At 37.0% G+C, this 61,478-nt stretch overlaps 3 protein-coding genes and 1 long non-coding RNA gene across 7 annotated transcripts; 1 reads left to right on the top strand and 3 right to left on the bottom strand.

The window, feature by feature from the left end:
* Positions 1–3,845: 3,845 nt before the first annotated feature.
* Positions 3,846–5,571, bottom strand: BEX3 (brain expressed X-linked 3). Of its 2 annotated transcripts, none has more exons than XM_017518089.2 (3): positions 5,297–5,571; positions 4,816–4,894; positions 3,846–4,415 (listed from the first exon to the last, which is right to left on the bottom strand). In XM_017518089.2, exon 3 carries the CDS (start codon positions 4,401–4,403, stop codon positions 4,098–4,100), a length of 306 nt encoding a protein of 101 aa, XP_017373578.1. In that variant the 5' UTR covers positions 4,404–4,415; positions 4,816–4,894; positions 5,297–5,571; the 3' UTR covers positions 3,846–4,097. The 2 variants fall into 2 exon arrangements, with proteins under 2 accessions (XP_017373578.1, XP_017373577.1); XM_017518088.2 differs by having other exon boundaries at positions 3,846–4,462; positions 5,297–5,510.
* Positions 5,572–6,060: 489 nt separating this feature from the next.
* LOC108295780 lies at positions 6,061–10,375 on the top strand. Its single transcript, XR_001821584.2, has 3 exons — positions 6,061–6,101; positions 9,156–9,266; positions 10,103–10,375. It is a non-coding gene; the product is annotated as an uncharacterized LOC108295780 (long non-coding RNA).
* Positions 10,376–21,911: 11,536 nt separating this feature from the next.
* TCEAL9 (transcription elongation factor A like 9) lies at positions 21,912–23,950 on the bottom strand. 2 transcript variants are annotated; one of them, XM_017518087.2, is made up of 3 exons: positions 23,793–23,950; positions 23,243–23,309; positions 21,912–22,792 (listed from the first exon to the last, which is right to left on the bottom strand). In XM_017518087.2, exon 3 carries the CDS (start codon positions 22,707–22,709, stop codon positions 22,395–22,397), a length of 315 nt encoding a protein of 104 aa, XP_017373576.1. In that variant the 5' UTR covers positions 22,710–22,792; positions 23,243–23,309; positions 23,793–23,950; the 3' UTR covers positions 21,912–22,394. The 2 variants fall into 2 exon arrangements, with proteins under 2 accessions (XP_017373576.1, XP_037590661.1); XM_037734733.1 differs by lacking the exon at positions 23,243–23,309.
* A 16,524-nt stretch (positions 23,951–40,474) lies between these two features.
* On the bottom strand, positions 40,475–42,631 carry TCEAL7 (transcription elongation factor A like 7). 2 transcript variants are annotated; one of them, XM_017518129.2, is made up of 3 exons: positions 42,495–42,631; positions 41,771–41,874; positions 40,475–41,418 (listed from the first exon to the last, which is right to left on the bottom strand). In XM_017518129.2, the coding sequence occupies exon 3, from the start codon at positions 41,399–41,401 to the stop codon at positions 41,099–41,101; it is 303 nt and encodes a 100-aa protein (XP_017373618.1). In that variant the 5' UTR covers positions 41,402–41,418; positions 41,771–41,874; positions 42,495–42,631; the 3' UTR covers positions 40,475–41,098. The 2 variants fall into 2 exon arrangements, with proteins under 2 accessions (XP_017373618.1, XP_017373619.1); XM_017518130.2 differs by having other exon boundaries at positions 41,771–41,835; positions 42,495–42,609.
* Between the last annotated feature and the right edge of the window lie 18,847 nt (positions 42,632–61,478).

Here is a 61,478-nt window from a genome sequence, read left to right as displayed (position 1 = left end):
TTTTGACTCGGAGTTTTGCTCTTGTTACCCAGGCTGGAGCGCAATGGCACGATCTCAGCTCACCGCAACCCTCCACCTCCTGGGTTCAGATAATTCTCCTGCCTCAGCCTCCTGAGTAGCTGGGATTACAGGCACGTGCCACCATGCCCAGCTAATTTTTTGTATTTTTTTAGAGATGGGGTTTCACCATGTTGACCAAGATGGTCTCGATCTCTTGACCTCATGATCCACCCGCCTCGGCCTCCCAAAGTGGTGGGATTATAGGCGTGAGCCACCGTGACGGGCCCCAGAGTAAATTTCTAAAGATGCTAATTATGACTTTTCAAATGTTTGGCAAAAATATTTTAAAAACTTGATTTTCATGTTTATAGGGATGACTTCTTTATTGGGTTATGTATAGTTATATCACTTAAAAATCATTCCAACTGGTTACAAATGAAATATTGACTAAATAACATGCTGTCTTTTTTAAAATTTAAAAACTGAAACTTTCTAAGCAAAATCAGTATATTTACTGCATAATACATGTCATATCAAGAAAGGAGACAGAGTAGAGGTGGAATTTTGCCCATTTCATTTATGAAATTCAAAACTTTTTCTACTTCTAAAACAATTTTTAGGTTTTATAAATAAATAGTTCTGCCCTATTCTATTAAATAAATGTGTTTACTTTATATTTCTAAATTTGCCAAAATGCATTTCAAAATTAGACTACATTAGACCACTGAGAATGGACTTCTGAAAGGTGATGGCTTGAGTTTTGAAAATCAGGAGCTAACTGAAATCTGATCAAATGTGAGTCAATCAGCTTTGATGAGTGGAGAGGAGAGATTCGAAAAATGGTAACAAACATGGCAAGCTAAACATATTTATTTGGCAGGGGCTTTGAAAGAGGGAGCATTTCTCATAAGAGGCTCTAAGCCTGGCTTCATGATAAAATATAAGATGAAGATAAAAAAACTCACAAGTGGTATCTTTGGATGACTAGATTATGGTTTTGTTTATATTCTCCCTATATTCATGATCCAAATATGCATGATGACATTATATAAATAATTATAAAAAGTATTATATTTAGGCTGGGCATGGTGTCTCACGCTTGTAATCCCAAGACTTTTGGAGGCCGAGGTAGGAGGATCGGGAGGTCAAGATATCGAGACCATCCTGGCCAACATGGTGAAACCCTGTCTCTAGTAAAGATACAAAAGTTAGCTGGATGTGCTGGCGTGCTGAGATCATACCACTGCACTCCAGCCTGGTGACAGCAAGATTCTATCTCAAAAAAAAAGAAGTATTGCTGAGATCATACCACTACACTCCAGCCTGGTGACAGCAAGATTCTATCTCAAAAAAAAAGAAGTATTACATTTAAAAATGTTCTTTATAGAAACATAAAATATGAAAGTATTAAAGAAACTCCACAGACTCAAAAATGTTGTTATATATTGGTTTAAACTACAATTCTGAAATAATTTAATAATTAATTAGTAAATGAAGTAATTAAATGATTATGTTATGAAACATCTACTATATTAGGCACTATGCTAGAAACTTAGCTCCAGGGAGATTAAGACAAAATCACTGTTGTGAAAGGGCACAGGTTGGCATAGAAATGACAATGCATAATTTATTTAGTAATTTCATAATTATTATACATTTATTATTAATAATAAATTCATGATAAGGCATTAGTTTAATAGAATATTTGAAAAGAAGATAAAACAGTGCTGGTTTAAATATAAACATACATTAATGGTCTAATGTAGTCTAATTTTGGAATGCTGTATTTTGGAAACATATATTCATTGTTGAATCAAGTAAGTAAGGTAATTTGGATCATGATATTTGTAAAATGGTGTAATTACTGTCAGTGTTTCTCTATGCCTATGTTGTCAAAACTCAGATGTGTGAGAATCACTTGGGAAACTGTCAAAACAGTAATTCCTGTTTCTGGTGATTCAGGTGGTGACAGTGAATGGTTGGGGGTGGGAAGAGCAGCCAACTTTCAGCATTTTTAACTCTTTCCCTAAGTGATGTTGATGCAAGTAAGGGGTCTATGTTTCCCTAAACACTAACATATACAAGGTTAAAAAAAAAGTTTACAGAATTTGAGTTAGAAACTTTCCTTGCTATGTTCCTTTGGAAGCAATGTAATACTTTCCACATAACTAGTTACTTGCCTTTGGACAATTAGTTAAGGACAGTGAGTCAGGGACAGTTTTGAGCTGGATTTCTAACGCTATCATAGTTAATTAATCAATCAAAATAATTAATAATTTAAAATCTACTATGTCACAGACTATACCAGAAACTGAGTTCCAGGATGATTAAGACAAAATGATTGTCTGGAGAAAAGGGCACACACACTCACAAAGCAATAACAATGCCAAATACCTCATATAGTTTTTAAGAATTTATAAAGTCGTTTCATGTTTCAGGTATGGACAAGAAGGGAGTGTGTTTCCGCTTTAAAGAAAATGTGTTCCCCCAATGTAATTTACATGTCTGGGTAAGTCTGTTAAACTGGGTGGGTAGGCCTGCCAAGAGTCTCCTTTAAGAAAATCCATATCAAGCATAGAAACACAGGCACAATAAAGCCTTCAGTCTGTTTGTATTGTGGAGGTTTGCAGTAACACAAATCTGGGCACACTTAGATATATTTCCTGAGCTAGGCCCCAGTGTGCACTCGTGTCTGAGTTATTTGAAGGGGTCATGAAAGAAAACCAGAAAGGATTATTTTGCTAACAACAAATGTGATCCCAAGAACCATAAGATTTATCTTGGTTATACTCACCGAGATAAATATAACTCTCAAGTTATAAAGACATTCTCCACAATTCTATAGAGGTCAAAGGGGGGATGTGGCTCACCAGGGACTCCAGATAAATCAGTGGGGTTTTGTTACCTTGAAGACCCTAGCACCTCATCAACAAGAACAGAAACAGGATCCAGCAGAAGGGAAAGTGTGGCTAACTAAGAAGACAGTAATCAGGGGAGCAGGAGGATTGCAAATAACAAGAGTGACTTGGGGAATCCCACATATTTTCACTGTCTGGACTTGTAAGCACGAGTGATAATTCCTCCAGTCCTCCCTAAGTACCTGGTGGGGGTCCTGGTCATATTAAATGTTGGGGAGTTGGGGACAGAAGCCAGCCCAACACAGTTCCACATTTCATCAGTTCCCCTCAGCAGCCCTGTAAGACAAGCGTTGTTCCCCACTTCACAAAGCAAGAAACAGGCTCTTTAAAGGAATGTATCTGTAATAAAGGGAAGGTTTATTATTCCAGTTAAGACTGGAGGATAATTAAAGTTTATTATTCAGATTTGTTGAGGCAGTATTGTTATGTATCTGGACTACATTCATAATCCATTCATAATCTCATTTAAAAATGATTTTCATTGCTTCTCAAACTCCAGGTAATAAAAGAAAAAAACGGTCACATCTTTTTTTTTTTTTGAGACAAAGTCTTGCTCTGTCGCCCAGGCTGGGGTGCAGTGGCACAGTCTCAGCTCCGGCTCACTGCAACCTCCACCTCCTGAGTTCAAGCATTTCTCCTGCCTCAGACTCTGAAGTAGCTGCGACTAAAAGTGTGTGCCACCAGGCCCAACTAATTTTTTGTATTTTTTTTTTTTAGTAGACATGGGGTTTCACTGTGTTAACCAGGATTGTCTTGATCTGCTGACCCAGTGATCCGCCCGCCTTGACCTCCCAAATTGCTGGGATTACAGTTACCATAGAGAAATGTGCCCCAATTAACACTCTGGTGTATTTAATCTCAGATTTTTTTTTTTAGTTCATCTGTTACATACAAGGATACATTTTTAATGAGACAATACTAAATGTATAGATTGCTTTTTAAATTGCTTTATTAACTTTAAATTTTTCCATGCACATGGGTGAAACTTTACTGCTGACAGAAACTTAGACTGAGTGCAAAGGCAATCTCCAATTAGAAACTGGCAACACAAGACCCACTTGACACATGGAAATAACATAGGGTTCACAGCAAACGGATCAGTAAAGGCATATTAGGAAAATGCAAGGAAAAGGAAAACAGCGAGAATCACAGTATTAATCTCATGATAAATGGCAGGAATCAAGGCATAAGGCAAAATTCATCATGATGGTCATGGTGATTAGAGAGCTCCCCCATAAGGATACGCAGACAATTCCTCAGCTGCAGCTCCCTAAGTTTTCTCCTGATTTCTCTCATCTCCTCCATGAATATTTCCATATCATCTCCATCTCCACCCATCCCATCATTGACCTGCCTATTGGGTATGGCCCATCGAAAATTAGGGGCAAGTCGGCGAGCCTGTGCCCGTCGATTTCCTGCAGGCTGGTGGCCTTCACCTCCTCCCAAAGGGCGGTCTTCCTCTCCATTCTGCATGGGCTGCTCCATCTCTTCGTTTTCCTGGTGAATATTTGCCATGATGAGATTTTTTTTTTCTGGTTGTTTTTCTTTGAACACAAGTAAGACAAAGGCAAGGAGAGAGACTGAATGCTTGGTGCACTGACCAGCAGGATTCAGAGCCCTGATATCAAAGGATTTAATTTCATTTTCTCCCACCTTAGAAGTTCCGTGCGTCCTCTAGGGGGCCTCCAATTAGAGCCCCTCCCTCCAGCTTTCTCCCCTTACCTCCCTTCCCCCAAACCCACCATTTTTCCTTTCCCAAGATTCTTTCTCAGAGCTTCGCAGGCAGCAAAATGGAGGACGGGTGTAAGAGTGGGGGATGGGGTGGAGAGGGTTGGGGTCTCAGACTAGGCTTTCCTCACGTTCGGATCCCCGCACCACCACCGTCCCTCGCACCGACCTGGGCCTATCCTTGCGGTCTCCTCCTCCTCCGGATTCTCGCCTCTAGGTGCGCCGCCCGGACACTTAGCCTCGCAGACCTGCAGATGGGCAGGGGTTGGGGGAGTGGGGGCTCCTGCAGCGGAACGCTAGCGAGGATCATCCACCACCCAGCTCCTTCCCGCCCCCCGGGCCCAGGCTCTCCTCGCTGCCAGCGCCCCCCGTCTCGCACTCCTCGCCCCCACCCTCAGCCGCCCCCCCGCCGCGGTGTTCAATGTTTTCCTGCAGGGACTCGGGGGTGGTTTTCCATCGCTCTTGGTTGCTCTGCTGCCCCTGGCACCCAGGCCGCCCCTGCTTGTCCACCCCAGGGGGCCTCTATGTTCCCAAGAATGTTGGGGTGTGGAGAAAACTGGCGGGGACCCTCTGCGCTGTTCTGCGCCCGTCGCTGGGGTCCGTGAGCCGCTGCCGGCCAGGCCAGGGCGCACGGGCCCCGGGGATCTTACCTGCTCCGCTTTTCCCCGGGCCGGATGCCAGCCCGCCGAGCGCAGGGCAGCGGGGAGCTGGTAGCCAGACGCGAGTGACTACTGCACCGAAGGCTGCGTAGCTTTGCAGCTCCCGGTCACGTGAGGGCCGCGCGTCACCGCTGAGCTCGCCCCTCAACTTGGGCGGCCAGTGCAGCAGGATCTCCCCCCTTACCCCCACCCCCACCGCCACATGCACGCGCAAAAAGCAGCCTCCCTGCTCCCGTCTGTGTGAGGTGCCCCAGAGCGCACGGCCCTGTCACTCTTCTCGGTCCTCTCCAATCTGAGGGCCCACAAGTGGCATCACTGCTCTGCGGTTGGAGTTTGCTCTCCTCTCGTTACCAGTGAGGGTCTGCATTATCCTCCACCACCGCCTCCTCTCACTCCAGGCCTTGGCTTTGGCTTTTTCTGCTTTCTCTTCTCTTCTACTTGGCAATATGCTTTGCGCTGCATTCCCACCCCTACCCCTTGCATGTGCAGTCACCAATGCCCATGTAGCCCCTGAAATCCTACCCTTCTAGAAAATTTAGAGTGAGGGCTAAGGTGGGGAGGCAGGAGGGCACTTGTCAGAAAGAGGGGCAAGGAAGTGGAGTGGACTGTGCCTATTTCTTTATATTTCCTTTTCTTTAAAAATCTGCATGCTTCAGAAAATTATAAATTCTAACTTTTCAATTTTGAAAGAAATGCTGGCTGGTCGCCATGGCGCACCTGCAATCCCAGCACTTTGGGAAGCCGAGGCAGGCGGATCAGTTGAGGCCAGGAGTTCGAGACCAGCCTGGCCAACATGGTGAGACCCCCGTCTCTACTAAAAATACAAAAATTAGCCGGGTGTGGTGGCGCGCGCCTGTAATCCCAGCTGCTCAGGAGGCTGAGGCAGGAGAATCACTTGAACCCTGGAGGCAGAGGTTGCAGTGAGCTGGGATTGCACCACTGCACTCCAGCTTGGGTGACAGAGTGAGACCCTGTAAAAAAAAAGAAAAGAAAAAAAAGGAAATGCTTTATCCTACAGAATGAAATCTTTCACTGTTTATGTTGACCTGTACCACACAAAATATTTTCTCTGAGCTCCACACACATCAAACCATTACTTTTGATACATACTAGCTCATTTAAAATTTTATCTTCATAAAAAGTAGGCACTCTTTCTGAACACAGTTGGTGTTTTCAAAATGATCTGTAAAGTAAATTTTCAGGGAGATGTCCAGTCCTCAGATCTTCACCATTTTATGTAACTTTGATGTTTTTGATACCACAGTCATCAGAGAAAGGGAGTCTTTTATTCCCTGGTTTCCTTTCTAAACCTTTCAAACTATCCCTACAAAAATCTCCTTAGAATGAAATCAGAAGTTAAGTACATATTATTCAGAAATTAGTTTCAAAGCCATCTACCCTTTTCTGCAAATGTTTCAAGATATATTAGAAATAAGCAGGGACTGTGTGAAACAACTTGACAAGTTGAGACTGAACCTCATCCTGAGTGCAAATGTTCCTTTCTTTAACTTGAAATCATTTTAAAAAAATATCACGGCTAGAAAATGAGATGTCTTTAGGAAAGTGGCATTGTTATAAAAGCTATTTGGTATCTGTTGTTTATAATAAGGAACCAAAAGCATTAAATGCAGCACTGAGACAAGAAAGGTCAGACAAAGGCTTACTATCTCTGGTTTCGGCCCCAAACTCCTATGTAATTTCCTACCCTGCTAAACCAGATGACACAGTGAATAAAGGAAGAGTATATGCCCAGTGCATAGGTAGTTTGAGGTTTCGGAGATCTATGTTCCATATAAAATTACATACATATTATTCGAGAGGTATATAGATATATATATGGGTTCTGTCTCACAGTTAAAAACTTTTTATACAGATTGCTATATTAATGATACCAGCTGGAACGATGCAGTTTTAAAGCATGAACTATAGTATCAGACAAGTCTGGCTTCAAATTCAGTCAGCTGTTTACTTGATGTGCGACTTTGGATCAATTACTTATCAAGGTCTATGTGCTTCCTCTGTGAAACAAGGATTGTTAGAATTATACATAACAAGAATTTACTACATACCTAGTAAATCATCAATTTTTGTTGACATTATTTTTATTGTTATTAGGTTGTTTCTAACATGATTTGAAGAGTAGCAGAGTATGATTCTTTCCTTAGCTAGACTCACTTGTTCTTAAAATCCATGAGGGCCCAAAACATGCTTGCTGTGTTCTATTTGGCATACTCAGTGGCTAATACTGTTCCTTGCACCAAGTAGGTGATCACTGAATGTTTGTTGAATTAATGTATCTAGTACTAAGGTGAGTTGATTGTTTTTCATTCTGGGGACTGTATTTAGAGCAATACAGAAAAAGTTTTATGAAAATTAGGAATTACCTAGGAAAAATCTCCTGAAAGTTGAAAAGCCACTGTGATATGACTATTGGATATGAAATTTAGCAAGTGGATTTTTATTTCTTTTGGTGGCTAAATGCTTTGCTGTTTTCCTTTTGACCCATCTTGGATAAATCTTTTGTTCGAAACCACCAAATTTCCTTGGATGAAACAGACATTTGTTTGTAACATCCAGATTGGATACTATCCTATATAGGAGATTGGTTGTAATAAAGTAATGTTTTAAAGATAGGTGAAAATTGTCCTAGAAGTGCTGTTATTTTTACTAAAATGTTGTGAGTGGGAGTTGATTGAGATGTTTCCTTGACTTTGGGGTTTTCTTCGGAGTTGGAGATAGATAGCACACTGTTGAGAATAAAACACCAATTTTTTGAAGGCCAAGTTAGCAGGACACTAGATTCTGTGTTTGAAATTCATTTTTTTTTCAAAGGACAGAGAGAAGGTGAACTGATTAGATGGTTCTTATCCGTACACACATTCCACACATGTTTCAAGCCCAGGAGCCTTAATTCTAATCTGTCCTGGGGGAACCAGGAGGACTCAGAATGAAAAGTGAGATTGGCATTTGAAAATGAATAGAACCAAATCTTTAGTCTGGCTGAAACTATTTTAATAAGCAATAGTGACTGAAAAGTCGGAGAACAGGAGAGAAATGTAGTTAAAGAAGCCCATTACCCTGTGTGAGGTGGGGGAGAGGGGTGATAGAAATAACACTGTTGTTATAGCTATTGGGAAAATAAAACTGTTTCATGATTTTACCTCAACTAGTGAAGATCCCTCTATTGTATTAGTTCCCCATCAGAGGAAGCTCGTTTTTGCTGAAATCTTTATGTGTATTGCCATGACATTGCTCACATGTACTTAGCTGAAATTCACCTGGTTGGACTGTGATTATTGTCCTATTTTCCTCTCATTATCTCTCCTGTGTAAATGCTAGGCTTGGGAGAAGGTAGTCTGAGCCCTAGTGGGCTCTGTGGGTATGGGTATCTCTGTTCCTGCCTAGAATAGGTTCTCTATGTGCCTCCCTGATGCTTTATTGATGCTCTTTTATTGTGATTCTCTCTTTCTCTCTAAATTTAAGCACCTATTACAAACTGAAAGTAGGTATTAAGAATATAGGAAATTATGCCTACTCCAGCTTTCCTCTAAGCCATAACCATTATAACTTTGATGCTAAGATTTCCAAAATGTGGAATGAATCTGACTAAATTTTAAGGGTGTCACTGTAAGAGTTTGGATGATTTGGGAGATGCTATATTTAATACAAGAGATCTAGCCTGAAAAAATAAAAGGGCCATGAGACTAAGATGTCTGAACATGAAAGCAGCAAATATTCAGCACCTCATTATCTACTGGAGAACTGAGGACTATTCTTTTCTTTATTTCATGGGTTGCAGATAATATCTTGACACACCAGAGACCCATGGCCACTCTTTCCTGTTGTTTAGGACTCTGGTGGAAAAGGAGCTCTGCCCTGTACAGTCTCCTAAACAGATGACATTAGCTGGACTATGAATAGGCCAAGAGAAATTCTTTGGCCCTTCTAGCTTCAGGTCGAGGTGAGTACTATTCTTACTTTTCCCTGTGGGGATGAACTTTGAGGAGTAACAAAACTCATGCATAAACGTTCATGAAGTGACTTTATCTTGTCCCACTATTATTACTCCCATGTAAGTTCCATTGCTAATACACACTGCAACAAAGGAAATCTGATTTTTCACCCAAATTTAAAAGACAGAGAAGAAACTGGAGAAACATATTTGTTATGTGCTATGGGTTGAATTGTGTCCCCCCAAAATATGTATTGAAGTCCTAAGCCTTATAAACTCTCTGTGGCCTTGTTTAGAAACAGGGCCTTTGAAAATATATTCAAATTAAAGTGATATCATTAAGCTGAGCCCTAATACAATATGACTTGTGTCCTTATAAGAAGAAGAAACCAATCCAAAGACAGAGGGAGAGATTGTAGTAATGCAGCTTCAAACCAAAAATGCCAAGGACTGACAACTATGACCAAAAGCTAGGAATAGGCAAGAAAAGACTCTACTGAGAGTCTCTGAGGAAGCATGGCTCTGCTGACTCTTTGATTTTGAAATTCTAGCTTCCAGAGCCACTAGAGGACACATTCTTGTTGTTTTAAGCCACCCAGTTTTTGTGATACTTTGTTACAGCCATCCTAGGAAATCAACAATACGTCAAAGAAAAAGAAAGTTAACATCCATTATATTTAAAGATCTCTTACAAATTAATAAGAAAAAATGAGCATACCAATAGGAAAATGTGCAATAGATTTGAGTAAGTAGTTTACAAAAGAAATAAACATGGCCAATAAAAAACATTTATTATTTTAACAAATAATACTTGAGCATTTATCCTGTACAAATTGCTGTTTTAGGCACTAAGGATGCAGCAGGAAACAGCACAGACAAGGGCCCTGTTGTCAAAGACCTTCCACTATATTGGGTAATGTTGGGACTCAGAAACTGATACCCCAAGATACGGTGCTTTGACATGCTGAACTGAAGAGGAAGCCTCAACATCCATCTGACCTTTCCCACGCACTTCCTGTCTCTCAATCCTCTGTCTCTCCCAAAGCACAGGATGAAGTTGTTTTCTGAAGTTCCCTTATTTACCTAAAGTCTAAACTCATTAAAGAAGAAAACAATTACCTCTAGTCCCTGAGCTTTCATTAACTGCACTCATATCTCAGGAAGAAAGACTTAAGTCTGTCAACATGCCTAGACAGACTTTCGTCACAAACCATTGTCTTATTTGTATGCCCAACGGACTATATCCTAGGCCATTGTATGTTCTTCAAGCCCATTGAAGTAGGATAATAAAATAAACTGTGAGGTCAAAAGAATGGATTAGTGGGCTTATAGAATAGTGGATTTTACAGCTGTGTTTTCTATGCCTTTGCCTAATTTTAGATTTATAGGGTAGGGTTTATGATCTCAAATACTAAGCCTTCACAGATTGTGTACTGTGAAAACCAAAACAACCTTAGAAATATTTTAGTACAAGTGTCCTATTATTCAAAGTGAGAAACTGAGACCCAGAAAAATTAAGGGACTTGCCCAGGTCACCAAAGAGGGTAGTAGTAGAACTAGATGTAGAGATAGCTTTGTGAAGTCTACTAACTCCCAGAAAAGAAATCTTTTTCTTTTTCACTTGTCTGTTTTCTTTGTGTCAGTCAGTTTGGGTGGCTATAACAAAATAGCAGCTTAGTGGCTTTAAACAACAAACATTTACTTCTCACAGTTCTGGTGTAAGATCGAGATGCCAATAAATCTGATTTCCGGTAAGGACCCATTTTCTGGTTTGTAGATGGCGATTTTCTCTGTATTATCACATAGTAGAGAGCAGAAAGAGGGGAAGCAAACTCTCTGATGTCTCTTCATATAGGAGTCTTAATCCCATTCATGAGGGCCCCACTCTCATGACCTAATTGCTTTCCACAGACTCCATCTCCAAATACCATCACACTGAGTGTTAAGCTTCAACAAATGAAGTTTTAGGGGGACACAAACTTTCAGTCCATAGAACTTGGCCAATTTTATTTGTTTATTTATTTACTTTCTAGGTTTGCACATATTGTGCATAAATATCTAAGGAAATATTTGAACATTTTATCTATGATTGCCATCTGTCAATCTTAGTCTTCGTCCCTCCTCTTCAATCTTAGAGGAGGGCTTATGACAGTTTCAATCAATAGGGTAGAATAGAATAGAACTGATGCTATGTGAATTCCAAGGCCAAATCATAAAAGACCATACAGAGTCACCCTTATTTACAGGAAACACTTGCTTCTGAAGCCCTGAGATGGCCATGTTGGATATGCTACATGTGGACCCTCTGGTTGACAGATCCAGATAAGCCTGTCCTTTAGTGATCTAAGTCTCAGCTATTCCAGCACCCAAAGTTTTGGCTCTTTTGGTGATGAGTGATAAACACAAATCATAAATCTTCTAATTTATGACTTTCCACAATTTTTAAGTATTCTACAGTAAATTAGGTGGATATGAGAATAAGCAACACATTATTTTAGAATACTACTAAAACTGGTATTTTAGTATTGGTAGTACAGATGATTTTTATTTATCTTTAATTAAAGTGTCAAAGATCAATGTTCATTTATTTTCTTTTTCTCTCTGTCTCACACACACACACCTTTTTTTCCTACCTCTCTTCCTCCTCCCTCACTATACTCCTGCCCCAGCCCCTGAGTTAAAGGCTATATTTCCTGTGATGACTCTCAGAGACCCAGGCAGTAGTAGCATAAACGTATCTTGTGCCACATTTTACACTTAGAAACCTTGCCTGGTGACATGGTACCCCTGCCTTCTCTCAACCCCTTCCATTTGGCTGTTTTCATATTTGAGATTAAAGATGCATTTCTGGTATTGGTCATCATTACTTCTATCTTTTAAATTGTCTCCAAGGAAAAGGTATCCTTTTGGCAAGAAGAAGAAGAAGAAGAAGAAAGCATTAAGTATTTTGAAAATTTGAGTTATAAAATAACACATACAGAATTATCCTAGTTTTCTTATATATACATAGTGATGGAAATAAGATGACATTTACATTAATGCTGACGTATGCAAGGCATTGTTGTATATGTATATTCATTGTTTCATTTATCATTTCAAAGATCCTATGAGGTAGGTGGTAGTAGTGTTCTCTAGTTTACAAATAAAAGAATTGCAGGACAGTGAAGTTAAGGAACAGACAGCAAGTGACAGAGTAAGAATTCAAATTCATATAGTCTAGTTCTTAAATCTATGTTCTTAACCACTACTCAGTTTTATTTGTTAGTAAGTCCCCAGTCTAAATCTCATTCATTCTTTTCTTCATTCAAAATTTCTTATCTGATATTGTTTGAACATTTTTCTGTGCTAGGCACTTCCTGGCCATATACACCTCTCAAATTCAGGTCCATATTTAGGAGTTCTGATTCCCAAGACATAGCTCTTTCCATTTGATAAAAATATAAAAATAAAAATTTAGTTCAATAAATACTTATTGTCTACCATGCACTAGGCAAAGCCCTGGAGACATAAAAGAGAACAAAGCAAATATAGTCTTCATATTCTCATGGGGCTCATGAATTAATGGGAGGAAACCATAAATTTAGTGCTGTAAATCCTGAAAGGGCACTTGGAGCACAGAGGAAGAGGATCTAATACAGTTTCCAGTTAAGTCTTCCAAAAAGAAGTGATGTCTAGGAGATTGATTTCTGGTATGACAACAGGAAGAGCTCTGCAGACCTGCTCTCCAGTGAAACTGGTAAAAAATTATAAAACAAAACAAACAACCATGTAAAGCCTCTGGAAATTGTCCTAAGGATCAGATAAAATGTGGCACAGGATACTGTTAAATCAATGGAGAAATATCTATTGAAGAAAATCTATTAAAAACTTCATAAGAAAGATTAGAGTTTGTGACATTTGAACTTAGATGCCTCCTCCCTTCCTACTTCTAGCTCAGAGAGACATAAACTGCATGCCTAACTTGTGGCCAAGAACACAAGACATCCCCTCCCTCCAGCTCCCAGTCAGGGACTTTCTTCCTAGGAAGTGTAGGATGCCATCCTGCCCCCAGCTACCTGTTGGTGAGGTTAAGTCTTGGATAAGTGCAATCAAGAGGTTGAGACTCCCATCTTCCATCCAGTCCCCACTAATGGAATGGAAGCTATCCCCTGGGTGCGGCACTGCTGAGAATGCTGAGGCCCTAATCATCCTTGCCCTGGCTTGTGAGGAATGGTTTCACAACATGAGAAGTAAGCTGAGAGGGCCTTCAGGCTGTTTTTCTCTCCTCTACCTTAATGTCAGCTCCTAAAGCAGAAGTGTCACTCAGAGAGAAGAATGCTGTTGTTTCCACCCACAGATCCAGAGCTCTGGTTCCAATATTTTTGCCTGAGAAGAGAAGCAAGCCATAAGACATATATCTTGTAATATTTTACCAGCTGAACTTACTTCATTTGCATCAGAGCATGGAGAAGTTCAAGCCACTGTTGCTCCAAATATAGTGGAAGTTGTGGTGAGGGCATTTGGAAAGTAATTCATGGGTTTGGTAAAGTTAGCAGTTAACTATTGTCTGGTTGAATTATTGGAGAGCACCAGAGAGGGAGTTAGCTGGGAGGAGCCCCCTTGGGGTCAGAACAAATATAAAACACTGATGATGGGAACTGTTCTTTCACTAGGACTCAAATTTGATCCAATTAGTCTACAGATCAATTAATGACCAAGAGTTTTGTTGGAAATAATAGACCAGTCAGCTAGCAATTAGAGGAGCCTAACAGCTGACTATAGTCATAGAAAGACACTATGAAAGCTCTATCAAACCATTGTCATCTTAGGGTGTCTGTGGGCATATCAAAAGATGAGCATCCCTGAGGGGCAACATCAGAAAATAATGCTGGAGGAAGAAAAATAAACTTCACTAAAATAAGCCAGCCAATCACTAAACCAACAGGCAAATAATAACAAACTCTGGAAGTGGAGGACACAATAACCAGAGTGGCAACAACATATTATCTAAAATGTTTAATTTCCAACAAAAAATTACAAGACATGCAATAAACAGGAAGGAATGATCCATACCTACACTGGTTGGGGGAAAGCAGGCAACAGAAACTGTGACAGTGGCCAGATGCAGGATATCATAGATGTAGGCTATTCAAAGTACCCATTATACATATATTCCAATAATTAAAGGAAACCATGACTGAATAAGTAAAGGCAAATATGATCCCAATGTTGTATCAAATAGAAATGTCAATAAAGATATATTAATTATTTTTTACAAAAGAACTACATGGAAATTGTGGAGTTTGAAAGTCAACAACCTACATAAAAATTTCACTAGAGGAACTCAAAAGTAGGTTTGAATTTACAGAAAAAAAGAATTCGTGAACTTGAAGATAGATTGAATGTATGCAATTTGAGGGATAGACAGAAAAAAAGATTAAGGAAAATGATGAGTCAGCCTCAGAGAAATGTGGGACACCATGAAGTGCACCAACACATATGTAAAAGGAGCAGCAAAATGAGAGGAGAGAAAGGCAAATAAAAAATGCTTAAATAAATAATGGCCAAAGACTTTCCAAATTTATTGAAAAACTCCAATGCACACATTGAGGAAGATTAAAAAAAACTCCTAACTAGATAAATACAAAGATATTCACAAGTGGATTCGTCATAGTGAAAATGCTGAAAGTCAAAAACAAGGAGAAAATTTTGAAAGCAGCCAGAGGAAAACGAATCTTCATATTTAAGGGAACTTCAATAAGATTAACAGCTGTCTCCTCAGGAAAAAAAAGAAAAAAGAAAAAAGAAAAAAGAAATGGTGAAGGTAAGAAGACTGTGGGACAACACAATCAAAGTGCTCAAAAGAAAGAAAACCATCTCTTACTGACCAGCTGTTACAGGAAATAGAAAAAAAAAGTAAAACAGTCAATCAGGAATTTTATATCAAACAAATCTATCTTTCAAAATTGAAGGTGAAATGTAGACATTCCCAGATAGACATAACCTGAGCAAAATTGTACCTAACTGACCTTCCTTCCAAGAAATACTAAAGTGATATCTTTAGGCTGGAAAAAAAAAAAAAAGACTTCAGATGGTAATTAAAATTATACCAGAAAACAAAAAGCAATAGTGTAGATAATATGTAATTATAAAAGAGAGTATATTTTATGCATAAGTATAAAATAAAGTTTTCTCCCTTCTCAGCTGGCTTAAAAAACAATTGTATAAAATAATGTGTACCTAATGTATTGTTAGGGCTGTAAAACATAGAAATGAATTATAATCGTAATTTTTTTTTTGCCAATAACAGAACAAAAAAGGTGGGTGGCAATAAAGCAGTATTGGTCTAAGGAAATGACTACAGAGGGTAAAGTAATAAATATTAACAATGCATTACTGGATCTGTTACATTAATAGATGTAACATGTGTAACAATAATGCCACAAAAAGGTAGGGGAAGGAATAGAAGTAACATTTCTATATGTGACTAGAATTAAGTTAGCAAAAATCTGAAATTGATTCTGATAAGTGAAGGTATATATAGTAAGCTTTAGCACAAACACAGCAAAGCTCAAACATAGTGAAAAAAGCAATAAAGAAATATAAATATGTCATGAGAAATCAGACAGTAATAAAAAAGAAAGTAGGAAAGGAGAAATAGAATAAAAGAAGGCATGAGACACATAGGAAACAAAATGAAAAATCGAAGACTTAAACACAATTCTATTCATAATAACATTAATTGTGACTAGATTAACAGTCTAATCAAAGGGCAGAGATTGTCTCACTAGATAAAAAACAACATTGAATTGTATGCTGTCTATAGGATACATACTTTAGTTTCAAAGATTCTGATGCTGTAGATTGAAAGTAAGAGATGGGAAAAATGTATCATGCAAAAAGCAACCACAGGAAAACTTGAGTGGGCATACTAATATTTAGACCAAATAGACTACAAAACAACAAAAAAAGTGCTACTGAAGATGGAGTGAGATTTAAGAAAATAGACTTTAATTTTAGAGCAGTTTTAAATTTACAACAAAATTGAGTAGAAATTACAGAGTTCCTATATATCCTTGATACTAAACACACACACACAGACACACACACACACACACACACACACACACAGGCTCCCCCACTGTCAAAATCCTGACCTAGTGTAGTACATTTATTACAAATGATGGGTCTACACCAACACACCATCATCCAAAGTCCATAGTTTATAATAGGGTTCACTCTTGGTGCTGTACATTCTATGGGTTTTGACAAGTGTATAATGACATGTACCCACCATAATAGTATCATATTATATAAAGCTTCACACATAGAGGATTCTAAAAATCCTCTATGCTCCACCTTTTCATCCCACTCTCCTTCTAACCCTTGGCAACCATTGATCTTTTTACCATCCCCATAGTTTGTCTTTTCCAGAATGTCATATAGGTGGAAGCAAAAAATGTGTAGCCTTTTCATATTGGCTCTTTTCAATTAGTAGTATGCATTTAAGATTCCTCTTTGTCTTTTCATGGGTTGATAGCTCATTTCTTTTTAGTGCTAAATAATATCCCATTGTTTTGATGTACCTAAGTTTATCCATTTGCCCACTGAAAGACATCTTTGTTGCTTCCAAGTTTTGGCAATTATGAATAAAACTGCTATAAAAATATGTGTGCAGGCCAGGTACGGTGACTCCTGCCCATAATCCCATCACTTTGGAGAGCCAAGACGGGTGGATCACCTGAGGCCAGGAGTTCAAGACCAGCCTAGCCAACATGGTGAAACCTTGTCTTTACTAAAAATACAAAAACTAGCCAGGTGTGGTGGTGAGTGCCTGTAGTCCCAGCTACTCGGGAGGCTGAGGCAGGAAAATTGCCTGAACCCAGGAGACGGAGGTTGCAGTGAGCCAAGATCATGCCACTGCATTCCAGCCTGGGCAACAGAGAGAGACTCTGCCCCAAAATAAATAAATAAATTAATAAATAAATTAATAAATAAAAATAAAAATAAATATGTTTGCATGTTTTTGTGTAGACATTAAATTTTCAATTCATTTGGGTAAATACCAAAAAGTATGATTGCTTGTTTGTATAGCAAGAGTATGTTTAGTTTTGTAAGAAACTGTCAAAATGCCTTTCAAAGTGGCTATATCATTTTTCATTCTCACCAGTAATGAATGAGGGATCCTATTGCTCCATATCCTTGCCAGTATCCATCTCGAAAATGTATATTAGCCATCCAACAGAATAACATTTCGCAATAAAAAGGAATGAAATACTGATATATATTAGAACATGGATAAACCTTAAAAATATCATGCTAAGTGAAAGAAACTAGTCACAGGAGACTATCTTTTACATGTCCAGGACAGGGAAAACTATAGAGACAGAAGCTAGGTTAGTGTTTGTTTAGGGATAGGGAGATAAGGTCATAGGAGGCTCATAACTAAGAGTGTGGTGTTTCTTTTTGGCTTGACAAAAAGATACTAAAATTGATTGTGGTAATGGTTGCACATATATGTCAATATACTAAAAGCCATTGAATTATATACTTTAGGTCCATGAATTGTTTGGTATGCAAATTACATCTCAATAAAGCTGTTACTAAAAAGAAGTAATATCTATTCTGAGATAGATGAGTAGGAGTTATCTAGGCTAAGTGTGTCAGGGGTAATTGAGGCAGTGTTTCAGGCAGGAATAAATGTGAGAACCAGGACCCAGACTTGAAAGGGCATGGAGCTTTGAGGAACTGATAGGAATTCACTCAGCACAATGTTATTATTACTATTTATTAAATACCATTCATTCCAGAGCAGTGATTAGGAACAAGAACATTGACCTTAGGCAAGTATTCTATTTAATAGCTTAGTAAACTCGGCCAGGCCTTACTTTCTTTTTCTATACAATAATAGGTTAATGATATAACATCTAGAAAAGGACTCACAGTTCATGGAAGGGAAGAAAGACTCTGTGTAAGTCCAATAATCATTTTGGCAATTACAACGCAAGGATAATAGAACTACCAATTGGGAAAAAAATTTTTAAATAATTATTTCTTAACCAGATGGCAGGAGGCCAGACAAGAGATACCAAAATGCCACTTAAAAAGAAATGGCCTTTCTCTTCAGCAAGCTAAAGTGCTTCATCTCGATATTTGTGAATATGGGTATATATGTGTATGTATGTATATATTATACTGTGCCTTCTGTTCTTCATATTTCTTTTAACAATGCATGGTGAACATGTAGTACATATGGATCTCCTTCATCCCTTTAAATAGCTCCTTTACCTACATTACACTGTGCACAAAAGATTTGAATAGACATTTCTCAAAGTATGAAATACAAATCACCAATAAGCATATAAAAATATGCTCCATACCCAACGAAATTATTAATCAACCGATGCAGCTGTTTTTGCTAATGGTCTTGCAAAAGGCTAGGGTAAGAATATCAAATAACTGCTTTTGGCTACTATTTTGTGTGTTGGCCTTCTCCCTCTTACCCTACCTGGAACTTTCCTTGCAGAGAAAACAAACAAGCTTTTCTGTTAGCCTTTGCTTTTTACAGAGGCTCAGGTAATTATGTGTGGATGGGATCTGGGGCTGATTTTCAAACACACACTCTTCTGTCAGTTTCCTAGTAAAAAGTTTTCTATGAGATTACTCTTGTCATTAGCATCCTGAAGAATCCATTGGCTTTGCATTTCTACATCTTTATTTTGTGATATCTTGATAGCTGTGTCTTACTGTAATTTTGAAGTTCCTCAAAGGCTGTTTATCTTTAGTTTCTTAGTTGATGCTCTTTTCATTCAATTAATGTGAGAATTTATTCAAAATCCCCTGTACTTAAGTAAAAACTAGAAATAATTACAAATACCATGTTTACATTCTGCAATATACACTGTTGTCTTGTATTTAATTTGGAATCATAAATCAGAGTTTTTGGTGCTAGGAAAGGCTTATCATTCACATTCAGATTTATTGTACAGAGAAAACTGTTATTGAGAGAGGCAATCTGCCATGAGGCCTGAGCATCCCTGCATATTCTTATTGGGTATGCCAAGAATGTAAGGCCCTGGTCGCTCTTCATCGAGGCAGACCATTTCTCATAGTTGTATTTGCAACAAGCAACCTTGAGCGATAAGATAACGTCTTTCCCTGAACAAAGAGCAGGCTTGTTTCTACTATGAAAGAATTGAGTACCCCAAACTCAAGGTTTCTTTCCTGTAAGGCAACGCACTGCATTTTCAGGTATCAATCACAGGTCTTATGTCACCTCATGAAACTTGGGAATAATAGGGAACTAATACAAATCAATGTGAAGCTCTGGCTACTGCTTCTGTGACAGTGTTATCTGATTTCCACCCAGTAGTCTAGAGTCCTCTGCCAGCATCCATTAAATGGGAATAGGCTTGTTTGTTAGGTTTTACATAGGGCAAAATCTCAAATCCTGCATAGTTCTTGATAGGTGTTTCCAGTTACTATCCCTAAAGTTATTATGCTCATGCTAGGGCAATGTTTCTCACCAGAAAGATTTTTTTTTGCCCTAAGTATGTGCCACCTACACGATTAATACTGTGTTCTAACTTAATTTTCTTCAAATTGACTCATTTATTTAATTTGGATACTTTTTTTTTTGAAAACCAAACTTTATAATGCCACCCTAAATCTAAACTATGATAATTTGCTTTAAGCAGAAAGTATTCATTATTACATGTTCAAATAAGTACATGGACAGCACAATTTAAAAGACTTGTGTACTATCTAAAATCATTTTCTCCTACCACCAGACTCTTTTACTGTAACCACAAGTTATCTGATTACAGCCAGAGCAGTCATGTCTGGGACAAAGTTTCTAGCTAGCGAATTTTGAGATCTTATATTCTTCCTTATAAAAATGTCTTCATCAAACTTCCTTGTGGAGGAAAAACAAAAGGGATAAAGGAACTCTAATGCTGATCTGCAAAAAGTAGAGTTGTTTTTCTCTAGGTATGTCTGTCCAGGACAGGCAAGCCATCAGCTAAGGAGGGTCTTATGCCTAGCAGAGAAGCCAAAGTCAGACCTATCCTAGACAGGAGTGTGGCTTAAGTGAGCCTTTCCATGTCCTTCCTGAGTGCCACCCCTGTGAGGGCCAAGGGGATGGATTTATCCTGTTTTGTAAAACTGGCAGTGAGCCTGGAACCTTATCTCACTCCAACATGGATTCCAGCCCTACCAGCAACCTTTAGGCTGCCATCACCTTGAAGAATGTTTTGGAGGCATGAAGAGCTCCCATAATAGCATCACAGAGGAAAATGACACATGATGGGCCCAATAGTGGGCCTTTTGTAAAGAAAGAAAGGGCCAGGTGCTGTGGTTCACGCCTGTAATCCCAGCATTTTGGGAGGCTGAGGTGGGTAGATCACCTGAGGTCAGGAGTTTGAGACCAGCCTGGCCAACATGGCAAAACCCCATCTCTACTAAAAATACACACACACACACACACACACACACACACACACACACACAAAATTAGCCAGGCGTGCTGGTGTATGCCTGTAATCTCAGCTACTTGGGAGGTGAGACACAAGAATTGCTTGAACCTGAGAGGTGGAGGTTGCCATGAGCCGAGATCGTGCCACTGCACTCTAGCCTGGGTGACAGAGTAAGACTCCATCTCAAAAAAAGTAATAAAGATAGATAAATAGATAATAGAGAGAGATATATATATAGAGAGATATGTAGATATAGATACATAATAAAGCCTACACAGCACTTTCATATATTTCCAGCCAAGGATGGAATTACTCCCAAATCTGACTTAAATTTTCCTGTAAAATTTATACAAGTCTACTAATATCTGTTGAACTGATGAGGAAGCCCTGACACTAGTCTTCTGGGAGAGATCATTCATCCTAAGGAAATAGGTGTCAGGAAGATAAAATGGTAATCTTCAGATCCAGGGCAGCAATTCTTACTAAAGTGTAATGTATGTTACTCAGATTTATTTTCTGGTCCAACTCCCAGATGGACCTATCATGTCTGAGCCTTATGGGGAGAAAGTTAAAATCCCAAAGTTGCCAAGATACCTAAAAGACATCATGACTCACGTGGTACTGCATAAGTGTCTATCTAAATTCAAGTGATGGGCAATCTCCTCACTTCTGTAAAGGTCAGTCTGGGAACTTAGCTTACTGGGGGTGCCAAAGAAATATGTTGTAATATATTTGAGAATTCTAGCACATACATAGTGATAGGGGCCTGAAGGTGCAGGACCCAGCAGAAGGGGCAGAAAACCCAGTATATATGGTAGTATCAAGGGCAGGGGCATGAGAGGCTGGGCAGGCGTATCAGGAAATAAACATAAAGGTGGCACCCACCTCATGGTTGTTTGGGTTTGTTCTTAGTCACAGATAATAACTACTTTCTTCATCCTTCCAAATCGCTAAAATTAATCTCTTACAGAGCTGGGATGGGAACAATACTCTGTCAAACATAGCTCACAGTCATTACCTTATTTGGCCCTCACAAAATTCTTGTGAGATTATTTTATTTTAAAGATGAGAAAATATGTAAAATTTATTATTCTGGCTAAGTGGTCCGGTGTTACTTTGAAGTTCACATTTCTTCTAAAGTTCTGTCAACAAATATTAAATGTCCCAATACTTTTAGAAATAAACTAGTAAGTGCTGCTTGTTGCTTCTTTTTGTTATAAACTTTTATTATTCTAGCAATAATAATGCGTGTTAATTTTAGGAATATAGAAAATACAAATAAGCAAAAGAAGAAAAATCATTCATAATTCCACCACTGAGAGGTTGTACTTTCTTTCATCCTTCACAAGTTATGTCCATATATGTAATATACAAATGTACTTTTTACCTTTCAAAAATAAGATATTCACACATTACTTAGTAGCCTTTTTCCATTTTATATCCTGCTAAGAACCTCTTTTTTACAAATGAGTAAAGTTCTCTTACCAAAAGACAGAGACTTGTAGATTGGTTCAAAATACAATAACCAATGAGATGCAGATAGATACATGAGATACAGAGATACATCTAAAATCATTAACAGCAACAGGTTAGAAGTAGAAATATGGACAAAGGTATATGAGGAAAATGCTAATAAAAAGCAAGCTATATGGTATTGTTAATATCAGATACAAATTAAGGTAAACTACATTAAATAAGGGTAAGGATGGTTTCGATTAACCTTCCAACGCATCACTACAAGTTTGTTTCTGACTCTCCTTATCTCATCCATTTCATCCACTTCTCTACACATATCTTCATTGCTTAAATGCCTGTTGTGTATATCTTCTTTAAATTCTTGGAGTGATTGAATCAGCTTCTCTCTAAAAGCTCCTTTTGCTTTGGCCTCCTCCTCCAGCTCCTCCACCTCCTCTGGCTTTTCCTCAGGTTTTGGCTCTTCCTCCTGCTTTGGTTCACTCTCATTTTCTGGTTTTCCTTCAATTTTTTGACAGGATTTCATCTTCTATCTATCTACCTCTCTTCCTTCCTTCCTTCTTCTTTTCTTCCTTTTTTTTTCTTATTCCTCTTTGAATACAATGACTTCTGGAAAGCAAAAAGAAGACAGGAAGTTAAAGATTAAACACTTGGTGAGTGGACACGTGCCATGGGCAGAGGTCTTAGCATTTTTTAAAATTCAGAGCTATTATAAAATATCTTCCACCTAAGAAGCCCAGTCAGCAATCACAGCTTCCCTACTTCTCTTACCTCCACTTTCCACCTCCGCACTTCTCTCTTGTCCTTCCCTCTAACCTTTTGCACCGCCGTCCTTTCCGCCTCCCAGCCCTCCCCAATCCTTTTTCCCCCTTAGGGCCTAATACGCGGACCAGCCCAGAAAAGAGAAAGGTGGCTGGCAGGTAGAGGAAGAGGGGAAAGGAGAAAGGGGAGAGAAAAAAAGAAGGGAATGAGGTGGGGTGGAAGGGAGCCAGCAGGAAAAGTGGAGCTTACAACCTTTGTCTCTACCCCAGGAGACTTTATAATGCCCCTCTCACCTACCTGGCACTGACCGGGTCAGTTTCTTCCTCCTCCTTTTCTACCTTTGGGTCTTGGTAAAAACACAGACCTGCAGACAAACGGGAAACGCGAGGGGACGGTGGAGGTGGGGAGAGCCCTTGGTGGGCTGACCAGCACCCGAAACTGACACACATAGCTTTCCTCCTTTAGGGTTTCGGTTATGGAAAGTTTCCCACCTTTTGTTTCTCACAGTTCACCCTCTCTCCACAGTGCAAGTTAGTTCATTTTTCCCATTAGACAAAGAGTGAGAAAGCAGATTATTTCCAAACTATCTTTAAGACTGAGGCGGGGTTCGGGAGGAGAGTGCGGGTCCGGAAAGCAGTCATAGATGGCAGACGATGATTATTTTTAAACTATCACAAGTCTCCTTGATCTTCTCCTAGGATTCCTAGTCCCCTTCCCAAGGGTCATCATTTCCTGTAGACCTCGAGGTGGAGAGTGGAGAGACGGACCTGACTGGCACTCCCACAAGTCTCTGCCCTAAACCGCCCCACACTAGAAATCTCCAGTCAACAAGTACATTCACACTAACCTGCAAAATTGCCGCAAGTTTGACTCCTTCCACTGGCCTGAGGTACGACCGCCTCCACTGCTGAAGGAGGCTGGTATCCAGACGGGAACAAGGACCAGACTAGCAGGACTTCTGCACACGTCGACTCCTGGTCACATGAGATCTACGTCACTAGTGAGCTCGGGTCCCTAATTTCCACTCCCACCAAAAGCGCGGCAGAAGTGGGCCCACCCTCTGCTCCCTCCCCGCCCCCTACTTATACATTTGGCCCCGTCAGTCTTTTCTGTTGTTTCCTATCCCAAAGGGAAAAATGTTATTTCCTTGACTCTGATTACTAGGGAGGAGCTACCTCTTTTTCTACAGCTACTGAACGTTTTTACTTTTTCTTTCGAGAATTGTCTCTTCCAGTCTTCCACTCCCAGGATAACTCCTTCATCAGTCGTCCCTCCCCTAGCCTCCATTTCATCTGCAGTCTGGTCCTTAGCTGTTGAGGGGCAGAGTGCCCTTGGCAGCAGTTGTGAAACAAAAAAAGACCTTGGAACAAGAGTGAGATTTTTGAATGCAATTTTTACTGTTTATTCTCCGCACTTTTATGTTCTTTTTTTTTTTTAAGGTAACTTTACTCTCTCTCTCTCTCTTTTTTTGAGACAGGATCTCACTCTGTTGCGCAGACTGGAGTGCAGTGGTACAGTGGCACGATCACAGCTCACTGCAACCTCAAACTCCTGGACACAAGTGATCCTCTCACCTAAGACTCCCAAGTAGTTGGGACTACAGGTGTGTGCCACCATGCCCAGTTAGTCTTTTAATATTTTTGTAGAGATAGGATCTCTCTATGTTGCCCAGGCTGGTCTCGAACTCCTGGGCTTAAGTGATCCTTCCGCTTCTACCTCCCAAAGTGCTGGGATTACAGAACTGAGCCACTGTGCTGAGCAACTTTTATCTTTTTATACTCAGAAAAGACAAAGACAAAATTACTTTAATTACATGAGTTAATACATGTACAGTGCCCAGAATAGTGCCCAGCATATAGCAACTGCTTTTAAAGTGAAAGCAGTTGTTATATTAGAAGTTTTTTTCAGGAAAATGATTCAATTTTTTCTTAAAAAATACTAATGTTTTGTTCTAGAGTCCTCATGGTGGTGTTACCAGGAAGCTGTGCTGCCTGAAGAATCATCAGTTATCAATTGTCAGGTACACATTGTGAGCCTAAGCTTCCTCATCTGAAAGAAAGAAGTAATAGCATATACTCACAGAATTGAGATCTATTGAGAATAAAATAAGAGTTAATTTTTTATCTATACAATTAGAAAAGACAAATATTGATTATATTTGGAGTTGGTGAGGATATGGAAAACAAATATTCACATATACTGTGAGAATATTAAATAGTACAACATTTTTAGAAGTCATTTTTGCAATATCAAACTTTAAAATATACGCACTTTTAGACACATCAGTTATTCTTGCAGAGATTTATCATACATTAATACTCCTGTGCCAAATATGGTCATTGTCATGGTTGTGGTAATAGTGTTTTTTAAAGGGTCAAAAACTTAAATGTTTCTAAAAGGAAACCGGTTTAAGAAAAATCTGATCATTCATACAGAGCCACATTATACAGTGATGAAAAAATGATGTGGAGTTAACATTTACTCACATGAAAAAAATGTTCACTGTATATATATATTGTTAAACAAAAAAGGCAAATTGAAAGTTAATATTTGTGGTCTTACCTTTTTGTAACAGCGTACATATTTATGTTTTGTATTTAAAATATAAGTATATAATTAAATGACACCATAACATGATACGTGAAGTCCACAAATTCATTCCTATAAAATTCCAGGTTATATTACTGAAAGATGGGTGGAATAACTGATGTGAGCCTATTTGGTTTGCTGGCTGCACAGCCCAAATTCATCAAGGACTCAGCTGTGATTTGTTGCCACAAACAATTGTTCACTGAGCACTTGGACTCGAATATCATCCATCCATTTTACTATCTCCCCACCCGCTAACACCAATCATATTATATCCAAACTCAAGTTGTTGCAGGGTCTTACTGTATTTTTATGTCATTAGAAATGCAGATGAATATATTCTGAAATATTATAGGATACACTTGAGAATGTGTATTTTATATAAAGAGAAATTTTATTTTCTAAGTATTGCACTTCTATATTTAAAATGTAAATTAAATTACTAATAAGTTAGCAATATATTAATTACTAATATTCAGAAAAATTATTGAGACAAAACTGAAAAATAAAGAAGAAATAAAATATCTGACAAATATTAGACAGCCATGTATCTATTGAAATGAAAGGTTTTATAATATATTGGTATGTAAAGAAAAAGCAGGTTGCAAACAGTAACCTGCAGAGGATTCCACTTTTTAAGACAATATTTTTACATGTAGGTACATATAGGTATACATGCACAGAAAATATGGAATAACATACATCAGAATACTAGAATTAGGTATGATTGGGTGGTTGGTGGGCTTATGGATGATTTATATATTCTTTTATTACTTCATTGTAGACTCTTCTACATTTTTCTCAGGGGGCGTGTGTAACTTCTACAATAAGGAAATGTCTGCAAATAGTATAGTCTTATTTTATGGCACATATTTCATATATATACTTCTCTGTGGCTGAACAGGGTCTGAATTAAGGGCCTCCACTACCTGTTTGAGGCTTGAGATCCTTGCCATGGTTGAATCTCTCACATTTGCTTCCTTTGCTCTGCTGACCTCCTGGAAGGACTACATGTTCGTAACTAGTATGCATTAGAAATAAGGCTGTCTTCCCCTTCCTCTGACTATCCTTCCCTCCAATCAAGTTTGAGATGGTCAAGGTGTAGTACTAGATTATTAACATGGGGAAGGAGGCATCTCTCTCTTAAATTTGACCTGATGAAAATATTTTCTAGGAAAATATTTTTGCTAGAAAAAGTAATACTTATGTAACAATATAATATTTTAAACAGATTGTAATATAGTATTCTTAGTTGCCAATTAAATTATTTAAAAGATATGTTTGAATAGAAACAGAAAATTTGTTGATCAGGCTCTGCTTGACATGCAGCACGTATCTGTAGTTCCCTTACTTTCTTCTAGTAAAAATGTTTTATTTTTTGCTAGTAAAGAAAATATTATTTAAAAGCAGTTTATAAAATGATGTACATAAAATTATCTTATACTTAAAATACATATAGAAGGAACAAAACCCCCCAAGAATGTACACTCAATTTTATTTATTTGATGGCTCTCAAATATACATTTCATCCACTTATTGATTCCACAAATATTAATTAGGCGATTACTAGGTACTGTCAATCTAAACCCTTATGTCTTTTCTGGAGATTTCCTCTCAATTATTACTGAATGTGTTAGTGCAGTGGAGTTGCATCTTAAGCCAAGGATAGATTCTAAAGTCAGCATAAAAGGTAAAATCCTACCTAGTCAAACTTACCTACTACATAGCATATTAATGTAAGTTATAATGTTAGTGGGGAAAAATCAAAATATTTAAACTTAAAATTAAACTCCCATTTAATTTTATGGGAATATAGATTTCTAAAAACTTTCATGTGTGTTTTCCAATTTTTCCACTGTTTACTTGAATTACATACATAGAACAATGAAATACATAGTTTTAAGATAACCCAGACGTCATTCACTCCTCACTGTATATACGGGCATTCAATTTTATGTAAATAGTATATATAAAACACACACACACACATATATATATATATAGACAGATAGATAAAATTTTAAAATTGAAATATATATATATATATATATATCCCAGAATAAGGAAGAAGAGAGAGAGGAGGGGAGACCAGTTTTCACTGCTCTGCTTGTGAGTGGGATGGAGATTATATGTGTGTGTGTGTATAGATAAATATATTACATATTATATATAGTATACTATATATATTAGTCATATTATATATCATAATACTATATAGATATAATATAGAGAGTTAAATAGATACATAGATATAAAATTTATTTACTAGAGACATGCATGAATGCATAATTCATGAGGGAGAAATGTGGCAATAGATTCCTTCAATATTTTTATCCCATAAACATTTTAAAAAATAAATAGGTATTATACAGTAAAGAATATCTCCTAACTTGTTTACAATATAATAATGAATTTATTTTTCTCTTTTAACAAAGCTGAGATTTCTACTGGAGAAACTTAAAAAGTAAAGGGCCACCTTGTGACCAGAAACAGCACTGCAGTTTGTGCATCACCAAGCAGGAAGTCTAGGGCAGAGAAATAGTGTTAATCTTGATTAATAGTGCAACTAATTTTGGACCCATTGAGACTGACATACTCTTGGAATATCCAGGAAGAGAGTTCCACTGGAGAAATGGATAAAAGTCTGTAAAGCTAGAAAGGGGTATGGGCTAGAATGTAAAATTGAATGTCATCATCTCTAGGACTGTAGTGACAACTACAGAAATGGATGCGATCAGCCAAAGAGAACATGGAGACTGACGAGAAATGGGACTTTCAACATTTAGGCAGGAATATGGCTCAGTTGCTAAGAGTCCAGGCATTAAAACCAAATCCAAACTCTGTTCTTTTCCAGCAGTTAAAAAATGTTATAAACTCCCTATTAGAAACTAATGAGAGCTATGAATTCCCCTCAGCACATGCGTACACCTTGAACAAATGTATATACTCATCCTTGAACAAATGAGTATACTCACCCACGTACATATATGGGCACACGATCTTTTTTGAGACAGGGTATCACTCTGTCACCCAGGCTGGAGTGCATTGGCACAATAATGGCTCACTGCAGCCTCTACCTCCCAGGCTCAAGTGATCCTCCCACCTCAGCCTTCCAAGTAGCTGGGACTACAGGTGTGGACCACCATGCCCGGCTAATTTTTCTTCTGTTTTTGGAGATATTGGGTCTTTCCATGTTTCCCAGGCTGGTCTTGGACTCCTGGGCTTAAGGGATCCTCCTGCCTCAGCCTCCCAAAGTGCTGGGATTACAGGTATGATCCGCCACATCCGGTGGGCACACATTTTTTAATGCAAGTTTAGGAAGTCTATAGGTTTACTCTGTTAAGATTTTATGGCCTAACTTAATCAATACAAAATGCAAAACAGGAGGGTCAAATAGAAAACAAATAGTAAGATGAGAGACAAACATAAATATACCAATAATTAGAATTAATGTAAATGAATTGAACACTCCAAATAGGATTGGGTAAAATTATCAGTTACATGCTGTTTATAAGAGGCACACTTTAGATGTAAGAACAGAGAATGGCTGAAAGTCGAAATAATACATGGATGCATATAGTAACCAAAGGAAAGCTGGTGTAGCTATGAAAAAAATCAACAATGTAGACTTTAAGACGAGAAACATTTCTAGAGAAAAAGAGATGTATTTGATAGTAATAAAATATATAAACTAATAGAAAGATATGAATATTCTGAACCAGTATGTTTCTACTAGCATTACTTCAAAAATACAAAACAAAAGGTATTAGAAATAAACAGAGAAATAGAGAAATGTAAAACCATTGTGGGACATGTAAACATACCTCCTTAAACAACTGACAGAATCAGAAAAATTATCGGTTGAAGTATTGAAGATTTAAGCAATAAGACTAACAAATTTGACCTCATTTATGTTATATAGAACATAACCTACAAATGTAGAATATAAATATTTTTCATGAACAAATGTAGTATTTACTAAAATTGACCTTATACTAGGCCATTAACCAAGCCTCAACACATTTCAAAGTATTGAAACAATTCAGAATATGTTCTCTGATGACAGATAAATAAAGCTAAGAATTAATAACAATAGATAACAAACAAATCTCGACATGTTTGGAAATCAAACAATACACTTCTTAATGATTTGTGAATAAAAGAAGAAATGACAATCAAATGTGTCATTCTCTTTAAATGAATAAAATGAGAATGCAACACATGAAAATGTGTGGGAATATAGATATATCTGTGCTTAGTAAAAAATTCTATGCCCTCAAATGCATACATTAGAAAAAGAGAAAGGCTGAAAAATACCACTGATCTAAGTTTGCCTGTAAATAAGTTTTGGAGAGTACAGAGCCAATGTCCAAAGACTAGGAGAGGTGTTCTAACTTTTTTGCTAGTTGGTTCATTTTTGGTTTTGTTTTTTAAGTTCCTGGCATTCAGGGAAATATATGTCAAAACACTGGGTGAAGACAAGCTAAAGGAACAGAGACGTCAGTCATGGTAAACAATAAGGAATACAGTATTTGCAAAAGTAGTTTAGAAAAGTCACTAAATAAACAACTACAGCTTTCAACAAACATACACACACACACACACACACACACACACACACACACAAAACCTTGGAGGAAGAAAGATAATATAACTTCCAATATTAAAACATTATATTATTCAAATGTTCACTTTTCAGCAAAAAATACAATGCATATAAAAAATAGAAAAGCATACCTCACTCAAAAAAAGAAAATAAATTGATAGAAATGTCCCAGACATCAGCCTTACCACAAAAATACTTTAAAGCAATTGTTTTAAATATGTTCAAAAGCTAAATCTGATCAAAAATTAAGGAAAATCGGGAAAACAATCTGTGAACAAAATTAGAAAGATAAATTATAAAAATAAACCAAGAAAAATTCTACAGATGAAAAGTACAATAAATAAAAAATTTACTACAACAGAAAGATATGAATCTTTCTTGAAGTTCAATAAACTCAGAGTAGGAGAAACTAAAAGAGATCTATACCATGATATACTGTGTTCAAACTGTTGAAAGACAGACAAAAAGAGAATCTCAAAGACAACAAGAAAAGTGTCTTGTCATGTACAAGTCATCTTCAATGAAATTATCAGCCAATTTCTCATCAGAAACTATGGAGACAAGAGGACAGTGCAGTGACACATTTAAAGTATTGAAAGAAAGAAAAATAGCTGTCAATCAAAAATTTTATATCCAATAAAACTATCCTCCAAAAATGAGGGAGAAATTTAGCCATTCCACAATAAACAAAAACTGGGCAAGTTTGTTACTAAGACATCTTACCTGTAAGAAATCCTAAAGGGTGTCCATCAGGTTGAAATAAAGTCAAGGGAGACAATAACTCAAGGCTAAGTGCAGAAATGAATATCTCTGGTAGAGATAACTACATGAGCACACATAAAAGCAAATATTATTGTATTCTTGGTTTGTAAGTTCACGTTTTATTGCCTGCTTAATGTAGAAAACAAATGCATAAAAATAATTGTGAATCTATGTTATCAGACGCACATGTATAAAGATGTAATTTGTCTCAACAACAACATAAATAAGATGGAAAGAGCTGTATAGAAGCGGAGATTTTGTTTGCTATTGAAACTAAGTTGGTGTCAATTAAACTAGTTTGTTATAAATTTAGAACACTAAATGTAATATCCAGAATAATCATGAAGAAAATATCTTAAAAATATGTACAAAAGAAAATGAATAAAAATATCAAAACAGTTCACTACAAAAATATTAAGTAAACAGGAAGGAAGTAGTGGAGGAAATGAGAGCCCAAAAATTTATAAGACATACAGCAATGAAATGGTAAGCCTTTCCTTATAAGTAATTACTTGAAATGTAAATGAGAAACTTCCCATCCAAAAGGCAGAGATCGGCAGAATGTGTAAAAGCCATGATCCAACTATAAGCTGTTAACAAGAAAGTCACTTTAGATTTAAAGATACAAACATATTGAAAGTGAAAAGATGATAAAAGATACTCCATGCAAATAATAATCAAAAGAGAGCTCTAGTGTCTATACAATTGTCAAGCAAAATAGACTTTAAGTTAAAAAGTGTTACAAGAGACAAGGAAGGATATTATATATTGATAAAAAGTTCAATTTATCAATAAGATATCATAATTGTAAACATGTAGGCAGTAAACAACAGAGCCTCAGAATATGTGAAAAAAAATACTAGAATTGAAGGAAAAATAATAGTTGGGGACTTCAGTGCCCCACTTGTAATAACGGATAGACCTTTTAGCCAGAGGTCTAATAATAATAGAGGACTTGAACAACACTACAAATCAACTGGACGTAGAAGACATATATAGAACTCACCACATAATAACAATAGAATACACATTCTTCTCAAGTGCATGTGGAAAATTCTCTAAGAGAGACCATAATTTAGGCCAGAGAACAAGTCTTAATAAATTCAAGAAGACTAAATTTTATAAAGTATCTTCTCTAATGATAATGAAATGCTTTAATATCCAGAATATATAAAGAACTCCTACAACTCAACAAGAAGACAAACGTATCTTTCATAATTAAAATTCTAAAAGGAATTGAATCTCCAAAGAAGACATACTTATAGCCAATAGGCATATCAAAAGGTATTCAACATCATTAGTCACTAGAAAATTATAAATCAAAAGTACAATGGGATAACATTTTACACCCACTAAGATAGCTATACTCAAAAAATAAAAAATAGCTGTGTACACTGGTGCAACCTATTGTCCCAGCTACTTGGGAAGCCAAGGTGGCAGACTTACTTGAGCCCAGGAGTGTGAGATCAGCCTGGGAAGCATAGCAGAAATCTGTCTCAAAAAATAATGATAAAGGAAAATAACAAGTGTTAGTGAGGATGTGAAAATTGAAACTTTTGCTGGTGGGAAGGTAAAATGGTAAAGTTGCTGTGGAAAAGTTTAGTTATTACTCAAAAATTTGAGGAAAATTACCATGTGGCCCAGCAATTTCATTCCTATGTATATATGCCAAAAAAAACTGAAAACAAGAATTCAAGCAGATACTTGTAAATTAATATTCATTGAAGCATTATTTACAATAGTCAGAAGGTGAAAACAATCCAAATGGAATATTATTCATCCATTTAAATAAATGAGGTTCTGAAACCTGGTACAACATCAATGGACCTTCAAAACATTATGAAGGGAGACATGAAAGAACAGCATTGTATGCTTTCACTTATATGAAATATCTAGAATATGCAAATTAATGGAGACAGATCATGAATTGGAAGTTATCTGGGACAAGGAAGCTATGGAGACTTATTGCTTCTAGATACAGAGTTTCTGTTTGTGTTGATGAAAAAGCTTGGAAATAATAATGATGGTTACAGTGCATTGTTAGCGTAATTAATGCCATTGATTCCTACACTTTAAAATGGCTTAAATATGGGGTCAACAGATTTAAAAATCTGTTATTTCTATGTCACTTCTTTCAGTATTGAACCTGGTGATTTGAAGCCTTGTTTGTAGTACTTTTTGGCAGTTATCTCACTGTTAGTTGTTTTCCTTTGTTTATTTATTTGCAAAAATCAGAGTAAGCAGTGGCTTACTTAAAATAAAAACAGGGTAAGGTTGTGTTTTCATTTTATATGAGGAAACAAAAATAAACTGTATTTGTATACAGTATCAATGAGTGAACCAAATATAAAAATAAGAAAAAAAATCCATTTGAAATGGTGTCATAGCCAGGCTCAGTGGCATGTGCCTGTAATCACAGCCACTCAGGAGGCTGAGGCAGGAGGATCACTTGAGCTCAGGAGTTCATGGCTGTAGCACACTATGATTGCACCTGTGAATAGCCATGGCACTCTAGTTTGGGAAAGATAGTGAGACCTCATCTTTAAATATTATTTGTATTTGAATTGTATGTTGCTGTTGAGTTGTAGAAGTTCTTTATGTATACCAGATACTTGAATATATAAATTTATAAATAAAATAAATACATAAATATACCTACCTTATCAGATATGTGATTTGTAAATGTTTTCTTCCATCCTGTAGTTTAGCTTTTCACTTTCTTGATGGTTTCCTGTGATGCACTAAAGTTTTAAATTCTGATAAAGTTCAATTTATCTATTTTTTGTTTTGTTTATCATGCTTTTGGTATCATTTCTAAGAATTCATTACCAAATACAAGGTCATGAAGATTTCTTAATATGTTTTCGCTGGAAAATTTTATTGTTTCAACTCACTGTATTGGTGTCTGAGCATTAGACAAAGCAGGCACCTCTCCTAGTCTTCACAGACTGATTTCACGTAGGAGAGGACCTCCACCCATCTCCCCAGCCAGAGATTTTGGAGACTTCTAACAACTCTTTCCCTCCCCATGGGGAAACAGACAACTGTAGTTTTTAATCCTCTCACTCTGTGCTGAGCTGTGGGATTGGGAGAGGATCAATGGTGTCTCTCAGTCCAAGCTGCCATTTTCATTGTCCTTTGGGCATCTGGAGCTCTAGGCCTAGCAATACAATGCTATTTCTTTGGTCAGCTTCAGAGAAATTGGGGTGCTGGTCACCTCTTTCCCTCCCTAGGGGAAAGCCGAAAGTTGGAATTTTTCATCTGCTAGTTTTGTGCTTAGCAGGGGCGAGAATAATGGAATCACCAGCCCTAACCACCACCTCTGCTCTTCTTTGGGTGGCTAGACTATGCTGAAGCAATCAGAGCTCCAAAACTGGCAAGACAGGAGCCAGTCCTCTGTGGAACCCCTTGGAAAAGTAGGGGTACTGGCCATTTGAACCAATCCTTTCTATCCCCTGGATGTAGCTGGAAGTTAGAGGGTTTCTTTCTGACTATATGGCACTGAGCTGGGGGCAGGGTATCTAAGACAGGGTGTCCCAAATCTCCCTATCAACTTATTTGCATTCTCTCAGAATGCAGGAGCATTTCAAGTAGCTTCTGATTTATCACAAAGGAACTTTGCGAATTTTTGCTGAAACAGCATATTTATTAGCAAGGAAGGAGAGCTTTCTATAATGCCATCTGGCTGACATCACTCCCTTTATTTTATCTATCTTTGTTCTAATTTCTATTATTTCTTTCCTTCTGATAGCTGGATATGTAGTTTCCCCTTTTTTTCTAGTTAATTCAGGTATAATGTCAGGTTGCTGACTTGGAATCTTTATGCTTTTTAAATATAAATGTTTAAAGCTATAATTTTCCTTCTGAGCATTGCCTTTGCTGCATCCTATATGTTTTGATAAGTTGTGTTTCAGTTTTAAGCCATCTCAGAGTATTTTCTACTCTTACAATTTTTTCTTTGAGCCATTGGATTTTAAAAAGTGTGTTGTTTAATTTCCACATATGTGGAATTTCCAGTTTTCTGTCTGTGATTGACTTCATATTTCATTCCATTTTGGTTGGAGAAAATGCCTTGTATGATTTTATTGTGTTTAAATTTATTGAATTTTGTTTTGTGGCCTCAATATAGTCTATATGCTAGATAAGACTATATTGAAAGCCGCAAAACAAAATACATGCAGTTTCACCTGCTCCTAAAAAGAATGCATATTCTTCTGTTATTAGGTGGGATGTTTTATACATGCATGTCAGGACTAGTTGGTTTATAGTGTTGTTCACGTCCTCTCTTTCCTTATTGAATATCTATCTAGTTGTTCTATCTGTTTTTGAGAATAGAGTACTGATCTAACCCTATTTGAAGCAAGAAAAAAAGTATAAAAAGTATAAAAAAGAGAATAAGACACTGAAATTTCCAACTGTTATTGTATAACTATCTATTTCTCCTTTCAGTTTGTCAGTTTTCGCTTCATGTAATTTGGGGCTCTGTTATTAGGTGCATATATACTTAAAATTATAATATCCTCTTGTTGGATTGACACTTTATCAATGTATAATGTTCTTCTTTATTTCTATAACAATTTTTATTTAAAGTCCATTTTGCCTGGTATTAGCATAACCACTTCAGCTCTCTTTTGGTTGTTATTTACATGGAATATCTTTTCTCATTCTTTCACTCTCAGACAATTTGGTCTTTGAATCTAAAAAGAGTCGGCCTTAGACAGTGTAGAGTTGCATCATGCTTTTTCAAAATCTGTTCTGCCTATCTGCCTTCTAATTGGAGAGTTTAGTTCTAATAACTATGTTTTCTAGTTTCTGTATTAGATAGCTGTGACATCTGGGCCTTGTTGACCCTGAAGGGACTGCTCCTCCCAAGGTTAGCTAATTCCTAGACATAGCAAACAACTCAGCTGTGAGTACCCCTTTCATTTGCAGACCAACCAATCCAGAGCCCATACCATCAAATATTTCCTTTATCAGGCTTTCATATTCTGGACCACTATTCCCCAGCTCTAATCACTAGCGTCAGGTAGCAGATATCTAGAAACAGACTTTTATCCCTGAGCCATTGAAATAGTTCAAATTAGCCAATTCCAAACCTGCTTATCTTACCACACTTGTTTCTTCTCACAAAAACACAATAAAGCCTCTTGCTCTCATTTTTTCTACACTTGCTTTGCCCATGACTGACCCTGGTGTTTCCTCATGTGGCCCTGTGTGTCATGCTGTACTTTCTGTTTCTAGGAATCTGTGATTATAAAAGCTTATTTCTTCATTACAGTCATTTTTGTGCCGGTATATCTTACCATACTTGATTAAAACAAATCCTGGGTACTTTTAAAACACTAATTAAAAAAGAAAAGAAAAGAAAAGAAAAATAACACTAATTCATTTACACTTAAAGTAATTATTGATAGGGAAGAATTTACTTCTGCCTTTTTGCTATTTGTTTTCTATGTATCTGTACCTTTTTTGTTCCTCAGTTCCCCATTACTGCACTTTTCTGTGGTTAATTGAATTTTTTTCTTGTGTACTCATTTGATTCTGTTATTTCCTTTTTGTATATTTTTAAGTTTTTTTCTTCAGTGCTTTCCCTGGGGAACACAGTTAACATCCTAACTTTGTAACACATTTTTCTTTTATATAACAATACTAATTTATTTTCAATACAAGAACTCTATTTTTTATAGCTCCATCCCCCCTTTATGTTGTTATTGTTACAAGTAAATATATTTTTACCTAGTGTGCATATTAACATAGTTTTATAATTTTTTAAAGCGTCTTTTAAGTTATATGGGAAAAAAAGAGGAGTTACAGCCATATATGCGATATTACTTGCTTTTATATTTTCCTGTGTAGCTATCCTTACTGTTGTTCTTTATTTTCTCATATGACTTTGACTTACATATCTTGCATTCCCTTTATTTCAGCTTGGAAGTCTTGTAAGACTTGACAGAGGTCAGTAAATACAGATGCAATTGAATCTACCTTCTATAGTATAAATGCACATTAAGTTATTCAACCAATTCCCCATTAATTAACATGAAATTATTTCTATGTTTTGCCACTGAAAGCAATGCTGCCTGCAATGAACATGCTTGCATACATACTTTTATTTTTATAGATTAGATGCCTGAAAATAAGATTGCTTGGTCAAAAAGAATGTGTTTTTTTACATTTCCTAGATTCCCTTGCACATATGTTGCAACTATAGAATGTAAGACACTTCTAAGGCTTATAAACAACCCCAGGTGATCTTTCTGCTATCCTTTTGGTAACCTTGGAAACCATGCACACCATCTGGAATACTAGACTACAGGACAAATGCAGTCTAGATTCCCAAAAAAATCAATGGAGCAAAGCTATGCACGAGAGCCAATAACTCTCATTGAAAATATGAAATGAAAGAATAATCAAGTGGTTTTAAAATATGGATTTTGCATTTAAAAAAAGTAACTAAGCATAGTCTAGTCCATTCTAAGCATTTTAACTAAAGGTTATCATAGTGAATCAACTGTCCTATTGCCTTTATTCAACAATATTCCTGGAGATGCTTCAATATAAGAATGGCATTCTCTTTTTTTTAATTGTATTTTATTTCTTTTTTTAAAAATTTTACTTTAGGTGTATACTATATCCAGCATTTCTCCCCATGTTATCCCTCCCCACCCCCCACACCCTCCCCACCCCCTGTTGTCACTCTCCTATCCCCCCAACCGCCCCCAGTGTGTGATGCTCCTGTGCCTGAGTCCATGAGTTGTCGTTGTTCAACACCCACCTATGAGTGAGAACATGCGGTGTTTGGTTTTCTGTTCTTGTGTCAGTTTGCTGAGAATGATGGTTTCCAGATTCATCCAAATCCCTACAAAGGACATGAACTCATCGTTTTTTGTGGCTGTGTAGTTTTCCATGGTGTATATGTACCACATTTTCTGTGTCCAGTCTATCATTGATGGGCATTTGAGTTGGTTCCAGGTCTTTGCTATTGTATACAGGGCTGCAATGAACAAACATGTGCATGTGTCTTTATAGTAGAACGGTTTATAGTACTTTGGGTATATACCCAGTATGGGATTGTTGGGTCAAGTGGAATTTCTATTTCTAGATCCTTGAGGAAGCGCCACACCGTCTTTCACAATGGTTGAACTAATTTACGCTCCCGCCAACAGTGTAAAAGTGTTCCTATTTCTCCACATCCTCTCCAGCATCTGTTGTCTCCAGATTTTTTAATGATCGCCAAGTATGGCATTCTCTTTAACTATTGTGTAGTTTTTCTTTGTATAGATGAACCACAGTTTGTTTTACTATTTTCCTATTGATATCTTATATCAGTATGTGAATAGAAGCGCAAAAGTGGATGCCATTATTTACTCTCTATATCTGCTATAAAATTATCATTATCATAAGTAAACATTTGTTTGCCTATTTGATAGCAATATCTTGTCATTTTTATTGTTTCTTTTTAAAATTGTCTTATTGCCTCCTAGTAAAGCTAAATAATGTTTATTCTCCAAATTGATTTATTTGGGTACTCTATTTATATGGGTGCCCTATTTATGTCCTTTCCAGAATGTTTAGGGTATAATACCACCATTTTACTTTTTAGGAGCCCTTAATTATGAATTATTAACCAGTATGGTCTTTGGTTATAAAAAAAAAACTCTCTCTGTACAGCCCAGATGAAGCAAGATCTATGATGTTCATCAGGAAGTAGTGGAGACCATGATTTCATGGGAAGCCCAAAATGGAGATTCCAGGGAAAAATGCACAGAGATTCTGTCGCAGTGTGTTTGCAGGAGTATGTGTGTATAGAGAGAGATGTGTGTCAGAATTTCGCATTTATTTTTATAAGAGATGTGTCACTATGTTGCCCAGGCTGAAATGCAGTGGCTATTCACAGGAGTGATCATTGCACACTACAGCCTCAAACCGCTGGGTTCCAATGATCCTTCTGCCTCAGCCTCCTCAGTAGCTGGAACTACAGGTATGCACCAGCTTGGGTACAATTTTGCATTTTAGAAGCACTCTAGATGATTATAATGTAAGAAGATGACTTTTTGAGAGTGGCCAGCTATTTAGCATTAGAATAATTTTATAGATTGAATTTGGGGAATAATTCCTTTCTTACTGGGCTCCTTTAAAAAATATAAGTTATATTGTGTGGGATCTGTACTAATACAAAAAAATATATGTTACAGTTTCTAGAGGAGTTATTGCAAATTTGATGTAATCAGAAGTAAAACTGGGCACTGTAATTCTAATTAAGTAAACATTTATCAAATGCCCAGTGTATGTTAATGATAAGACTAACCAATAGAAATGTAATGAAAAAATATGATGTAGTCTTTGAGATGCAAAATGTAAAACATCCTGTTTAGAAATAGTGCTTGAATTTCTATATATTTACACATATATGCTTTGTAAGACTAATATATATACTAATTTATATTAAGGCTATATATTTATATATACTTCTATAAAATAGATAATATAGACTTTTATATATTATATATATTTATATATTATTTATATATTTATATATTATATATATTATTTTATATATTCTATACACTAATATATATAAAGACTATATATGCTTATATATTAGTCATACAAAGCATATATATTAAGCTTAATATATATGTATTAGTATATTATATTAGTCTTACAAAGCATATATATTTATATATGTACATGCACATATACACTTATGTGTGTGTAAACACACACACACATACACATCTTAGTCTCATGAAGCATTTTTGCATGTTTCCAGGGGAGAAAAAATGAAGAGCAGGGATTTGTTTTTAGATTTGTTTCCTGTATCACATTGTGCAATTTACACGTCTTCCAAGACTATTCTGAACACAGTCAGTCAGTCCTGCCAGGAGCCTTCAGGAAGAGATCATCTCACAAGAGGAAAAACCTCATTCCTTAGACTTAGAGCAGCAACTCTGACTACAGCATGATGCCTTTGACTCAAATTTATACCCCAGTCCAAATCCCAAATGGACTCATCACATCTGACTTCTATGGAGAGTCTTGTGACTGAAAACAGAAAGGGCTGTTTTGCTAAGTGCTCTGAAAGACATTGTGGCCCAAGCAACCCTAGAGAAGAGAAGTTCCACTTGTGTTAAGTGTCACTATAAAGCAGAGAGAAGCTTTAGAAGAGTGAGAAGTCAACCCACTGAGAACTCCAGGGGACTCAGTGGGGTTTTGGCCCTCAAGGACTGCAGTGCATCAGCAGGAGTGGGGCCAGCAGAGAGCACAGGGTCCGGCAGAAGAGGCAGCAGTGTTGGGCAGGTGTGGCAGGACCCAGGGGAGGAGACAGGGCTCAATAGCAGAGGACTGATAGGGAAGCCCCCACCTCTGCTACTGGACTTGTTCCTGAGTACAAGTTGAATCATGCCAAGTCCTCCCTCAAGTGATTGGTGCTTCTATAGTGGCTTGGGGTTCTGTATGCAGAGAGGGAACAAGATCCCACTGAGCACAGCTGTTACTGCCTCATTTCCTCCCCACAGCAGCCCTGTGAGGCAAGTATTTTCCCCATGAAAAGACTGAGTCTTAAACATGTGTATCTGTAATAATTGCCAGTTTATTCCTCTGGCTAAGAGATCCAGAGGTAATGTGAGGTTTACATTTCATTTTTATGCTTCTGTTATTGAGAGTTTATTAAGTGTTTCATTGCCTCCCAAAGGTGATTGATAAGTTATTTTACTGTGTCTACTTTAGGGTTTTTTTGTGACACAAGTAGTATACACACATAAACATATATTAATTTTTTGGCAAGTGAGAAGATGCAGATAGGCAAAAAGAAAAAAGAGATCACAAAGAGATTCACTGTTAACCTTTGGTGTATAATAAAATCAGACACTTTCCTTTGTATTATGTCACATAGAAATGTACAAATAAAGTGTATATATATATATACACACACTATATGTATACACTGTTTTGCAACTCGTTATTTTTACTTTGCAATATACAATGAACATTTTCCCATGCAAATGAATGAGACCTCTTATTAAATGAATAAGATTGGGTAAAAAGATGAGATGTTGACAGGAGTCATATGTAAATCTCAGCAACATCGAAGAATTGGAGTAAAATGATAGCAAATATTTAACAAGCAAATACAGACAAACAGAAGGCAGTGGCAACATTAACAACAGAAAATAATGACTTGTCAGGGAAATGAATTACATGGGATAAGGGCGGTCCCGAGAATGCCTATGGTTAGAATGCAGAGCCCTAAATTTCTTTCTCAGACCCCTTATCTCTTCCAAACACCTTTCCATCTCATCTCCCTCCCTTGTCGTTTCTTCATCCTTAAAATGCCTATAATCTATGTCCTCTTTAAATTCTTCGAGAGATTGAAGCAGCCTCTGTCTAAAATTCCCTTCCGTTTGCTGGCGTTCAAATTCTCCATAGGGGCGTTCTTCCTCCCTCTTTGGCACGCTGCATTTTGGCTTTCCTTCATTTTCTTTGCAGGGCTTTTGCATGATGTTGTTGTTGTTTCCTGCTTAACTCCAGGGAAAAATGGAGAGAAGAATTGCTTCGTTACTTTTGAATCAGGGCTGTCATTTTCTCTCTGAGGCAAGATACTTGCCTAATTTCCCATCCCTGCCCCACAGGTCCAGACCTCAGAAGTCTGCCGCAGCTCCCTCCACCCTCTCATCTCCCTCTTTTCTCCCCTCCCACCTCAGGAACCCACCATTTCCCCAGAAGACAAGGCGAACGGCCTCTCCAATGGGCGGGAGAGGGGAGGCAGAAACTAAGATGGACTGTGAGGCCGCAAATTTCGCCTAGCTTTTGCCCTTCCCGACTCCCACCCTCAGAGATCTCAGTCTAAGTGCCCCTTTCACACTGACCTGTGCGGGATCGTTTCCTGCTCTTTTTCTTTCCCCCAAACGTCTGTGAACGCAGACTCTGGGACCCGCAAACAAAAAGGAAGGGGCGGGGAGGAAGGCGCTATCTGTGGATCAACGAGCCCCAGAGACAAGAGAGATGTTATTTTGAACCTGGGATTCTCATCATCACCGTCATCGCCCCCAGATTAGATTTCTACCTCCTGGTCCCTCCTTCCTGTCTCTATCCTTTCCTTCGGATTTCTGTTCCCACTCCCCACTCCTGACCCTCAGGCCTGGGCCTTGCAAGGCCCGCATCTCCCTCCTTCTCCCCATCCGGAGACCTACCCCACCACCACAGGCTGGCATTGGCATTGAGGGAGGCGAACTATTTTCAAATGATCTCTAAATTTCTTTTGTCTCCATCCCGGGATTTCAGCCTTTCTCCACCCACCAACCCACACCCCAGGACTAAAATTTTCTCTAACAAAATTGGAGAAAGACCGGGAGAAGGATAAAAAGAAAGCATGCCAAGGTGAGAGAAGCCGATTGTTTCGGAGCTATCACTAAATCTCTGGGTGTCTCTCAAAAGATTTCCACCCCTGGGTCCCCCCTGCAAAAGATACAATCTCCGACGATTTTTCAGGGGTTTGGCAAAAGCAAGCCTGGACCTATTTCAGTCATTAGATCCACCCACTACTGACCCAGGGTTCCTTCAGTCCAACCTGCTGGGATTTAAGGAATTTACCTCTTCCTTCCCTTGGCAACAAGCACGCACGCTCGTTTGCAGGGCAGTAAAGAGCTGGTACCCAGAGGAGAAAGAAGCCCGGGAATATAAGGACTTCGGTTCACGTCAGCTCGTGATCACGTGAGGATTATGTCATCCCCCATCTCTGGTCCCCACTTTCCCCTCCCACCAGCAGTGCTGCAGAAGTGGACCGGCTTACCGACTCCCACCCCCCACCACACCAGGCCCTGTCACTCATTTTTGTCTTTGCTAATTCCAGAGGTCAAAAGTGGCCCCTTCTCCCTGTGGTCAGAATTTGCTTTTCTCAGATTACCAGGGAGAGACTGCATTTTCCCAAAGTTATATTAACCATTTTTTGTGTGTGTGGTTGTGCTGAAAGGATTACTTATCCTTTTCTAAGATATAAGAAAAGAAAAGTGGCAGTCTTTCCTCCACCCAATCTCCCCTCAGCCACTAATAACCATCATTTCCCTTGCAGTCCAATCCTTGAAAACAGATTAGAGGGAATGGCGTGAATTAGGAAAGGAGGTAATGATTTGGATTGTGTCTCTTACTTTTGTTTTGATAATTTCTTATTCTTCTCCAATTTTTTCATACACTTATATACTTTTAATAATCAGAAATATGATAAAGATATGTACCTTTGGAAAAAGATTCAAGATAGGAGGATAAAAAGGCCAGCCACCTGTTTCTGCTGGTGAAGTCATAATGTAAATATAGACCCTCTAAGCAGAAACATTTTTTGAAGTTTAAAATGTACAGGGCAGTTGGAACCTACCCTTTTGAGGGGCTCCTGGGCATGTGAGGTCCTTCCACTAGGTGAGTCACTGAGACCATGAATCCACAGCACCCTGCCCTTAGATTTTCAGATCTCAACAGTAACTCACAATTTTTACAAATTTGTGCTCAGTATCATGCCCTCTTTCTCCCAGTTTATACCATGCCCGTTACCCTTTTTCTTCAGTACTGTACCTCAAATATCCCAACTTTTTTCAACACCTTCATTCAGAATAGAATAGTTTTTCATTTTTCTCAGACATCTTCATCCTATTTATGTTTTCCATGACCTTATTTAGCCATACTGATGTATTGAAAGTTACTGGTAGTACTAACAAAAATTAGCCACATTTAGTCACCCAACACACTAAACTTTTTGTTGCTAAGTAAAGATTTGGGTACTTGTCTAAGTAGATTTGCTCTTAATTTGTTAACTTGAAATATATGCAATAGAAAGGGGGATGTGTAAACTTCTTATAAGTTGTTTTTAGGGAGATTGCAGCTCATTATGAATGTAAAGTTACCACTAATCTGTTTGATGTAAATGGCTCCAGAAAAAAGGTAAGTGGGCAGAAAAAAAAGTCTTAAAAAGAGTACAGTGTTATTGTCACAGTTATTAAACAATGATTAGTTGTGATAGAGGCAAAAAATTCGTTGGTGGAGAGAAAAATTCCTGAATCCTCTGTGAACAGCTTTTCATGCAGATGGTTAGACTCAGAGTCACAAAATGGGTAGAAGGATCCAGGCGTTGAAGACTTTGCATATTAGTAATAAGAATGGCATTGGACAGATCCTAGTTTGAATTAATAGTACTTACTTACTTTTTGTATAAACTTGGATGTAAAACTTGGATACTGAAACTTCTCTGCACTTCGTCTATAAAATGTGCCCAATAGTTTCAAGTATCTCACAGAGTTTTCAGGACTAAATTACATATGTAATATGTATAAAACATTTAATATATGACTGACAAGTACCAAGGGCAGGCTTAAAGCCTAAATATGTGGGGGCAGGTCTGGCACCAGGGATGGGGGGTGAGGCTGAAGCCCTGCAGCCCAGGGGGTCAATTTGATAGTGGGGCAGGCCTAGTTGTTGAGTTTTTAGAGCAGGCCTGGAACCTGGGGCTGTGGGATCCAGACTAGTGCTAAAGCAGACTTGGAGGCTCAGTCTGCAGGTACTGACCTAGAGTCTGGGGCCATGGGGGCCTGTCCAGTGCTGGGTATTACTGGGATAGGCCTAGTGTTGGGATCCAAGAAAAAGTCTGGTGTCCACTTTCCTCTCTTTCCCCAAGTGAATGGTAGCTCCAAGCTGTGCAGCCTGGGGTTCAGGAAGGGGTGATGTGGGTAATGTAAAACTATCCTTACTAACCTTTTCAATGTATTTTTTCTTATTCCTATTCTATACCCAGGTGCTATAATTTGTCAACTGTTTTCTTTAGCTTTTGTGAAAGTATTTTTGTGCCCAGATAGTGTTCAAATTGATGTTTCTGTGGGAGGTTGAGTGCAGGAAAGTCCTGTTCTACCATTTTGCTGACATCTAGCTCCTCACATCTCAATTATTAAAAAGGCAGGAGAAAAGGGTAAAAAGGAACAATAAAAAGATGGAACATCTGCAAGCAAATAGCAAAATACTAGTTTTAAATCTAACTATATTACTCATTACATCAAATATTAATCTCCTAAGCATGCCACCTAAGAGAGTGTAGTGGTTGATTTTGGGTGTCAGCTTGATTAGATTAAGGGTTACTCAGATAGCTGATAAAGCATTATTTATTCTCCATGCTTCAGTGGGCACTGAGCCAGTCTCTCTCCTGCTCAAAGGGAAACCTAGGTGATTTTGCTTTTTATTAAAATGATTGGGCCTCCTCAGGTGTGTCTGTGAGGGTATTTCCAGAGGAGATTTACATGTGAGTTGGTGGATTGAGTGGGGGAAGATCTGCTTTCAAGGTGAGTGGGCACCATCCAATCGGCTAAAGGAGCAAATGGAGCGAAAAGGTGGAGGAAAGGTGAATTTTCACCATTTCTCTACTGGAGCCAGGACAATCTTCTTCTCCTGCCCTTGGACACCATAACTCCAGGTTCTGTGGCCTTTCAACTCCAGGAACCACACCAGCAGCCACCCCCTGCCACCCTTACCACATACCTCACCTGGGGCTCTCAGCCCTTTGGCCTCAAACTGATAATTACACCATTGGATTCCTTGGTTCTGAGGTCTTCGGAATTGGATTGAGCCACACTATCAGCTTTACTCATTCTCCAGCTTGCAAACAGTCTATTGTAGGACTTCTCCACCTCCACAATGAAGTGAACCAATTCCCCTAATACACCCCTTTTCATATATGTCTTTATCAGTTCTGTCTTTCTGAGGAACACTAACTAAAACAGAGAGATTGACAGATTGAGTAAAAATGCCAAACCATTTCTTTGCTTTTTATAAGAAACATGTTTTCTTTTTTTTTTTTAAACTTTTATTTTAGGTCCATCAGTACACATGCAGGTTTTTTATATAGGTAAATTGCATGTCACAGGAGTTTGGTGTATAGGTTGTTTTGTCACCCAGGTTAATAAGCATAGTACCCGATAGGTAGTTTTTCAATTCTCACCCTCTTCCCACTCTCCACCCTCAAGTAGGCCCTAGTGTCTGTTGATCCTTTCTTTGTATTCATACGTATTCAATGTTTAACTTGTACTTATAAGCAAGAATGTGTGGTATTTGGTTTTCTGGAGAAACATACTTAAAGACATATATTGGCTAATAGTAAAAGAATGAAAAATGAAATAGTATGGAAACATGAATCATAAGAAAGATGGAATGGTTAGATTAATATGAGCACAGTAGATTTCAGAGCAAGAAATGTCCATGGACAGATGAATGAATAAATGAAGTGTGGTATATACATACAATGGGATATTAGAAGACTTAAAAAGAAAGTAAATTCTGATACATACTACAACATGGACAAATCTTGAAGACATTATGTTCAGTGAAATAAACCAGACAGAAAAGGATTGATATTTTATGTTTCCACTTATATGAGGTACCTAGAGTAGTCAAATTCATAGAAACAGAAAGTAGAAAAGTGGTTGCCAGAAGCTGGGGGAAGCAAAAAATGGGGGGTTATCATTTAATGGGTACAGAGTTTCAGCTTGGGAAGATGAAAAAATTCTGGAAATGGATAGTAGTGATGGTTGCACAACAATGTGAATGTACTTAATCAATTGAACCATATGCTTAAAAATGGTTAAAATTGTAAATTTTAAGTTATGTATGTTTTACCATAATAAAAGCATATTTTATAAAAATGAATGGGAAACTTTGGATTAAAAGAGAATTAAGAGACATATCAAGCAAGGGTAAAGTGTGTTGAATCCTCACTGAAACAAATGCAACAAAAGAAGCCATGATAATTTATGGGACAAATGAAAATTTGAACACTGAATAAATATTTGATATTAAGGAGTTATTTTTAGGTGTAATAATGATATTATGGCTAAATTTTAAAAGATCTCATATTTTAGATATACATACTGATACATCAACAGATGAAAATATATGCTGTCTGGAATTTGCTTTGAAATAATATGATAGAGAAGGAGTGGATGGGAATAAAAGCAGGTTGACCATAAATTGAAAATTGTTATAGCATAAAGGTGGATACACTCAGGTTTTGTTTTATTTTTCTAAACTACTTTTGAATATATTTCAGATATAACTCACAAAGAACTAGTATCCAGAAAAAAAAAGTTCTGATGGGAGTGTAAATGATGCAATCACTTTGGAAAGCATTTTGGCATTATCTATTAAAGGTGAAGATACGGATATTTATAACCCCGTAATCCACCTTCTAATAAATACCCATCAGAGATGTATATGAATGTTAATGGAAATATTATTTGTAGATAACCAAAAATTGGAAAATAATATCCATAAAGATGAGAATGAATAAACATGTTACATTCATGCAGTGATACAGTAAATGGCCATGAGAATGAAATAGATCTATACATAAAAACATGGATGGACTTAACTGACATAATTTGAGCAGTATAAAGACCAAATAAATAAAACAATATGATTAAATTTACATAAATTAAACTGCAAGCAAAAGTAAATGGTTGGAAGGGCATTCATAGGTGGTAAAACTCTAAAGAACAACAAGGAAATAATTACTGTAAAAGTTAGGATAATGGTTACCTCTGGGAAGAAGGTAGTACTTCGTAATCAGTAAAAAAATCACCTGAGGGGTTACAGGTGCTTGCAAAGTTCTATTTCTTGACCTGAGTTTGGTTGTATGTTACCTGGATATTTATTTTATAATTATTTGTTTATGATTAATGCACTTTTTAATAGATGTGTTATAGTTCACAATTTAACAGTAAAGGAAAGACATGATGTCAAGGTAACTGGTTAATACATTAGAATAATATAAATTTTCCTGATCCTTAAAAGGGATCCGAATGAATTAAACATTTAGACATAAAAAAATAAGCTAAGAATAAATAATAAAAGAAAGGTTAACTTACTGATAAGGTAAGAAAATGTATTGAAAAATTAGAATATATGAATATGAAAATACAAGTTTTATGTGGGTGTGGATGAATAGGAAGTTCTCTATACTGTTATTGGGGGTAGAAAATGGTGTTATAATTCTGAAGGCAAATCTAGCACATCTAAGGATTTACCTAAGGAACTAATAGGGAGGATCCTAAAAAACAATGGTATAAGGTGGCAAAGATATATTCAGTACCTGATCTTTGCACGAGCTTTGTTGGTGAAAAGCAAGCTTATTTTAGAAAAGGAAAAAGAAAAACTAAAAACAATCAAAATGTTCGTCTATAGCCAATAAAATGAAGTTATCCATATAATAGATTATGTAGCCATTTAAAAAGATCACATATATTTAACATGTCTAATGTAAAATATTGCCAAGATACATTGTTCATGATAAAAAGAATATAAAAGAATATGAAAATAATACCAAATACATAAAAATATATACCACACTGTCAAACATGTTTATCCCTAAACATGTTTGGTAATGGAATTAGACAAATGATAGGTCCTTACACCTGTGGAACTCAATGAAAGGCGGCCACAATAATTGATTGTATGTCCACTGATCTGTGTCAATTTTGAGTGGATGGGTAGATGGGAAGGATGCCCATGAGGACATGATATTTGCCCTCTAGAGACCTCTGAGAACCTCAGCTTTGGTGGTTTTCTGCTATGTGCCAAGCATAGGCTAGGTGCATAAGCCAGTGAACTATCCCATGTAACCCCTCATCAGCCTATAAAGCAAAGATTCTTTTCTATATTTAACACGTGAGAGATCTGATGCTTGTCTATAGTTACACAACAGATCGTCTGCCTGTGTTGTCTCCTCCATGTCCATTTGGCTCAGTTATTAGCCAGTTTCTGTGGGATTTGTACCTGGGATTCAGCTCCTGGTGCTTATCAACTATGTAAGAATATAGATGCTGAGTGAGTCAGTACTCACGGGTAACTCAAAGTGTGCAGGATACTGGCACAATTTGAAATACAATGTTTAAAATTATTAAAATATGTATATTTAAAACAAATATTTTAAAGGTGGCCACTGAAGTCATTTGGAGAATTAGGTGAAGGGGACAAAGGGGCTCTCTTGTCTATGGTTTTCACAGCTAGATATCTGAATTAGCCAAGGTTCTCCAGAGAAATAGAACCAATAGGGTGAGAGTGTGTGTGTGTGGGGGGGTGTGCATGTGTGCACGCATGTAGGCTCATGGAATAGATTCATGCAATTATGGAGACTGGCAAGCCCAAATCTGCAGGGTAGGCATGTAGGCTGCAGACCCAAGGAGAGCTGATGTTGCAGTGCCAGTCTGAAGGCTGTTCACCAGTAGAATCCCCTCTGCTCAGGGGAGATCAGTCTTTATTTCTATTAAGGCTCTCAACTGATTGGATGAGGTCCACTCACATTATAGACAGCAATCTGCTTTCCTCAAAGTCCACCAATGTAAATGTTAATCTCATCCAGAAAACACCCTCACGGAAACATCCAGAATAATGTTTCAGCCAATAGTAGGGCTTACCACTTTAAAGGAACAAATAGGAAAAGATAACTTATTTTGTTAGCTTAACTTTAAATTCAAATTAATCATGAAAACTTTTTTCCTCTCTAACCAGAGTGAACTTTCATATTACCTGGACTCACTTGAATAGGACTTACAAAGTGTGTGCTCTGAACACCAAAAATGTACTTAATTAAAAACCAGAAACATTAAATATCTAGAAAAAGCCACAAATATTGTAAATAACCCATAGGTCAAATAAATAAATAAATACATTACAGACAAAATAGAAATATTTCTAACTCAACGATAACATATCAAATTTTGGAGATGCTGTTAAAATGGTGTTTAGGAATAAATCTGTAGTTTTAAATACTTATAGTAGAAAAGAAGAGAGGTCTAAAATCGATTAAATTTTTATGTGCAAAAGCTAGAGAATAAAAGGATATTGAACCCAAAGTAAATAGAATAAAACAAATAACTAAATGTAGAAATATATCATTATTTATGGATATTATTGAGGAGACTCAGTATTGTTAAGATGTCAGTTCTTGTTTCCCAAGTGATCTTCAGATTCAATGCAATCACAATGGAAATCCAAGCAGGAGGGCCAGACGTGGTTGCTCATGCCTGTAATCCCAGCACTTTGGGAGGCTGAGGTGAGCAGATCAGGAGTTCGAGACCAGCCTGGCCAATACGGTGAAACCTCATCATACAAATTCTATGGAAACTATTCCAAAACTAGAAGGGGAACTACTTCCAAATTCATTCTACAAAGCCAGTATTACCTTGATACCAAAACCAGACAAAAGACAAATCAAAAAAAGAAAACTACAAGTCAATATCTCTGATGAATATTGATACAAAAAAACCTTAACAAAATACTAGTAAACCAAATTGAACAATACATTAAAAAGATCATTCATCATGTCCAAGTGGGATTTATTCCAGGGATGCAAAGATGGTTCAACATACACAAATCAATCATTATGATACATCATATTAACAGAATGAAGCGCAAAAACCTTGTGATCATTTCAATTGATGCTGAAAAAGCATGTGATAAAATTCAACATCCCTTCATGATAAAAGTCCTACAAAAAACTGGATATAGAAGGCACATACCTCAACATAATAAAAGCCCTATAGCTAGTATCATACTGAATGGTGAAAAACTGAAAGCCTTTCTTGTAAGAACTGGAACAAGACAAGGATGCCATGTCCATTTTCACCACTGTTATTCAACATAGTACTGGAAGTCCTAGACAGAGCAATCAGACAAGAGAAACAAATAAAGGGCATCCAAATTGCAAAGGAAGAAGTCAAATTATCCTTGTTTGCAGATGATATAATCTTATATTTGGAAAAACCTGAAGACTCCACAAGAAAACTATTAGAGCTGATAAACAAACTCAGTAAAGTTGCAGGATTAAAAATCAACACACAAAGATTAGTTGCATTTCTGTATGCCAACAGAGAAGAATTTTTAAAAAATACAAAAAAAGTAATCCCATTTACAAGAGCTACACATAAAATAAAATGCCTAGGAATAAACTTAACCAAGGGAGTAAAACATCTCTATAATGAAAACTATAAAACATTGATGAAAGGAATTGAAAAGGACACCAAAAATTTTAAAATACTCTATGTTAATGGACTGGAAAAAATCAATATTGTTAAAATGTCCATACTACCCAAAGAAATCTACAGATTCAATGCAATCCCTACCAAAATACCAATGACATTCTTCACATAAATAGAAAAAAAAATCCTAAAATTTATATGGAACCACAAAAGACCCCGAATAGCCAAGCCTATCATAAGCAAAAAGAACAAAGCATGAGGAATCACATTACCTGGCCTCAAACTTTACTACAGAGCTATACTAGCCAAAACAGCATGGTACTGGCATAAAAAGAGACACATAGATCAATGGAATAGAAGAGAGAACCCAGAAACAAATCCACACACCCACAGTGAACTCATTTTTGACAAAGGTGCCAAGAGCTTACACTGGGGCAAAGATGGTCTGTTCAATAAATGGTGCTGGGAAAACTGGATATCCATCTGTAGAAGAATGAAAAGTGACTCTATCTCTCACTATATACAAAAATCAAATCAAAATCGATTAGAAACTTTAATCTAAGACCTCAAGCTATGAAACTTTGATGTGAAAACCTCTGAAAAACCCTCTAGGACATTGGTCTGCGCAAAGATTTCTTGAGTAATAACCCACAAGCACAGACGACCAAAGGAAAAATGGACAGATAGGATCACATCAAATTAAAAAGCTTCTGCACAGCAAAGGAAACAATCAACAAAGTGAAGAGACAACCCACTGAATGGGAGAAAATATGTGCAAACTACCCATCTGACAAAGTATTAATAACCAGATTATATAAGGAGCTCAAAGAACTCTATAGGAAAAAATCTAATAATCTGATTTAAAAATGGGCAAAAGATTTAAATAGACATTTCCCAGAAGAAGACATATAAATGGCAAACGCGTATATTGAAAGGTGCTCAACATCATCGATCATTAGAGAAATGCAAATCAAAACTACAATGAGATATAATCTCACCCCAGTTGAAATGGTTTTCATCCACAAGACAGGCAATACCAAATGCTAGCAAGAATGTGGAGAAAGGGAAACCCTCATCCACCGTTAAAAGGAATGTAAATTAGTACAACCACTATGGAGAACAATTTGGAGGTTCCTCAAAAACTAAAAATTGAGCGCCTGTACAATGCAACAGTTCCACTGTTGGGTATATACCCAAAAGAAAGGAAATCAGTATATTGAAGAGATATCTGTACTCCCATGTTTGTTGCAGCACTGATCACAATAGTCAAGATTTGGAAATAACCTAAGTGTTAATCAACAGATGAGTGGATAAATAAAATGTACTTATATACAATGGAGTATTATTCAGCCATAAAAAGAATAAGATCCTTTCATTTGCAACAACATGGATGGAACTGGAGGTCATTATGTTAAGTGAAATAAGCCAACACAGAAAGTTAAATATTGCATGCTCTCACTCTTTTGTTGGAGCTAAAAATTAAAACAATTGAACTCATGGAGAAAGAGAGTAAATTGATGATTACTAGAGGCTGGAAAGGGTATTCAGGGCTGAGGGGTGAGAAAGGGGGATAAAGGGTACAGAAAAATAGACTGAAACTATAGTAAAAATTATTTGATTGTTCATTTAAAAATAATTAAAAGAATATAATTGTGGTGTTTGAAACAGAAAGGATAAATGATTGAGGTGATGTGATTTTCCTATCACCCTATTTTTCCCTGATGTGATTATTTCATTTTGCATGCCTTCATCAAATTAGCTCATGTAACTCATAAATATATACACCTACTATGTACCCACAAAATTGAAAAATAAAAAATAAAGAAGTAATTGTGTTGAAAAATGTGTAAGTTAGTGAAATAGCATAAGGTGAACATTCTTGTTATCATCGCCCAGATAAAAAGATGAAATCTTTCCAGCCACTTCAGAAGCCCTTCCATGTACTTCTTCCCTTTTCCTCAAAAGTAACTACTATTTTGACGTTTATAGTAGTCACTTTCTTTGGCTTCTTAGTGGTTTTATCTCCAAAGTGTGCATTGCATTGCTGGACACTATAGTGTAGAGTTTAGTCTTGCTCATTTTAAATTTTGCATGGTTATTTAAAGTATTAATCTACAGATTTTATGTGCATCTCTTGCTTTCCTTACAAATTATGTGTGAAATAACCTGGGCTATTTGATTTGTACAGTTTCCCACAAGACTGGATTTTGCACTCTACTAATGGTGTAGTCCAACCTGATCTTCTTTCCTTTATTTTGTAAAAATTGGCAACCATTTCAGGGGTTTTATTAGACTTGGATATGGTCACTTTGGATTAATAAGCTGTATAGTTTTCTTTTACGAAGGAAGAAATGCTCTTTTTTGGTTCCGATCAACCATTGATGTTTAATGTGATCAAAGGAAAACCTGTAATTGTAATGTGCTTAAGAAAATGTGGTGTGGTGGCCTCCAGCAACCAGCTAATGAGTTCCCCTTTCACACTTCCTGCAATTCAGTTTCTATAAATACCAAAGATTTAATTTTAAAACTATATCTGTATACACATATACATATTTATACATACACACATGGATACATAGGTACATACACAGATTTTTAACTAAGACACACACACTCATAGAGATATCAAGGGACAGGGCTTTAAATATTGACTACAACAAAGAGTTTGCCTTTGTTCAGATGACACAATTTGGTAAGTACAGGTCTATGGGCGCTAACTTTACTTTTCAGTCCTTCATTGCTAATTCACAGTCATCTTTGACTGAGGTACTGGACTCTTAATATAAATTAACCCTACCTGTCATATTAATTTTTCTGGTCACTCTGTCTTGAAATCTCTGAGCCTTGTTTGATTTTTATCCCTTCCCTAAGCAGCAAGTCCCGGTCTTTCTTCACTGTGACAGCTGAATCTGTCCTTTAGGCCCTTATCATCTTATATATGAACTATTAGAGTGGCCCATTCTCTGGTATTCCTCCATTCTCGCTCCCTCTCCTTCAGAGAGATTTAAGTAAGATGTCCAAGATTACATAACTGGTTAGTGCTGAGCCTGGGAATTAATCCAGTTTTAGAATGAGGACTGTCTTAATGCATCCCTATGTTTTCTCCCATCTTCATTCAACCTCCTTCCCTTTGTTCACTGATGAGTCAATAATTATTTTGGAGGCTCCCGAGATGCCTAGAACTGCCCTGTGTACTTTGGATCTCAGAGGAAGGGTCTACACTGTTGAGAATTCTACTATCTCTGGGTGGGCTGAATACCCTTCACATGAGGCCATATGGAGAAAGAGCTAAAGGGAGGGGTTGACTGTCAGGCCAAGAGGTTCTAGGGGAAGGCAATACCAGATTGGTCCCAAATAGAAAAAGCCTCAAGGAGGAAAAGTACTTTGACCTGAGTCTCAGAGGATGGGCAGGATGTAGAATTAGGTGGGAAGAAGGAAGGAGACCTGTCTGGAGGGACCTGGGCCCAGCATATCTCCCATTAGTTGCCTTATCCTTTTTCGTGCTGCTTGTGGATAGAAGTCCACTTTCTCCTTCTTTTGAAGTGTCTATGGATGATGTCTATTGTCTGAAAGTGGTTCACTGCAAGCAATTTGTGACATGAGTCAGAAAATCTGTGTTCTACACTCTCGTAAGGCCTTTCTCACTTATTTCCAAGTCATAAAATCTGAATTTTTCAATCTTAGACACATGCACTAAAAATATACATTTACCTTAAGCTCACAAATCCATTCCTAGATATCCATAATCAATGATACTTATAAAATTTAAGTACAACAAAATTATAGTGAATATGGTTGATCAGAGTTGCTTTATACTATACTAATATTCTTAGATAAAAATAGAGAAAACCTTATGTTTTACACTATGTTGAGTTTTGTGTGGATGTATTCCAGATGATCAACTTTGCCAAAGTTTGGTTGCTGACTGTAACTTTATTGCATTACTCATTTTAGCCAAGAGCACTAATTGTCCCTAGTGACAATTTATTCCATCCTCCTTTAGGTAATAGAACTTTGTTCCCAAAATTTTAGAAGACCTCTTGCTTTCGTTTGTTTGTTTCTGTTTGAGAGAGGATATCCCTCTGTCACCTAGGCTGGAGTGCAGTGGTATGCTCATGGCTCACTGCAGCCTGGACCTCATAGGCTCAGGCGATTCTCCCACCTCAGTCGCCCTAATAGCTGGGTCTACAGGCGTGTGCCACCATGCTTGGCTAATTTTTTGAAACACAATGTCCCGCTATGGTGCCTAGGCTAGTCTCAAACTCCTGGCCTCAGCTTCCCAAAATGCTGGGATTACAGGCTTGAGCCACCTTGCCTAGAAAAACTCTTCATCACTCAACTAGAAACTAACATTCCCCAGCATCCTTCGAAACCAAGTATGTCTACTTGTCCAAATTCTTTGCAATAGAATGTAAGTAGATGTGGATTGTATAACTTCTGTATCATTTCTTCAAAAGAGAATTGTTTGTTTTCTACTTCCTCCTTCCTCTCTCCTGTATTAAAACTCAGAAGAAATACAAGATCAACACTCTAGGAAATGGTAGAGCAACAAAATAGAAGGCCCCTGACCTCATATAGCAGACAAATCCGCTTGCCCCAAACTTCCTTTCTCTCTCTGGTCTATTTTGTGTGAAAAAACTACATTTTTGTCTGAGAGAAGAAATTATCTCATGGTGAACCATTGTATCTTTGGGGCCTCTATATTATAGTAGCTTATCCTGTATTGTAAGTACACTTGTGAAAGAAGTGATAGAAATTGATCATCACTTTTTTCTGATGGAAAAATGAGGTTAAAATGAATTCATGATGTATGTTCTGCAGATTTTTCCTAGTTTGTATTTATTTATATTTTTGCTTCTGGTGGTTTCATATGTAGAAATTGTTTTAATATCCTTTTACATAAGTATATTCAGAAATAAGGAATAATTATATTTTATCTATTACATTCCATGTTTGCACATATATATGCATATATATTAGAATCCCATTAAGCATGCTGTTTTTAATCTAATTTGCTATTATTTAAAGTATAAATAATGAATAGTTTTCTTTATCATTAAATACCCATTTGTTTTATGGAACTCAATGATATGAATATGAAATAACTTCTTTAAGCCAAATAATCAATATTGGCATATTTTGTTTTTTTTCCCATTGTTTTACTGTTATATTTGTTTACTACCATGAATATCTTCATGCATAAACCTTTTCACACATTTAGATAATTTTTGTAGAACAGAATGTAAATAGTGAAATAACTATATCAAATAGTACAACTATTCCTAAAAATTCTAATAATTACTGTTAAATTGCCCTCTATAAAAAATGTACCAAATTACATTCCCACCTCTAGTGTGAAAATTGTTCTAGATTTAACAATTTACTATGACAAGAAGGATATGTTTGTTTTGCATTTAGTGAATAAAGTATAAATACATATGTAAATGTGCCCAAATTATAAGTTTATAGCAGCTGGGCACAGTGGTTCACGCCTGTAATCCCAGCACTTTGGGAAGCTGAGGTGGGCAGATCACCTGAGGTCAGGCGTTTGAGACCAGCCTAGCCAACATGGTGAAACCCCATCTCTACGAAAAAAGTACAAAAAATTAGCTGGGTGTGGTGGCACACACCTGCAGTCCCAGCTACTTGGGAGGCTAAGGGAGGAGAATTGCTTGAACTGGGAGGCAGAGGCTGCAGTGAGCCGAGATCCCACCACTGCAGTCTAGCCTGGACAATGGACAGTATGAGACTCTGTCTCAAAATAAACAAACAAAATAAAATATAAGAAGTTTATAGCTCAATGAAGTTTCACAAAGTAAAACCATTGAACCAGCAATTAAAACAAAACAATAAAGAGCAACTGAACATTACCAACACTGTAAAATCCTCATTCCAGTGATTACTAAAGAGTGCTACTACCAAGAATTCGAAAGTCACAGATTAGTTTTGCCTATGTTTAAACTCATATAAATGAAGTTATACATTAAATGCTTTTTTTCTCTCTGACTTCTTGATAGTATGTTTATGAGGCCCAACCATATTATTGTACTTGCAATTTGTACATTTTCATTGTTGAATAAGATTCCATTGCGTAAATATATAATTTATTTATACATTTTGCTGACAAAAAATATTTGGATATTTGATAATTGTTGGCAATTTTTAAAGTGCTATTACAGATATATATGTAAATGCTTATGTTTCACAGGTCCATATAATACAGACAAGCACAGACACAGACACATTTTTTTTATTGCATTTTAGGTTTGGGGGTACATGTGAAGAACATGCAGGATTGTTGCATAGGTACACATGTGGCAGTGTGATTTGCTGCCTTCCTCCCCATCACCTATATCTGGCATTTCTCCGCATGCTATCTCTCCCCAACTCCCCACCCCCCACTGACCCTCCCCTATTTCCCCCCAACAGTCTCCAGTATGGAGTGCTCCCCTTCCTGTGTCCATGTGTTTTCATTGTTCAACACCTGCCTATGAGTGAGAACATGCAGTGTTTGATCTTCTGCTCTTGTGTCAGTTTGCTGAGAATGATGGTTTCCAGGTTAATCCATGTCCCTACAAAGGACACAAACTCATCGTTTTTGATGGCTGCACAATATTCCATGGTGTATATGTGCCACATTTTCCCTGTCCAGTCTATCATCGATGGGCATTTGGGTTGGTTCCAGGTCTTTGCTATTGTAAACAGTGCTGCAATGAACATTCGTGTGCACGTGTCCTTATAGTAGAACGATTTATAATCCTTTGGATGTATACCCAGTAATGGGATTGCTGGGTCAAATGGAATTTCTATTTCTAGGTCCTTGAGGAATCGCCACACTGTCTTCCACAATGGTTGAACTAATTTACACTCTCACCAACAGTGTAAAAGTGTTCCTATTTCTCCACATCCTCTCCAGCATCTGTTGTCTCTAGATTTTTTAATGATCGCCATTCTAATTGGCGTGAGATGGTATCTCAATGTAGTTTTGATTTGCATTTCTCTGATGACCAGTGATGATGAGCATTTTTTCATATGTTTGTTGGCCTCATGTATGTCTTCTTTTGTAAAGTATCTGTTCATATCCTCTGCCCACTTTTGAATGGGCTTGTTTGTTTTTTTCTTGTAAATCTGTTTTAGCTCTTTGTAAATTCTGGATATCAGCCCTTTGTCAGATGGGTAAACTGCAAAAATTTTTTCCCATTCTGTTGGTTGCCGATTCACTCTAATGACTGTTTCTTTTGCCGTGCAGAAGCTGTGGAGTTTGATTAGGTCTCATTTGTCTATTTTGGCTTTTGTTGCCAATGCTTTTGGTGTTTTGGTCATGAAGTCCTTGCCTATGCCTATGTCCTGAATAGTTTTGCCTAGATTTTCTTCTAGGGTTTTTATGGTGTTAGGTCTTATGTTTGAGTCTTTAATCCATCTGGAGTTAATTTTAGTGTAAGGTGTCAGGAAGGGGTCCAGTTTCTGCTTTCTACACATGGCTAGCCAGTTTTCCCAACACCATTTATTAAACAGTCACATCTTAATTTTTGAGATAATATACTCATATAACTGTATTCAATTTTGATATCTAGTAGTGGACATTTTGGAGCTTTCTTAATCTAAAAGTCTGCCTTGGCTATATTTGGCTCTTTGTATTTTTGTATGCATATTTGGAATTTGATCATCAACAAAAAGTGATATGTTGAAATTTTCATATGGATTGCCCTGAATTTATAGATGACTTTGGGTATAATTGACATCCTTAAAATATTGAGTATTTCAATCCATGATCATGGTAATCCCTACACTTATTTAGTTATTCTTTAGTGTTCTTGAAACTATTTCATAATTTTCAGTGTACAGGTCTTGGAAGTATTTGATTAGATTTATTCCTAGATATTTTATTTTTAGCCAATCTTATTGGGTTATAATTTATGTACAATAAAATACACACCTTTTAACTGTATAGATCAATGCCTTCAACAAATGCATTTGTCAGTGGAGTCACTACCCTATTAAGATACAGAATGTTTTCCTCAGCTGAGAGAGTTCCATTATGCCTCTTTGCAATAAAAAAACCCCCCAACTTTCAAGCCAGGCAAAAACTTATTTGATCCAACTTGTATCAATATAGATTGGTTTTGCTTGTTTTAGAACTTATATAAATGCAATCATGCAGAAAACACTCAATTGTGGCTGGTATCTTTACAGATAGAATTTTCATTTTCATTTTTTTTTGAGATTCATATACGGTATTGCTTGTATCAATAACTTGTCCCTTTATTATTGCTTAGCAGCATTAAAATGTATGACTACATCACAATTCATCAATTCATTTATTGGACATTTAGATTTTTATCAACTCTAGGAATATCATAAATGAAATTTCTAAGAACATTCTTATGCAAATATTTTTGAGAAAATATGTTTTAAATTCTGTTGGGAAAATTCCTAAGAGTGGAATTACTAGAACATGTTGTAAGTCTAAGTGTAACTTTTCAAAAAACTGCCACAAAGTCTCAGAGTAGTTGAACCTCTTACCAACAATCAATGAGGGTTTCTGTTGTTTAGTATTTTCAAAACTGCTTGGGACTGTCAGATTTTTAAGTTTAGCATTTATAATGGGTGTGCAGAGGTTTTTCATTCTGGATTTATTTTACATTTCCCTGATAGTTAATGAGGTTGAACATCTTTTCATGAGCTCATTGGTGATTTGCATATGTAGTTTTGTGAAATGTTTATTCAAATCTTTTGATCATTTTTATTGCATTATATGCCATCTTATTTTGAGTTTTTGAAGTCCTTTATACATGCTATGAATTCAAACCCATTGTCAGATACACATATTGTGAATATTTACTCCCAGCTTCTCACTTCATTTTCGTAACCATGTGTTTTAAATGGTAGAAGTTTAAAATTTTGATAAGTCCAATTTTTCATTTTTTAATTTTGTGATCTGTTCTTTTTGTTTCCTAAGGAATTGTTTTCTCAAAAATTGTAGAGCTTTTCTCTATGTTTTATTCTAGAAGTTTTCTAACTTGAGCTTTTACATTTAGGCATATGATCCATTTTGAATTAATTTGTGTATAGTATAGGTAAAAGGAAAAGCTCCTTTTTTTCCTTTAAGAATACTGTTATTCAGACTTTAAACCAACAAAGATCAAAAGAGACAAAGAAGGTCATTACATAACGGTAAAGGGATTAATGCAACAAGAAGAGCTAACTATCCTAAATATATATGCACCCAATACAGGAGCACCCAGATACATAAAGTAGGTTCTTAATGACCTCCAAAGAGACTTGGAATCCCCCACAATAATAGTGGGAGATTTTAACACTCCACTGTCAGTACTAAACAGATCAACGAGACAGAAAATTAACAAGGCTATTCAGGACATGAACTCAGATCTGGACCAAGCGGACGTAATAGACATCTATAAAACTCTCCACCCCAAAACCACAGAATATACATTCTTCTCAGCACCACATCACACTTATACTAAAATTGACCATGTATTTGGAAGTAAAACACTTCTCAATGTTTTACTGTTTGTTATGATTTCCATTCAATGCAAAAGAACGGAAATCATAACAAACAGCCTCTCAGATCACAGTGCAATCAAATTAGAACTCAGGATTAAGAAACTCACTTAAAACTACACAACTACATGGAAACTAAATAACCTGTTCCTGAATGACTACTGGATAAATAATGAAATGAAGGCAGAAATAAAGATGTTCTTCAAAACCAATGAGAATAAAGACACAATGTACCAGAATCTCTGGGACACATTTAAAGCAGTGTCCAGAGGGAAATTTATAGCACTAAATGTCCACTACAGAAGCAAGGAAAGATATAAAATCAACACCCTAACATTACAATTAAAAGAACTAGAGGAGCAATATCAAACAAATTCAAAAGCTAGCAGAAGCAAGAAATAACTGAGATCAAAGCAGAAATGAAGGAGACAGAGACACAAAAAAACCCTTCAAAAAATCAACAAATCCAGGAGATGGTTTTTTGAAAAGATCAACAAAATAGATAGACTGCTAGTTGGACTAATAAAAAAGAAAAGAGAGAAGATTCAAATAGATGCAATAAAAAGTGATAAAGGGGATATCACCATAAATCCCACAGAAATACAAACTACCATCAGAGATTACTACAAACACATCTATGCAAATAAACCTGTAAATCTAGAAGAAGCAGACAAATTCGTGGACACTTACACCCTCCCAAGGCTAAACCAGGAAGAAGTTGAATTCCTGAACAGACCACTAACAAGGTCTGAAGTTGAGGCAGCAATTAATAGCCTATCAACCAAAAAAAGTCCAGGACCAGATGGGTTCACAGCTGAATTTTACCAGAGGTACAAAGAGGAGCTGGTACATTCCTTCTGAAACTATTCAAAACAATACAAAAAGAGGGAATCCTCCCTAACTCATTTAATAAGACCAATGTCATCCTGGTACCAAAACCTGGCAGACACGCAACCAAAAAAACAAAAATTCAGGCCAATATCCGTGATGAAGATTGATGCAAAAATCTTCAATAAAATACTGGCAAACAAAATCCAACAGCACATCAAAA

This window comes from Cebus imitator, unplaced genomic scaffold (assembly GCF_001604975.1).
Source record: "Cebus imitator isolate Cc_AM_T3 unplaced genomic scaffold, Cebus_imitator-1.0 Scaffold658, whole genome shotgun sequence".
Lineage (NCBI taxonomy): Eukaryota > Metazoa > Chordata > Mammalia > Primates > Cebidae > Cebus > Cebus imitator.
This window is presented reverse-complemented; position numbering and strand designations above follow the sequence as displayed.

Bases quoted from the DNA above. Each gene is read 5' to 3' on its own strand.
- TCEAL9 (XM_017518087.2), bottom strand. From the start codon at position 22,709: ATGAAATCCTGTCAAAAAATTGAAGGAAAACCAGAAAATGAGAGTGAA.
- BEX3 (XM_017518088.2), bottom strand. From the start codon at position 4,433: ATGGCAAATATTCACCAGGAAAACGAAGAGATGGAGCAGCCCATGCAG.
- TCEAL7 (XM_017518129.2), bottom strand. From the start codon at position 41,401: ATGCAAAAGCCCTGCAAAGAAAATGAAGGAAAGCCAAAATGCAGCGTG.